The sequence below is a fragment of the Dermacentor andersoni genome, chromosome 1 (assembly GCF_023375885.2).
Source record: "Dermacentor andersoni chromosome 1, qqDerAnde1_hic_scaffold, whole genome shotgun sequence".
Taxonomy (NCBI): Eukaryota; Metazoa; Arthropoda; class Arachnida; order Ixodida; family Ixodidae; genus Dermacentor; species Dermacentor andersoni.
In genome coordinates, this window is record NC_092814.1 from 179288632 (window position 1) to 179349579 (window position 60948).

At 46.8% G+C, this 60948-nt stretch overlaps 1 pseudogene; it reads right to left on the minus strand.

The window, feature by feature from the left end:
• Nucleotides 1-15627: 15627 nt before the first annotated feature.
• Nucleotides 15628-41790, minus strand: LOC126547216 (uncharacterized; annotated as a pseudogene).
• Nucleotides 41791-60948: the final 19158 nt, after the last annotated feature.

A 60948-nucleotide genomic window follows, 5' to 3' on the forward strand; every position in this document is an offset into this window, starting at 1 on the left:
CATCTGGTTGACAGCGGTGGGATCGTCTGACAACTCTTACAATATATGTATGTATTGAGACCATTTTTTTTCTTCTCTTTCATATTTCGTTCTCTAGTGATTTGCTGTTGCCTTGTAACTTTGATTTGCCTACCCGCCTTTGCTGTATGTGTGGCATCCTTAATTTTGTGCCCCACACCTGCAATAACCCTCTTAGGGTTGCGGTATGTATAAATAAATAAAATAAATAAAAAATGAAACCTGGCATGGCAGGCCGAAGTTGCTGATTTTCGACAGTGGCACGGCATTTATGTCGTGTGCCTTCAAAACTTCATTGTCTGAACATGGAATACGACACGCTGCAGCGTCCCCTCAACAGCCACAAACAATTGGACAGGTCAAGCGTACCAACCTCCCCATAAAAGACATAATTTCTTCCTCCATCTGTCCCACACACGAAGACTGGGAGGACTAAGTCACTGCTGCGGTTTTGGCTTTAAAAACGTCCCAACAAGAATTCACTCGCGCCACGCCGTTTCAGCTGCTCTACGGGAGGACGCCAAGGTCACCGCGATAACACTTGCTTGGCTTCGACACATCTGTGTAAGAACGCCCCGCAGAAGTGAACTGCAGCGAGACCCTACGCAAGGCTCGCCTTCGAGCTCGGCTAGCAATACTGACCATCAAGCGCAGTTCCATGTGTCTTCTTGGCAAAGACCTACTCGCTCTTTCCAATCGGGTGATTTAGTCATTGTTCGATGGCCACTGTGTTTACATCGGCGCTGCGAAAAATTCTTACCCCTATTTTTTGGCGCTTTCCGTGTTGTGGAAGTTCTGGGCCCTGTGACGTTTCGTTTAACCCCGATTCCTGAACTTGATGACAACCGTCGCAAACGCACTTTTCCTGCTAATGCCATCCAGATGAAGCTTTGCGTCCCTCGTGAAACCTGTACTGAACTCCTGCTCCTATGCGAACTAGAGGGGAGAGGAGGCGGCCTGTGTAACGGTAACGAAGAACGCCGCAAGTTTAAGAAAAGGAAGAGGAAAGCAAGTAGGAAGGATAGGGTGGCAGTGGGTCAGCGGAATAGCTGGTTTTGGGGCGGCAGAGATTTGGGTGTGTCCTGTACAGCTTGGAACCCGTTCAAGGCGCCGGACTATCGTTAGCACACACATATATATATATATATATATATATATATATATATATATATATATATATATATATATATAGAGAGAGAGAGAGAGAGAGACAGTAGCTGTATTTTTCAATGGGCCAAACGTATTTAGAAAGATGAGAAGCACAGCTTCGGCGGTTGAAAACTTGCTGCTGAAAACAGCCACGAGCTTGAAAAGCGCGGCCGCTCGACTTGCCTACGCGATAAGCACGTGCTATACATAGGAGAGTTTTCATTGTTGCTTAATATACAGTCTCTGTTCGTTAGACGCGTGAGTTGGATGAATGACATTGACGGGATCAGCAATTTGAAACTGAACCGTCGACAAGGAATCGCATTTGAAGAAAACGACCTTCTGAAGCCGAGTTTCTTGCACTGCTATAGTATCTATAGTATATAGTATAGTGCGGTGCATTTTCTTCTGCAGCGAGCAAGCTTGTGCAGTGGCGCGCTCTGATGTATGCAGAAGCCACTTATTGCTCCATGCTCCTGATGGGAATGTGGCAGGCCTTCGGAATACTGTAAGCACGATAACGCCCACATGCAAGAAGTGGCACGCAGTTGCGAGCGCTTGCCGCGCAGCCGCCGTGTCTGCTCCTGCGTATACGTATATAAATATATGAGTTTTCTCATCGAGAGCTAAGCCTTCTCGTGACGAGGGTGCACGCGCAGCAGCGCAGATTCGCCAGCCGGGCGTGTGGCGCGACTCCGAGCGCGGCCATTGGCAGAAAACTTATTAACTTAAGTGCATGAGTAAACACGGAGCAGCGGCGGCGGCTGCCGCTCTCGTTCTATCGCCGGCATGCGAAAAGAGGACGCAGCGTGGGCCCCGCGGTGTGTGTATCCGAGCGGGCGTGATGATTACTTTGCTCCGGCTATATTCGTTTCTCTCTTTATTTTGTTTCTCGCTTCCTTCAAAACAACGCGCTGCCGCGAAATATTACTGACACTGGCTCGGGAAGACATATCACGCAGCGACGCTCCTCAAGGTCCGCACGATGCGGCCGCGTCGGCATCTCTTGCTCCCGCGATGCTGTGGAGCGATGCCCCGGTGGTCGGTTCCTTCAGTTCTCTTCGTGAACAGTTTGGTATACCACGCGATGCGGAAAAGTGTTCCCGAAAGTATAATAAAGATACAAGTGAGAACCGCGCCGCCGGCACGGAGGGAATGCGCGAGGAGGTGCTCGCACGTCGAGACGGCCAGTCACTATATGTATATACTTGCGCTGCTGTGCTATACTGTACCGCCCTCCGGTATCGCGCGCGATCCGACGTGGACGCACCGGTATAAAATCACTGCGCGCGTACATCCAACGCGTCGTGCCATAATTTACAATGTTTTATGCGCCGTGGCAATAATCTCCGAGAAGCGTTGTTTACCGAAGAGCTTTCCCCTCGCCATTCCCTCTCTCTTATGGTTTCCTCCTCTTCGCCTCCTTCGGAATAAACGTACGAGGATGTGGCCGAGAGCGCAGAACGCGATCGCCCTTTCTCTCTGTCTCTCTCTTGGTACCAAGGAGAAACAAGGGGCGCCGCTGGCTCTCCCTTTTATCCCTTAGCCTCTCCCTCTCTTTTCGACGTCATCCAGCCTGTCGCCCAACCCGGGAGCTCACGCTGTGGTGGCGCACGTAGGGCCTACTAGGCGTGTTATTATACGGCTTTTGGGGAAGTGCGTCTCCCAGCGACCGAAGAAGCCGGAATATCTAAAAGGGAGGAAACTACAAAAAAAAAGTTGTATATCTTCGGGACACAGCAGCATTTTCAGAGTGGCGTCGTCGATTCTGAAACTCTTTCGCTGATTAAGATCTTCCCCTTGTTTGGAAGGGAGAAGCAAAGAAAGAGAAGCAGAAAACGCGCGCCGGGGGAGAAAAAGCGATCGATCGCGCGGGACCGGCTCGCTCGCCCGCCGCCTCCGAGCCGCCAGCAGCAGCGTCGGGGACTGTCGCCCTGGCGACGGCTGAGCGAACTGCGCTCGAGAGAAAATCGTGTGCCGCCGCTTTTGGTTTCGTCCTCCGGAATCGGGACAACGCATGGCGGTTCACTACTGTTCACAGCACCGCGGCGCCCATTGGCGTGCTCTCACGCTGTGTGTCCTGATTAGTGGCGTATAGGCAGAGGTTTTCGGCGACATAAACAGGGAGCTCTAAACGTACTGACCTGTTTGTGGAGGAGGTAAAAGGGAAAGGGGTCATTTACATGAGGTCGAAGGTGAGCACCGACCTGTTTTTCTCGGTACCCCCCTTTTATATGCGATTGGGTGAGACTCGATACCGCCGCAATGTTCTCCCTCTTCTGTTACTTGTTCCTTTACAGACATTTGAGCATCTGGCCTGCGCACGCTATCCAACATTTGGTGTCAAATCATGATCCACGAGGACTCGAATCAACCTAGATGATTCAGCACGAAATAATATGTTTGTAAAAGCGAGCGCCGAAGTCGGCCATTTGCTTTGATGGTGCGACCAGTGCGTACCCAGGCATGACATCAACGGGCGGCGTGCTGTGAAACGTCATGTATCCTTAGATTCGAATCATTAGATCAACTCAGAAGGCGGATTGAGACGAGCCGAACCGACAGCATTTACGCGATTTCGTTCTGAGAGGCCTAGATCGAAGTGGCTTTCTGCGTCGAAACAAGAAAATAAAGCACGTAATGACCGGTTCTTCCTCGCTGGTTTCGAACGGCCAACTCGACTCCTACGCGTTGCCAAACGGGTCGTGATGAGTGAACCTGCTCCGCGCATACAGGTGAACTGACATAGTCGGACACGACGCCAAGACCCGACATTCGCTCAGAAAATTATCCTCGAGAAATCTGAGTAGTGTCCTCTCACGTGAGACGTCAGCTGCGAGATTCCGTTGCCCCGCATTGTGCGTACTCGCTACACGAAGGCAGTTTGACGTGGCCGATAAACCTCCCTTGCTAAAGATATTGTAAATGCATGAGCCGCAAAGATTTTACTAGTGAACGGGGTATTTTAGTACACTAAAAGTTGGGGTCCGACATATCTCTGGGGCCTTACGCATAGCAGCTTCCTGGAGTTGGCTTCGCTATCACGGAGGTTAATTCCGCAATTAAAATGGTCTTAATGAGAGCAGCAAGAACCAAGTTTCTTAGAGGCGACGTCACATGACTCATAACTATGTTACACGAATGCGCAGTTCGTTTTCTTCATGTAAGCGCATGCGCAGTCTACTTGGAGCGAGGACTTACGGAGTCGCCATCTGTCGGAAGCGCCTCCCTTGCGTAGTATGAGGGATCACGCGGCGTGCAATTTCGTGCAAGTCGGCGATACATATATGATGATATGTACGTGCGAAGTAAATTTATCATCTCAGAGATGCACGCCGGTCAGAGAAGAAAGTTCAGCGTCACAACAGAGACAAACTGGAGGCAGAGCGCTGGAACTCATTCTGTGAATCACTTGATCCTCGCAAGTAGCTGTAACATACCTAAAGGACTGTACGCGGCCTTCGCTCATCTCTGCAACAACTGAATCCTATTACAGTTTTTGTAATTGGGTAGTTGGAGAAGTATGGGAGAGGCCTTTGCCCTGCAGTGGGCGTAAGCAGGCTGATGATGATGATGCTGATGATGATGACAGTTTTTGTTCTCCATCTTAGCGGAAAAAAGCTTGCTTGTCTCGTTGCTTGCCGAGAATCACTAGCGAAGCTGTCGCCACTAGCAGTGACGTGACTTCACTGATAACCGCGTCCCTAAAATGGATGCCCCTTTTACCATGGAAGGAGTCCTGCTCTGCATGTCTCTAAACTTTCATCCCCAGGCCCAGACGCCATCACGTAATCTGCCTTGGCACATCTGTGCATGTACTTTAACCTTATCATCTTTGTTGTACTTTAACCTTATCATCTTTAACCTTATCATGTCCGGTCGCCCGGAACCGAGCTACCGGACAACGCGGCAGGCATCTAGTAAAGGAGGCATCGACACAGCACACTGCGCGCGCCACGTTAAACGGGACACAAATAACGATTCGTCGCTCCTAGATAAATGTATTGGGAATAGCTTTGTGGAATCGTGTGCTAAACAAGCAGCATGGTCTGCGTTTGCGTTGCCCACTACTCCGCGATGAGAAGGCAGTGACTTCAGAACAATGCTGCGCTGCATACCACGGGATTCGGTGTACATGTAGTGAAGACGTAGGGGTTCGGCGCGTGGTGACTTTAGAGCTAACAGGGCAGCCCGTGAGTGTGTAAAGGTGATCCAGTAGCTCACTTGCTGCTTCAATTTGTAAGTGAAAGCTGTTGGCAGAGCAGCCAGCTCCGTGGCAACGGAAGGGGTCCTGTACCTTAGCTTCGTGGAAATAGTGACATCTGTTAATGGAATCCAAGCAAATAAGGTAGATTATTATGAATTAGTAGTCGCAGAGCCGTCAGTGTGGATGCGTGACGGCGTTGTACGTATAGCTGCATGAGATGTGTTGTAGCGTAAGATACTTTAACGCTGGTAAGGGGGTCCTTTGTTCGCATTTTATACCTGGCACTGTTGTAGTGACATACCAGGTGGGGAGTTTCCTAGAAGGCAGTGAAGGCACAGAAGGACTCTTGTACTGAGGCAGAAGCAGGTCGATGACTTCCGAAAAATACATGTATGTACCAGCAAGAGCGCGATCTAAGTGCTCCGTTTGCTAAATTGGTAGCGAGAGGCGTCAGCTTTGTGTTAGCGTGCCCATTGCTGATGTGTTCCTCGGGCAACTAAGACATATCCTTATCGTTGTCGCTTGCATTCCTTCCAATATCTTTATATTTGTTCGACAGATGCAATACCAGTCGGTAAGGCTATGTAGAACGAGTTCATTGTATATCATTGAAGGAAATATACAACAGAGCCCTCGCCAGCATTACTGGAAATCATGCCAAAGATGTCAGCAAAAGAGGCAAGCTTCTCCTTTAGATGCCGTACATGTGAGTACTATGTCATCTGTCTGCAAAAAGTCACGTCCAGGAATTTCTAGCTGGAAACATCGGCTATCTGGGTGCCTTCTACTTTCAGGCCATAGCGCTGAATTTCTCTTTTCGTAAATGCAATCGCACTATACTTCTTTGGCAACATCTTAAGCCCTCGATTATACGCAGGAACTTTTCGATGTAGGTTACGTTTTTTTTTTCTGGAGCCTTGCACTCAAAACACGCATGTTGCGTCCAGAACGCCATATGCAGATGCCGTCTGCATAAAGAGAAATTTTCACAAAGAGCGGCACGTGTTTCTCTATACCAATTAGACAGATATTGAATAGTGGCAGGCACAAAACTCCGCCTTGCGATGCTGCACGCGTCACTTTGTGCAATGTAGTGTCCCCGTCTTTAGTTGTCATGTGATCAGTTCTGTCAATGAGGTATTCGCAAATCCAGGCGTACATGCGGCCACCAACGCCAATCTGCGCCAATGCCGTCCGAATTTCCTCATGAGCCACGTTATCAAACTTTCCTTTTATGTCCAGGAATACGGCTATTGCAACATCGCGTGTAACTCTGTTGTGCTTGACGTAGTTAGCGAGGGAAATAAAGTTATAAATGTTGCTACGGCCTCTCGTAAATCATGACATCTGTCGAGGGTAAATATTTCTGTTTACCCTATCCCAGCTTAGACGCAAGAAGGCCCTCTTCTTCATAAGTTCACTAATGCAACCGAGAAGTGATATTCGTAGATATCAATTTACGAATAGGTCTGTCGGTCTCTTGTCCAGTTAGAGAACCGGTATGACACGAGCGCCGTTCCAGGTTGGTTCAAGGCGGCCTTCTTCCGAGGAATTGTATATGTCGAGTTGTTGAGCCTTAGGTTTTTCGTTTGTGATGCAATAGGATGGTGTAGCTCACGGCATCGGGGCCTGGTGACGATGACTTGTTCCCGAAGGCCAGTGCGTCAATAGCTCTGTCATAGTGATAGGCTCTTCCTACAGGGATGTGTTGCGCCAAGCATGTTGGTTTTGAGCATGCATTAAGGCTGTCACAGTTACCACTGCCGCGGCTATCTTTGAGCAACATCTCTGCGCGGCATCCAGGTTGTCGTATATAGCTCTGGGGAAGAGCAACACCGCTAAAAGGTTGCTGCTGAATTGGCGGAGATTGCGCCCAGGGCTGCAGATTTTCGTGAGCGGTTTCCTGCGTTCGAGATCTGATCAAAAAGATATCCACTCCCTTTTGGCGAGCTTGTCTAACTGGCGCCGGGTGTGTTTTAGGGTGCGTATGGCTATTCGGATGTTATCGGCAGAAAGCGTCTTGCACACACGTCTCTCTGCTCGACGTCTCTATGCTTGATGGCCTAGCTGGCGTGGGCCACCAGCTAGGCCATCAAGCATAGTATAGGTCAGTAGGTCGTAATTCTATGCAACTCAATGCCAACTAACCATGCCGCTGCAGAACAAGCCTCGATGAAATGAAAGTGAGATCGAGGGCGTTGGCAGAAGCTCCTTTGTAAAACGTTCGCTGGCCATCATTGACAGTCGTTTCCGTACTGCCCTAGGCCGGGTAGCGGACATTGAAATCAGCAGTTAATATATGTGGTTCAGGGGTTTCACAAATGATATCCTGCAGACGGCCCACGTCGAAGGAAACGCGAGGCGGTATATAGATGGGAATTGCTCTGAAGGACAGGTTTCCGTGTTTCATGACGACTGCAGTTTATTAATTGAACCAAGTTACTAGAATAGCGTGACCGATAAAGGTGAGATCATTTCCAACGGCCAATAGCACGTTACTTGCTACTGCGTCTCTCAATTGCTGGTCTTAAGAGCAAGCTTTAGCTCGGGCCCTACTCCGACTCGGCCTATTCAAATACATGTAAAACGCAGAAACGCTTTTTTGAAATAACCAGTGCACCGATTTTAATGAAATTTGATGCATTTGAGAGAGAAAGTTAAATTCTAGTGCCAGCTGGACGCGGAATTTCGATTTAGGGCCTGAATTTTGTTAAAAGAGTTTTAAACAATTCGAAAGTTTGAAAAAAAAATAGAAGCACGAAGTTTACAAATTAATACGCCTGTATCAAGAACAGGTATCGCGGTTCTGTAAACGGCATCCTTTAGATCATTCAAAGCGGATAAATTCTATATGTCAATTTATATTTTACGTGAATTTGTTACGTTGTGTACAAGGGTTCTGCAGAAGTTGTATTTCCATATTACTAAATTTTTACAGATTCATGTGTAACATATGAATTTTATTTTGTTCGCTTTAGATGTACTATAGGATGCAATTAACAGAACTGTGGTATCATTTTTCATTGTTGAGTGGCAGTTTTAAACTTGATAATTTCGCTTTCTGAAAATTTGCAATCTTTGCCAATCTTTAATAAAAATTAACGACCTAAATCGAAAATTAGAAGCGTACAGTCACTATATTTGAAGTTTTTCTTTTAAATGCAATAAATATCGTCAAATTTGGTGCGGCGGTTGCCGAGAAAAATGTATTCTCCTTTTTCATGTATTTAGATGGAGCACCGAGCTAAAACTTCCTCTTAAGGCTACGACAACTAGCCGATATCTATGGCAGGCTTTCATCGAGCTATTCCTGTCCACAACGTCCTCGCAACATATGTCCAGTCTACATCACTTCAACTTTTTCAAAATGTGAAAGGCGCATATGGCACTGTTGCCTATGACGCCATCCACCACATCTCCAGGATGTCGAAAATGCCCAACAAATGCTTGGATGGTTACACGATTATAAGCAGGCGACCTCTTCTTTTTATTTCTTTCTTTTTTTCTACAAGTAAGAGATGCTCCCACATCTGAACATTACGGCATCCCGTAAGGCGGGTGCTGGGGCGCACTGTGTTGTTGAACGTCATACCCAGTAATTATGGACATTTCCCCTTCGACCATCTGTTGAACTTCACCGCAGCACACTAACGTAACTCAATGGGCAGTATTTTAAAAAAAAAAGTATAGTTCAAAACAACGAACGAATTTCAAGAACTTTCATTTAGCAGCGTCGAGAGAGTACTCCCTTCTGATCACACACGCATTTATATCACTTCATTTCCCTGCTCCATTATAGCTACGTTTTAATCCTGAACAACACGCTGCTGTAATGCAGAATGGACGTTTCGAGTAAGTCCCGTAAATGCGTATGTCATTAAAGGGAGAAATCTCTGGACGCTGTTAACGGAAAATTGGTGAAATTCGGCTGTTCTCATGAAACATCAGTTGTCGAAAATGCTGCCCATTGAGATACACTGGTGTGTTGTGGGGAAGTTTCCCAGATGACCAAAGGGGCAATGTCGAAAATTCCAAGACCTGTGGCACTTATCGGCATTGCTCACTTCTTACCCAAAACAGTTACCTTTCAATATATGCTGATAACATTTGCTCTTGGTCTTCTGTAGTGACTCGCCTTGAGGTGAGCGCGCAACTTCAGCAGGCGCAACCTTGGCATCAGCGTATCTCTGAACAGTGTCCGCGAAGAGGTGCGTGTTAATAGCTTGGCAATCTTCATGAACAGATAGACCATCATTTATTAAAATACTAATTGCTTCTTTGGCGTAATAATTAAATGGAAGCTATCGTGTAGCCCCAATGCGCATATGTGCAATAATATTTTCGTCTACTCCATGGCCCTTGCCAGTCTAATTCATGTTTTGGTAAGACACGAGTCACATTTTTATGCTTCACACCGCGCTTCTGTTTCTGGTATAGTTACGCCATAGCCTTCCAGTGTTGTGCAACACGTGCAAGTCTAGCCTTTGATGGATAGATAGAATTTATTGACAGGAAGGACAGAGAGGTCGACCTGAGCTAGTGCGCTCTGGTTACGCTGTGGATTGGGGAGTGGAAGTACTGGGATAGGTGCTGATGGTAAGGGGAGTGGTGAGTGCTTATGTATATCAGACAGTGGCCCTGCTAGAGCCGCTCGTCTAGCTCGGTGTCCTGCAGAAACTTCAACAGCGCTTTAGTTCCCCACATTGAAGTTGCAGTGTCAGGCCATGGACCGAGCGAGGATAGCGTCCTCCGACAGTGGTTGCCAGCCAACGCTGGCTAGGAAACTTTCCAACGTACTTCGCTCCAGCATATATGCTGGGCAATCGCACAGTATGCGTTCCAGCGTTTCAGGCGTCTGGCAGTGTTCACAATTAGGGCTGTTCGACTGGCCGATGAGGCGCGTGTAGCGACGGGTGAAAGCAACGCCCAGCCGAATCCTGTGTGGCAATGACGTTTTGCACTGCGTAACCTTCGGGGGCAAAGAGAATTTACCGTCTCGGTCGATCATATCTAGGTGTCTGGGGATGTTGTCATTGTGGGCTCTGTATGCCTTTGTAAGGTCCTGCCTTTGAGGACTGCTGTTTAATTGAGTGGTTATCACTTGCAAGCGTTACGCTTTGTGCTCTGGCTGTTCGATTCTGACGAGATTTGCATGTCTCTAGCTCAGAGAGGCAGGATTTCTGATTCATAAGAACATAGCGGCTAACAATGATGAATTCCACCGCATAAATTAAAGGGTAAAAATAATCGTAATATAGCTAAATACAGATTAAATGGCGTACAGACGTATGCTCCAACATCCAGTCATGATGACGAAGAAATATAACAGTTCTATGACGATGTTGAATTAGCAATGACAAAGGCACAAACACAGTACACTATAGACATAGGCGACTTCAATACGAAAGTGAGGATAAAGTAGGCTTGGGAACAGGCAATACGCAACTATGGCAGCGACTCTAGGAACAGTAGAGGATATTTGACGGTAGATTTCGCGGAAAGGAATCGACTCCGAATAATGAAAACATTTTCTGGAAACGTAATAACAGGAAGGGGACCTGGTAAAGCCCTAACGGGGAAGCAAAGAATGAAATAGCTTTCATGCTCTCTGCAAATCCCAGTATTGTGCAGGATGTAGAAGCGTTAGCAAGGGTAAAGGACGGTGATCAAAACCCGCCGTCTTGGCGTAGTGGCGATGGCGTTGCCCTGCTAAGCCCGAGGGCGCGGGATCAGATCCCGACCGCGGCAGCCGTATTTCGATGGGGGCGAAATCCAAAAACGCTGTGTACCATGCAGTGCGTGTGCGTTAAAGAACCCCAGGTGGGCGAAATTAATCCGGAGCCCCCACGAAGCTGTGCCTCAAAATCATAGCATGGTTTTGGCATGTAAATCCCCATAATTTAATTTATTTAACAGTAGTAATAGGTTAGTGAGGTGTAGAATTGCTCTCAACTTGAAGAGAGAAAAAGCAAAATTAGACCAGAAGAAACAGGAAAACCTGGAAGCACTCAAAGGAAAACCAGATGCATTGGGGCTAAAAGAAATTTAATGTTTTTAGCCTGAATAGTTGCTGCCAACATACTTGCTCACATAGATAGTGACAGTAACTATCTTGTCATTGGTTAGCAAAGAGTTAGGGGATCGAAGCAAGAAAACCAGGGGGGATCAGTGTTACCGATGCCGCCAGCGCTTTATGCATAAAACTGCATGTCCATATAATTCGCACGCTCAATTTCACCGTGATGAACGCTTGTTGTTGTGGAACGCTTATTCCACCATGCTGAATGCATGGCGTGCGTTTTTATACTATAATCCCTTTTAACTTGACGTGTGTTCCCTTAAGCATCATGAAACGAGGTGGGCAGCGGGGAGCCAGGACGGAAAACTGAGGGCGGTGGTGATTGGGGTCTATTCTAAATGCGTGAACAGCGTTCGTGGTCCCGACCGCCTAATAAGGGCAATCCGGTAAAGCAATTTCAGTATGCGGCTACCTTGAACCTCACACCACCCCAAGTCAGGCGCGCGCGACATCCGTCAATTTTATTAGTTTTGTTCCCGCTCCGCCCACGCTGTGTCGACACGTACACGTGGTTTCCTAGAAATATACTCCGGGCACTTATCACAAATTGATAGGAAATTTAGAGGCCCTGAAATGCGAATTTAGTGCCAGAAACTATCGTAATAATTCCAAATGGAAACAATCACAGTATTATACCTTGAGGTTGCTTTTCCCACGTACACAGGTCTGTCGATGATACTACTCATATCGTGAACACGCCTCCAAATGCATGACAAAAAATACTAGAAAATGTATTACGGTACAACATTCCCCGGCGACGTACGCCCTATAACAGTGGCACACAATTACGGTTATCCTGTTACCCCGGGCGCCGATCTCTTTCTTTCTTTCTTTCTTTCTTTCTCAGTTGGTGCTCACGGACGTTTCTCGCAGGGTAACCACAACACGTGCCTTCGACCTATAGGTGTAATCACACTTCTCTAAGTGGTTGAGAGACCGGCTGCGGACTGCGCCAGCTTCGCCTAGCGGCACCTTCTGGGTTCGATATCTGTTGGTTACACGAGCGCATAGGGAGCTCGCATGCGGCATGGTCATAAGTGGTTTTATTGAGGCGTCGCTCGGTAGTTATAATTGTGATCTCTGGTGAACAAATCGGCCATGTGATCATTTTACACGAGGCTCGGCCATATTGTACGACAAATTACGTGGACTTCCACACATTTCTTGTAACCGTATCTGCGGAATATTGACACTCCATCTGTCACGCCACAAGGAAGTGCTTGCTACATCCACGCCGTGTTGCTTTGTGACTATGGCGTTGCACATATACTGAGCACGGCGCATGGCGGATTCGATTCCCGGCTACGGCGGCCGCATTTCGACGACAGCTAAAGCAAAAACGTTCATGCACTGAGATTTGGGTGCACCTTAAAGAACCACAGGCAGTGAAAAATAATCTGGAGTCCCCCATTGCGGCGTGCCTCATAATCAGATCGTGGTCTTGGCACGTAAAACCTTATAATTTATTTTTTTAATTATGCGTTTGCCGAGAGTGTCAGGGAAAGCCCCTGTCGGGCGGACGCAACAACTGTTGCGTTCAAGCCGCGGGACAGCTGAGCTGCGGCTGCGTGTGCGCAAAGTTGTCAGCAATTTCAGGTTATACGACATAAATGCACAACGCACCGGAACGTCATCATGCAGGAGCCTTCGCCACATATCGTGTTCACGCCATGTTTTTGTGGTTCAGAATGAGACACCATACTTTCTTCAGAAATCGAATTCACAAAGCTTTTCGTGCGTAAGTGTTTGCCATTGGCTGGCCACCTTCACTATTTAGATGTCTGACATCAAGAATGACTGGCGCCTATTTTTAAGCGCAGTTTTAATGTAAGAACGTTTTCTGAATGCGGGCCCCGTTCTCTAGAGTTAATTACCCTTGCCCTTTCTCAACCGCTAAACCACCCGCGTTCAGGTCCACATTCGTCAAAATTTCACAATATTATTTGAGTAATTTTATACCACGAGCGAAAAAAAAAGAAACTGCGTGATGACGATTATTATCTATTTACATCCCCTTGGGAACGGGGCGGTGACAAATAGTTACCTAGCCTCCTTGATTTAATGAGGTATGCTAGACGCGTTTTTCATCCTAGCATTTTGTATACGTCTCCTTAATCTTTTTTTTTTTTCTCAGAACTTCTCTACCTACCTTGTACCGCTACGTATGCCGGTACACGATCCTGTCGTATCAATGTCTTCCCTGCTTTCTTTCCATCAGTATTCTAAACGTCTCTTGCTTATCTCGACTGCTGACCGGTTGATGCGTGCACTTTAAACCAAGAGCAGCAGGAAGGTGTATGTTGCGTACTGATCTCGCTGGGTGAATCCCTTCGCATTCCATTAGCGTGTGCTCTGTGGTCTCCGGATTTTTCTGCAGCGTACACATGCCTGATGTTGTGCGAATATTGCTCCGGTAAGTTTTTGTCTTTAGGCAACCAGCTCGAGCCTCGAATAGCAAGGCACTTCCCTTCGTGTTACCGTACAAATTTTCCTTTCTTATTTCTTTTTTCTCATTCTTGTAAATCGCCATGGTATATTTCGTTTCCTTTCTGCGCATCCAATTCGCTGTCTCTGTTTCTCTCACTTTTTTTTTAATGAGTCCTGGTTGTCTATTTACACTTTCAATTACCCTGTACTTCGTTGCCAGCTTTCTTGACCTCTTCCTCCATTCTGTGTCCACGCTTTTCAGGTACAGATACTTGTGCACTTTAGCCACCAATTTCTTTTGATCCATGTTCCCGAGTCTTTCTTCAAAACAAATTTTTCTCTGCGCTTCTTTGACTTCAACGAGGTCCAGCCCATGTCCCCTTGCATTGCCTCATTTGTGGTTTTGCCGGGGGCTCCCAAAGCCAACCGGCTCAACGATCTTTGGTTAACTTCCAACCCCGACAATATGTCCGATTTTAGGCACAGAATGGCATTTGCGAACATTAGCGCTGGCACCATGGTTCCTATCCAGATGCCACGCACCACTTCATATTTATGGTGACCGCAAAGTGCCCTACGTTTCATTATTGCTGCATTCCGCTTCCCTTTTATCTCCAGATTACCTTGGTGGGTGCTTGACTAAGTTTTTCCTTCGTTTATGTATACGCCGAGGCGTCTATATTGCTTGACTACATATGTATGACTTGCTGTTGAATCGACACCACGTAGTTCCTCGTCTCTTCATGGCGTGTGATGCCCTGTAGCGCCGAGGCGCGGTGAACTTCGGCGCGAAGTGGCAGCCAGCGCTATGCGTATTAGCCGCGCACGCGTTTTCAGCCTTGTGATTATATATTCTATGCACAATGTTACGGCGACAATCTGAATTATTCAGTCGGGGAGCCGGTGGCGTTCGCGTGACGCATCGGTCGTTCGCCGAGGTTCTGTTATAGAAACCACCCATAACGTAAGTGTAGTTGAAGGCTGCATTTATGAGCACTGAAACGTGTGTTCAGCTATTATATTCATATCGTTAGCGAGAAATTGTACAAAAATCGAAGGTGAGAATCGTGCACCGTATGTTTGGACGAAATAGGAAAAAAATCGAAAATCGATGGACTGCACTGAAACAGATTCGGTGTGAATTTCACAATAAATAAATAAATAATTAATTAAATAAATAAATAAATACTTCCTTTCCCGCCAACTTCAGAGTTTGTTTGTTTGTTCTCTTGGGGGCCTTCCAGCAAATAAAAATCTTTCTTTATTACGAGGTAAGGACATGTTGCCACCAACAGATGCTGCCCGCTACTCCTTTGTGCATAACTAACATGCAAAAATATCACAAATTCCGAATTGTCAAAAAGGTTGAAGTAACACATTATGTGTTGCTTCTTTCAGTGCATATATATCCACGCCCTATTAAGAGGCTGCTGTCGCATGCCGAGTATACGGCTGTTGTTTATTTAAAAAGGCGGGTCAACAGCGGTTGACATCGAAGATAAGGTCTTCTTGGGCACATTAGTGAACCAAGTCACTTGTTGTTTAGACAGTACTATCCCCGTGATCTGCCCACAGTGTTCGTTGAGTAAAGCAACACTTCCGGTCCCGGCTATAGCCGCGCGTATAGATTTAACGACCGGATCCAGGTGGGTCTGATTCCGGCCTTTTTGCGCTAATTACGCATTATCACTGCTCCCAACATAGCTCTACGCTAACTTGCTCTTTTTCTTTTCTTGCTACAAATTGTCTAATTTGACGAGACGAAAGTGGCCAGGTACGGAGGTCCCTCGAACCACAGGTCGATCTGGTTTCCGAAAAAGACCTTGTCTTCCAAACAGCAGCAACGCTCATGTAGCTCTGCGCATAGGTGATATATGCAGTGCCAGGCATAGGCCAGGCACTGGTGTGCCTTTCGATCTCTGAAGAGGCGATTGTCTGACCTGTAAATGTCTGACAGGGAGAGATAAAGTCTTTGGGCGTCGGAAGAAAAGGCACTAGCTGCGAACATGCCTGTGGCATGGTCATTCGTTGCTTGTCAGGTTTTCCTTATCTAATTGGCTGACCAGAGGCAAGGAGCACGCATAAGCTGAGAGCGTATTGGTGGGGCCACGCCAGCACAGTGAAAGTAAATTATCTGATCAAGAGGACAGTGCCAGCGCCTGCGATTGGCCCGTTTTTTCTTGCTTAGCTTTCGATGTTTGGCAGAAAATCGCAGCGGCATGCAGCGGAAGAGTAAAAAGAGAGCTGAAACGGAGCCTCAGCGAAGAAAATTTGGCAAAACGATGTCGTGTACGTGCTGAAAGACCTCGACAAGGCTATACTGCCACGCATAAATTTTTAATGCACCCAAGCGAATCTGTCCTCCCCGGCAGCTCCGAGTAGCTAGTGCCAGAGCCATCGGCGGGCAGCCATCTTCTATTCATTTGGGAATGGGGCAGTTTCCGTCTATTCCTAAAAAAATCAGTTCTGTTCGGCTTATTAATGCATATTTAATGCGTTCACATCATCACTTTGACGCGGTCAGTTTTCGTGGTTTTGTGACGTCGCGTGACAGACAGGCGAAGTGGACGCAACCCGAAAACGTTTGACCAATTGCGGAGGGCTGATGGTGAAAAAGTGCAGAAACGGAAATTATTATTTTTCTTTAGTTCGGTCTAATCATGCATAATCAGTGTGCACACGTCAAATAAGATGAGGACCTTTGCTGTTGTCCTAACGTCGCAGGAGAGACAAGTGAAGGGCGATTGCCCGAAAAAAGTTTGACCAATCCTGGAGGGCTGACTGCAGAAATGGAATATGAAAATGTGCAATAACTTTACCTTATAGCGCCCCAGAATATCGCAGCGCATGCAGGGGTTTATTTCATTTATTTATTTATTCAAAATACCCCCAAAGGCCCTCATTACGAGGGTATTACATGGAGGGGGGGGGGGGGGGGGGCGATCACCGGCACTGGTAATAGTTTGTACATACTAAAAACAAGAGAATGTAACAGAAGTAATAATACAGTGAAATATAGGTAATATACAAGATTATTAGGTCACAATTATTACAGAGAAAGCATTAGTACATATTAGGAGAACATAAGTCAACTGCAATGAAAAACACCAACAAACATCGAAAACACGGTAAAAGTCCCAAAATATAATAATAAGATTTGTCGATAAGTCGTGAGCAAATTAAATGTTGAAACTTAGTCAAGTCTGGTTCCGTGGCAATGACTGATGGTAAGGCGTTCCATTCAGTTATTGTGCGTGTTAAGAACGAATATGCATAATGGGATGACTGGCAGTTAATGCATTTGACTTTGTATGGATGGTCACAGCGTGGAAAAATAATTGGTGGTGACTGAAAGAAATCATCGTGAAGTGATGGATGGCGATAAAGCTTATGCAAAAGTGCTAGGCGAGAAATTTTACGATGGACTGCTAAGTTGTCCAACTCGGCTTTATTTTTTAACGAGGTGACGCTGGTGTAACGTGAATAATCTGAAAATATAAATCGCGCAGCACGGTTCTGCAAGGCTTCGATGTTACTGATGATATAAGTTTGTTCGGGATCCCAGATGGCAGACGCGTATTCTAGTTTAAGACGGATTAATTTTGTCTATGCTAGTTTTTTAACATGCATTGGGGCTTCATTTAAGTTATATTCAATAAGCCCGAGAGTACGGTTTGAAGAGGCAAGGGTAAGACTAATATGATTATTCCATGATAAGTTAGACTGAAGATTGATGCCAAGGTACTTGTAAGTAGTGGCGAGTTCCACAGCGTTGTTATCAAGGGAGTATATAGGTGGTTGGAATTCGTGGCCTATTGGTGAAAGACATGAGATTAGTTTTGGAAATATTTAATGGCATTAACCAATGAGAACACCATGCACTTATTGCGTCCAGGTTAGTTTGTAGTAAGTGGCTATCAGTGTTACTTGTTACACATCGATAAACTACACAATCGTCTGCAAATAGTCTGATTTTGGATGACGCGCAACTGGGTAAATCATTAATATAAGTTAGAGAGAGTAAAGGTCCAAGTACGCTGCCTTGTGGAACGCCAGACGTAACATCAGCATAACATGAGTTGGAATTGTTAACTGATGTAAACTGTATTCTAGATGAGAGAAAATCGGTGATCCATGCAATTATAGTAGGGTGAATGTTAAGCTGTGAAACTTTAAGTAACAACCTATGGTGTGGAACACGGTCAAATGCCTTAGAAAAATCTAAAAATATTGCGTCAACTTGGAAACCGGCGTCTATTAGTGCATGTATGTCGTTAATAAATCCGGCAAGTTGGGTGTCGCATGAGTAGCCCTTGCGAAAGCCGTGCTGATGCTTAAAAATAATGTTATGGTCTTCAAGGAAGTTGATGACTTGACTGTATATGATATGTTCGAGTAACTTACAAATAGTGCTGGTTAAGGAGATGGGACGATAATTAAGGGGAGAAGCACGATCACCTGATTTGAAAATGGGTATTATTTTGGCGATGCGCCAGTCGTTAGGAATGCCACCAGTCGATCATCATCATCATCATCAGCCTGGTTACGCCCACTGCAGGGCAAAGGCCTCTCCCATACTTCTCCAACTACCCCGGTCATGTACTAATTGTGGCCATGTTGTCCCTGCAAACTTCTTAATCTCATCCGCCCACCTAACTTTCTGCCGCCCTCTGCTACGCTTCCCTTCCCTTGGAATCCATTCCGTAACTCTTAATGACCATCGGTTATCTTCCCTCCTCATTACGTGTCCTGCCCATGCCCATTTCTTTTTCTTGATTTCAACTAAGATATCATTAACTCGCGTTTGTTCTCTCACCTAATCTGCTCTTTTCTTATCCCTTAACGTTACACCTACCATTCTTCTTTCCATAACTCGTTGCGTCGTCCTCAATTTAAGTAGAACCCTTTTCGTAAGCCTCCAGGTTTCTGCCCCGTACGTGAGTACTGGTAAGACACAGCTGTTATAAACTTTTCTCTTGAGGGATAATGGCAACCTGCTGTTCATGATCTGAGAGTGCCTGCCAAACGCACCCCAGCCCATTCTTATTCTTCTGATTATTTCAGTCTCATGATCCGGATCTGCAGTCACTACCTGTCCTAAGTAGATGTATTCCCTTACCACTTCCAGTGCCTCACTTCCTATCGTAAACTGCTGTTCTCTTCCGAGACTGTTAAACATTACTTTAGGTTTCTGCAGATTAATTTTTAGACCCACCCTTCGGCTTTGCCTCTCCAGGTCAGTGAGCATGCATTGCAGTTGGTCCCCTGAGTTACAAAGCAAGGCAATATCATCAGCGAATCGCAAGTTACTAAGGTATTCTCTATTAACTCTTATCCCCAATTCTTCCCAATCCAGGTCTCTGAATACCTCCTGTAAACACGCTGTGAATAGCATTGGAGAGATCGTATCTCCCTGCCTGACGCCTGTCTTTATTGAGATTTCGTTGCTTTCTTTATGGAGGACTACAGTGGCTGTGGAGCCGCTATAGATATCATTCAGTATTTTTACATACGGCTCGTCTACACCCTGATTCCGCAATGCCTCCATGACTGCTGAGGTTTCGACAGAATCAAACGCTTTGTCGTAATCAATGAAAGCTATATATAAAGGTTAGTTATATTCCGCACATTTTTCTATCGCCTAATTGACCATGTGAATATGGTCTATTGTTGAGTAGCCTTTACGGAATCCTGCCTGGTCCTTTGGTTGACGGAAGTCTAAGGTGTTCCTGATTCTATTTGCAATTACCTTAGTAAATACTTTGTAGGCAACAGACAGATATAGCTGATCGGTCTATAATTCTTCAAGTCTTTGGCGTCCCCTTTCTTATGGATTAGGATTATATTAGCGTTTTTCTAAGATTCTGGTACGCTCGAAGTCATGAGGCATTGCGTATACAGGGTGGCCAGTTTTTCTAGAACAATCTGCCCACCATCCTTCAACAAATCTGCTGTTACCTGATCCTCCCCAGCTGCCTTCCCCCTTTGCATAGCTCCCAAGGCTTTCTTTACTTCTTCCGGCGTTACCTGTGGGATTTCGAATTCTTCTAGACTATTCTCTCTTCCATTATCGTCGTGGGTGCCACTGGTAGTGTATAAATCTCTATAGAGCTCTTCAGCCACTTGAACTATCTCATCCATATTAGTAATAATATTGCCGGCTTTGTCTCTTAAGAGGAAGCTTTAGCTCGGGCCCAACTCCGACGCGGCCTATTCAAATACATGTAAAACGCAAAAACGTTTTTATGAGATAACCCCTGGACCGATTTTGATGAAATTTGTTGCATTTGAAAGAGAAAGTCAAATTCTAGTGACTGTTGGAAGCTGAATTTCGATTTAGGGCTTGAAGTTTCTTAAATCGATTTTCAAATATTTGACCGTTTGAAAAAAATGGAAGCACGAAGTTTACAAATTCATAGCTCTGCATCAAGAACTGATATCGCGGTTCTGTAAACGGCATCCATTAGATCATTCAAAGCGGACAAATTCAATATGTCATTTTACATCTTACGTGAATTTGTTACGTCGCTTACAACGGTTTTGCAAAAGTTGTATTTCCCTATGATTAAATATTTTTTATATTCATGTGTAACACATCAATTTTGTCCGCTTTATATGTGCTATTAGATGCAATTCACAGAATTGTATTATCATGTTTAGTGGTTGAGTTACAGGGTTGTAAACTTGATAGTTTCGTTTTTCGAAAATTTTCGGTTATTGGCAATTTTTAATAAAAAATTCACGACCTAACTCAAAAATTCGAAACCAACAGTCACTAGATTTTAAGTTTGTCTTTTAAATGCAACAAACCTCGTCAAATTTGGTGCAGTGGTTGCCGAGAAAAACGAATTCTCCTTTTACATGTATTTAGATAGGAGCACTCGAGCTAAAGCTTCCTCTTAACGCATGCATCTGATTCTTGCCAATTCCTAGTTTCTTCTTCACTGCTTTTAGGCTTCCTCCGTTCCTGAGAGCATGTTCAATTCTATCCATATTATACTTTCTTATGTCAGCTGTCTTAAGCTTGTTGATTAACTTCGAAAGCTCTGCCAGTTCTATTCTAGCTGTAGTCGATAGTGACTGGGATAGTGACACCAGTCGATAGTGACTGGGAAAATAGTGCGGTTAACATAGAACAAATACTATGCGATGCATTCTTTAAAATTTTGTTATTGAAACCTAGATGGTCGGCACTAGTCGACATTTTAAGATTGGTTAGTAGAGATAAAACACCAGCCTCACTGATGACTACCTCATGCATTGCGATTCCCACTAATATCTTTAAAGTTGGCAATGAGTTAACGTTTTCATTAGTGAAAATTGTTACAAACGTATCATTGAGAAGTTGAGCGCAATCTGAATCAGGGATAGGGACACCATAAGAATCAGTAAGAATGATGTCAGTGCGAATTGCAGGGTTCACCACACACCAGAAGTGACAAGTATTATTTTTTAGCATGAATAGTAAATCATGAGAAAAAAAGTTATGGCGAGTAGATTTTAGCAATGCCTTATAAGCCTTTTCACACACTTTGTGTTTATCATGGGCACTCGCTAGACCAGTCAGCTTTGCCTGCCTGTAAAGTCTCTTCTTTTTGTTATTAAGCCGCCGAAGCTTGTTGGTAAACCAAGGAGAACTGCTTTTGCAGGAAATGGATAACATAGGAATGTAAATGTCAATGAGTGAACTGAGGGTGCCTTTAAAGAGGACCCAATTCTATTCAATGGAACGTGGTTGAGAATCATGCAGAAACTGACCTGGAAATGTTGTTAATTCATTGTTAATTGCATCGAAATTGGCTTTGCCGTAACACCTTATTTTCTTTTTGGTAATTATTCTTTTGCTCACGCAAAAGTTAATGCATCCAGTTATAACATCATGGTCAGCGATGTCTGCTTCATGAGTTATGTCGGAAAATATATCAGGATTATTAGTTAAAACTCAGTCTAGTATATTGGCAGAAGTTTCCGTGGATCGTGTTGGTTGACTGATAAGTTGGGTTAATGAAAAGTCAAGACAAGTGCTGAGAAAGGTATGTGCGGTCGCATCCGTGGCCGATACGGAGAGCGTCGACCAATCGATATTTGGAAAATTGAAATCGCCAAATATGATAATTGCCGACCTCGGAAAAAGCGCGTACACCTCGCTCAGCACTCGATGATACTCATCAGAAAACGCGCCAGACATGACGGGTGGACGGTAAAAAACGCCAATGATAACACCAAATGCAGCACCCTTCAAGGAAATCTAAATACATTCAAGAAAAGAATCGATAATGATGGGTGCGGCAACGAATTCTTCCTTTATCGCGATGAGCACACCGCCCCCTCTACGCTGTTTGTTGCCTATCACATCGAAAAAACTTGAAAGTGGATTCACTCATAAAGATGCTGTTATCGTCTATGGTGTTGTTAAGCCAGGCCTCGGTAAGTAACACTAAAGAAGCCTGGAATGAATCGATGAGCGATGAGAGTGCAATACCATTAGCGACAACACTTCTAGCGTTGGTGTATAAAAAAAGAATGTTGTTATCAGTGCTACAGTGCAATTTTACGGGTGAGCTAGTAGATGAACCTGAGCTTAATGAAACAAAGGAGGAGGAACATCATTCATCCCTGCGCCGGGAAACAAGAACAGCCTGGCCTTCATTGGTGTTCCACTAGTAAACGTCATTGTTCAAATGCAGTTTGTTGAAAACGAGACGCACTCGATCTCCGTCTTTCTTCATAGTTCGTGAGAACTGGAGAAGTTTCCGTCGCTTTTCGCAAACTGCTTCCGAGTAATCTCGCGAGATGCTCAAGTTAGTGTTCTTCAACTTATGGCCGCGGCTCAGAACCAGTTCAACTTCCTTCTCATTGAAAAATTTTGCTATGATAGGCCGCTTCTTCTCAGACGAAAAGCGGCCCACACTATGTGCTCTCGAGATTGACGTCACGGTAAGCCCAAGTTTTTCAGTACAGAAATTACTTACGAGTCGTTCGGACTCTTCCCAAGTTTCAGACTTCGCCGAATCTGTTAAGCCATAAAAGAGAACGCTAGACCGCCTAGAGCGATTTTCCAGGTCGTCAATTTTTTCCTGTACGCCTACGAGACCGTTGTCACTGTTCACGATGGACTGAGCACATGGGGACGCTGCAAATTTCTGCTCTAGATCAAGGACACGCTTTGTCAGTTTTTCTAAATCATTCTTTAGCTCTACGTGCATTTGAAGCACCTTGTTCACAGATTCTTGAAGCACTGAATTACTAGCTTCAACACGCAAGATGGAGCCAGCCACATGGTCTAGCTTTTCCTCTTGAGCCTTGGTCATGGGTCGAGGGTTTAGCTCGACATCACCACCCAGAACAAGCAGGCACAACAGATACGATGCACACGCGCGAACACTTTTCAAAACATGAGGTGGCCTCGACACCGCTAAAAGACAGACATCATCGTCACGATAGGAATAAGCGTCATAGTAGCTAACCTGTATAAACATCAGCGGTGAGCGCAGGGTCGCAGTAGCGGGGCCGTGGCCCAGGGCGGCGTCGGAATGCGCGCACTTTTGTACTGCCCGCTCAGCTGACTCAGTCCCTCGTTGCCAGACGGAAAAAACTGCGGCGTCCAGAAGTGGCGGAGCATCGAGGAGAGGTGAAGTGGCGAAAAACGGTATTGATAGGCCGCAGTTTGTTGACGAAAATGCGCCGAGCCAGGGGGAGCTTGTATCGTTGGGCTATTCACGCATGGGTGCCATCGGGACCGGCCGCATCGAAGAAACGGACCATGGACGGCCCAAGAAAATCAGCAACAGAACCTGTACAAACATCATCGCTCACCGCTGATGTTCCAGGGATGTTCCAGGGATGTTCCAGGGATGTTCCAGGGACAGCAAGTGGGAATTGACGTAATTGACGAATATTCATCTTCGACGAGCGCGCGGAATGACGAATGCAGTTGTGCAGCTGCTGGCGTTCTGTACATACATCTACAGCAGGCATATATATAGTATTGCTTCTCCAGTACCTGTCTGGGCCAAAGCAAAGAGGGCGGTGCTGGCGATGTGTAAGATGCGAGGCTGGGACAAAGAAAAAGAAACGTTTATGATGCTTCTCACAGGTCAAAGCAGGTGGTCTAGTCAGAAAGCTCCTAATCCAGACGAGGGTGTTTAAACTATATATGTGGCGGGGACGGCGTCAGAATACGGGAACAGTGCGCAGACATTCCTCATAAGGTGCATCTCGCGCGCGGCTCTGCGGCTGTATGGTCGCGAAGGGACCGTATATTGCGCAGCCGCACTCCGACGTAAATACGTGTTCGGGAATGACCCGCCGTGGTTGCTCAGTGGCTATGGTGTTGGGCTGCTGAGCACGAGGTCGCGGGATCGAATCCCGGCCACGGCGGCCGCATTTTGATGGGGGTGAAATGCGAAAACACCCGTGTACTTAGATTTAGGTGCACGTTAAAGAACCCCAGGTGGTCGAAATTTCTGGAGTCCTCCACTACGGCGTGCCTCATAATCAGAAAGTGGTTTTGGCACGTAAAACACCATAATTAACTTTTTTTTCGGGAATGGTCTTTCGGCCAGCCTCACTGCGCGGCGCATGCGGACCGGCATCGGATTCGACTGTGTCCGTCGTTCACGTTGCCCGAACACATCGGTTCCACCCTATATTGAAGCGCTCATAATTTATGCACTCGGTAGAGCGCCTCCACTGCTGGGATATGCGCGTCAGCGTGGTCCCCTATACGTTACTAATGTCGAGGGAGAACGATTCCAACGATGCACGATATATGGGGACTCTGGTGCCTGCCTTAAGTGCCCGCTACCAAGCACACAAAGCGGCCGCATCATCCCGATAGAACTTAGGAAATACTGCTACCTGCGAGAGTCTAAGAGGTCTATAGAACCTCAGACGACCGCAAACCGCAGGCCTTAATATGGGCCTTAAGCTTAACCACCAAATAACTCTTCAGCTGACCGTATACGGTTTCAGAGCAGTGCATTTAGCTTTAGGAGCCCGGTCGCGATCGGCATTCACACTGCGCGCTTTAATGCTCTGTGTCATTTTTGAATTCAAGACAAATGGGTTGCGCGTCCCTTCATATATCATGTATACCTGCAACTATCGCTACGTGATATGTTTAAAAGAATATTTTGAAAAAACTGTGCAAGATATGATTATAAAGCCTACGATGATCGGTCGTCACATGCCTGATGAGTGAACACTGTAAGTCTTATAATCGTAGCTTGCACCATGGTTTTATTTACTTATTTTTATGTTATTTTATCAGCTTGGCTAAGGTTAGCCGGGACACACTATATATGTGTGCCAGCATTGCGCCTCCCAATCTCCTTGCCTGCCGTTACTGCGACTCTATACAGCTGCGTAAGAGGAGAACGTCCACTCAAAACTACCGCAGAAAATGTTTACGGGAACTTACTGAAATAACCAATATAGTTAACGCAGGAGCAGGAGGAAATAAACAGAGAAGGCAGGGATGTTAACCAGTAATGCGTCTGATTGGCTACCCTACTCGGGGGGACAGGAAAGAGAAAATAAAAAGATGACATAGAGAGAGGGAGGGGAGGGGGAGGAAAGCCGCGGTGAGCTCGCGCACGCACGCGGAGCGCCATGTGGAAGGTGATGCGTGGACGAAGTTATAAGTGTGTGGGGCAATTATGGGCATTGTAGGAAATTATCACAAGTTTCTTGGATTGCGAAGCGCTAAATAGTATCTTCAACAGCGTGTTTTTAACGTGTTTAGCGTGTTATTACATATAACGATGGTCTAGAATCCGACAACATTGATCGCTTCAGGTAGCATATGTGGGTTTATTGACCAGTTGCCTTCACCCACTGTACTAGTGACGCCTGCGGCAGAAATGATATTCCACACCCGCCGTCGAGGTTTGTGAGTGGGTGGCGCTAGATAACACTCCCAGGGGCAGTTCTAGTAGTAAAATATAAATGCCCAAGAAAGTGGATGGCAAAACTCAGTTGGTAGATCATCGCACGCGTAATGCGAAGACGTGGGATCGTTCCCCACCGGCGGCAAGTTGTTTTTTCATCCACTTTCATTTCCATTAATTTATCATTTCTTTAATTCAGTTATTAACTGCAAGTAATTTCCCCTATGTTTGCCTTGGTGTCCAATGTTTGTTGGCTTCTGATGCTATGATAATAAAAATTGTGCCCCTCGGCTAACCTCCTTCCTTCTCGTATATATATATATATATATATATATATATATATATATATATATATATATATATATATATATATATATATATATATATATATATATATAGTAATGTTTAACAGTCTCGGAAGAGAACAGCAATTTACAATAGGTAGCGAGGCACTGGAAGTGGTAAGGGAATACATCTACTTAGGGCAGGTAGTGACGGCGGATCCGGATCATGAGACGGAAATAATCAGAAAAATAAGAATGGGCTGGGGTGCGTTTGGCAGGCATTCTCAGATCATGAACAGCAGGTTGCCATTATCCCTCAAGAGAAAAGTGTATAATAGCTGTGTCTTACCAGTACTCACCTACGGGGCAGAAACCTGGAGGCTTACGAAAAGGGTTCTACTTAAATTGAGGACGACGCAACGAGCTATGGAAAGAAGAATGATGGGTGTAACGTTATAACGTTAAGGGATAAGAAAAGAGCAGACTGGGTGAGGGAACAAACGCGAGTTAATGACATCTTAGTTGAAATCAAGAAAAAGAAATGGGCATTGGCAGGACATGTAATGAGGAGGGAAGATAACCGATGGTCATTAAGGGTTACGGAATTAATTCCAAGGGAAGGGAAGCCTAGCAGGGGGCGGCAGAAGGTTAGGTGGGCGGATGAGATAAAGAAGTTTGCAGGGACGACATGGCCACAATTAGTACATGACCGGGGCTGTTGGAGAAGTATGGGAGTGGCCTTTGCCCTGCAGTGGGCGTAACCAGGCTGATGATGATGATATATATATATATATATATATATATATATATATATATATATATACACGTTATGACGGTTTTAGACAGCTGGCCCGCAGGCTTGATGAGGGCGCAAATGTACGCTGCTGGCCGAGCGCTGCCGAGGAATAAACCGCGCGACACATCACTATGTCCGTGTATTTCTTTTTGAAGCTCATAAAAAGCAATGAAACAAAAAAAAAAGACCCGCTGCGCACCGCGGCGACCGTTTTGTCTCAAGGGCGCACGGGTACAGGGCGCTGTGGTTCCCTTCTCGAGCTGCATGGTTGGACAAGTCTGCCTGGGTTATTTCTTTCTCCTTTGATGACCGAATCCACAAAACTCTTTGTACGTAAGTGTTGTTTGCCAATGGCCGGCCGCTGGCGTTAATAATGTGTCCTGCGTTAGGATTGGCTGGAATTCGCTTTTAATAACAATTCTAGCGCAAGGGCGTTTTTTTTTTGTTTTTTTTAACGGGCCCTGTATTTCTTTCTCTTTGTCTCTCTTCTCTTCCATATAAACCGAGTTTTTCCTGGTTAACCTTCAGTGACGGCAGTGCCTTTTCGGGAGCTTGAACGCCTGCACAGCTTTTTTCGGGATATGCAGAAGACCACTGTACGTGACAGTCCCGCGTGGCATTTTACAATTAGCGCAATTACTATGTGATTGTTTCTAGGAACCTTTGAAGTGTTGTCATTAACATAGTGACCAGCGTGGGAAGGCATATGAACGGAAATAGCCGTCGGTTGATTCGTCAATTTCTAAAGCAAAGAGCCACTTGACGCTCACTGACAACCATACCGGGCACAAAAAGCAACAGAGCCGCTTCGTTAGGTGCAGCGCCTTGGCCCGGTCGCGCGGCGTGCCGCGCACCCGATCGCCCGCGGCGACGAAGCGTCGCCAGTCAGGCAGCGAGCCTGGCACAGCTGGAGAGCCGTAAAACGCGGGACGTGAGGCTGTGCGATGCTGCCGAACAAAGACACCTCGCAGAACAGCTTGTGGTCATCAGGGAAACGGGCTATCCCGGGCGGCGGCAATTACGCACCCGTGAGAATTCGCCTTTCGACGAGAAAGGCGAAAGGGACACCATCGCGGCAGAGTTGTAGGGACGCGGTGGCCTACTGTGGACGCTGGTGAAAGGAAGAGGGCCCAAGCGTTGAAAACGAAGAATCAGGGGAAGCAGACATGGAGGTCGAGGTGATTGTAGACGGGGCTAAGGAGACCGCAGAGCGCCGACGACGGTGGGGATCTAGGCAACGTCGGCCGCGTCAAAAGTCTCATAGCCCATCCATGAACATACGATAGCTCGTTCCTAGAAACCAAGGCGTTTCGTCTCAGCCAGCCGCCAGCAGGATGCACCAGCATCTGCGCCATCCCTAAAGGGGTGTTTACCCCTGAGGATAATTCGCACTTTTTATCCGTGGTCAATAGGCATCATGTGACGCAGTACCACAGCGCCTTCTCCATAATTCCTTTCCTTAGTTGTGCGGACTTCCGCGCACGGAAATTTCATTGATGCGGGCAGGCATACTTTAATTTATGTCCAGGGACATGGTAGGCCCGTGCCTCATTTGCGTGTTCTTTTGGTCTCTCAGAGACTGAAAAGCCTACAGACATGTCAGTCCACGTCTAATGTCGTACATGTGGTTGGCACAGATATCAGTGATGGCGCATACGTAGAATTGTCTGAAATTTATACCCCGTGGTCCGGCCATACGGCTCAGCAGAATTTGCCAATATCAGGGGCAATTCACGAAGCTTTTTGTTCGTGCTCTTTGCCATTACTCGGCCGCCGTAGTTAATAATATGTCCAGCATCAGGATTGCCTGAAATGTTCGCTTCCGAACAATTAACGTAACAGATTGCTGTGAGTACGAGCCCAGCTATTCTTGCCCCCTATTCAGAAAAGAAAAGGTGCTTAGACAATACCTGCTCGTAACGTTAGATGTCAGCTAAACACAATGCTGGGCATATGACTAGCGAAAGCGGCCGACCAATGGCAAAGAGCACGAACGAAAAGATTCGTGAATTTGGCCCCTGTCGCTCCGGTGGCGATCTCACCAGAGGCCGAATTCACAAAGCTTTTGACTTGTAAGTGATGTTCGCCATCTGCCGCCAACATTCACTGATGATATATCCGACAGCACGATTTGCTGACATCGCCTCTACAAACAGTTTTTGCATAAGTATTTTCTCCAAGGCCTGTATTCACAAAAGAAAAATTCTGGCCCCAAAACTTGCTCATAAAAGCAGAGGCCCACCAATCCTGAATTTAGGCATTATTACCAAAGATGGCCTACCAATGGCGATGAGCACTTACGTACAAAAAGCTTTGTGAGCTCTACCCGTGTTGCGCGAGTCGGGCCACCTGTGGTTCTGCGTTCTTTTGATTCTGTTCTACAGCGTTTTTTCTTTCACTTTTTTTTTACTGTCGGTAGCTGGCGTGCTTGTTTGACATCGACGTTGTAAACACTTGTTTTAGTTCACTTTCGGCGCATGGTTTGTTCCCGAACGCCGCAATAGCCCCTTCTAAAGCTCCCCCGTGGGCTGCAGTATGTGTGAGTAAAATAAAAACGGGTGCCGTCTGGCATAAGGCACTTCTTTCAATTCACGTTTGCTTGGCCTATACAAGTCATAAAAATTGCGGGGTGGTCACGTGGTATTATAAACAGCTGACGCATGCGACAGTGAACCTGGTGTAGTGCTTACCAGCCGCAGTATGAAAGTATCATCAAAGTGAAGCGTTGGTTCGGGCTAGTTGGTTCCACACTACGTACTGCTTAAGCGCAGAATTTACAACAACCGCAAAGGGACACGAACAGGACAGGCGCCCACTTCCAACTAACGTTTAATGCCAGATGTCGTAAATATATACAGAAAAACAGACAAGAAGAAACAGAAAAGACAAGAATGAATATAACTAATCATTTGATCGCATCGTCTAACATGTGTGCGTTACTAAACAATTGTCCACCAACTGCCCTCAAGAAAACATATTTCTTTGGCAGATAACGAGAGAGACAGTGCAGCTGACGCACTCATAGTCATCACTCATCACTACTCATTATTGAAGCTTCAAAAGGCACTCTAGCACGCATTCTTGCAGAGTGCACAAAGCTCAAGAACCCCTCACCAATCCTACCCCCCCCTCTTCAGCCCCCCCCCCCCCCCCCCTGAGCGGTGGGAGACCTTGGTGTCCAGCCCCGACCTACCGACCCAGCTCGCGCTGGCGGCTAGGGGCCAGGAACTGCTGGACGCATATGGGACCTGAGAAGAAGGTTCCACCCCATCTGGTGCCAGCGCGCACCAACCTTTACTAAGGGCTCAGTATAAAAGTTGATTCTCTCTCTCTCTCTCTCCACAATCTCGCGCGTGCACCAATCTTTGTCTATAAATAAAACAGCATTGTTGTCAAGATACAGCTTGCACTTACAGTCTCGGCAGAGTAACGCCAGGTGTCTCTGTCCTCCCTTCTTCACGTTCCTGTCGTACTCCTTTAAGCGCTCGTTTAGGCGTCGTTCCGTCTGCCCTACGTATGTTTTGCCACACGATGGTCGTATCCGATGGACAACACCTCCGGTATATGTGACGAATTCTTCCTTGTGCTTTACTTTTCATCCCTTCTTTTGGCTTTTCACCGGTGATGTGATACTGCCCAACTTGGTATGCACAAAGATCAAGAAGATTGGGAAAAATGCCGGCCAGAAAGTCGCCATGTCAGCCCCGGACAAATTAGCCAAGTTGTGCAGTATGTCATCGCCGGTGAAAAGCCAAAAGAAGGGGTGCAAAGTAAAGCACAAGGAAGAATTCGTCACATGTGCCGGAGGTGTTGTCCATCGGATAAGACTATCGTGTGGCAAAATATACGTATGGCAGACGGAACGATGCCTAAACGAGTGGTTAAGGGAGCACGACAGGAACGTAAAAAGGGAGGACAGGGACACCTGACGTTACACTTCCCAGACTGTAAGTGCAAGCCATATCTTGACAACACTGCAGTATTGTTCAGATACAAAGATCGGTGCACGCGCGAGATCGTGGAAGCTCCAATAATGAGTAGTGATGATTATGAGTGCGTCAGCTCACCGTCTCTTTCGTTATCATCCAAAGAAATAAGTTTTATTCAGGGCAGTTGGTGACAATTGTTTAGTAACGCAAACATGTTAGACGATACGATCAAATGAGTAGTTATATTCATTCTTGTCTTTTCTGTTTCTTCTTGTCTGTTTTTGTTAATATATTTACGACATCTGGCATTAAACGTTAGTTGGAAGTTACCACCTGTCCCGTTCGTGTCCCTTTGTGCTTGTTGTAAATTCTGCGCTTAAACAGTACGTAGTATCATCAGAGGCTGGACGCATGTTGCATATGCCATTCTTTCCTTTTTCACCCAATAAGCTTGTATATATATTTGATGTAGGATAAACTTGGTACCTGCAGTTGCTTCTCTCAGAGCTCGCAGTGCCCTTCTCACCTTTTCTTTTCTATTATCCTGTCGTGCAAAGCTTTCAAAGAAAGCGGCTTCGACAATTGCACCGACCAGCGCATCCGTGGCCCCCTAACTCCGATTTCAAAGACGCTCCTTATATATATATATATATATATATATACCTGTAGTGATATGCTAGAGCGACAGAACGGACTAAGAAAAGAAGGATGAAGTGTCGGCGCCTCGGTGCCGGCGCCGCAGCCCTTTTCCCCTTGTTGCGACCGGGGTTCCGAAGATGTAGCATATTCTCTCCTTGTGGAGGAGCAAGGGAACGTGGGGCTGGGCCCGATATCCAAGACGTTTTACACACAAGATTATATTACATATTTACAAGAGATTCAAAGAAGTACAGCAAGATAAGTTCATGAAGAAGTTGTAGCAGCCGATGACTTCAGGCGTCAATCGCTCTTTTATCCCCTTCGTTTTGATTGTTCAGTTGCCTTCCCCCAATCCGGCGTCAGGAGAAGGATGACATAGGCCCCACCAATCCGGAGGGTAGTTGCCTTTTCCCTCCGAAGGGAGCTTTGTCCAAAACACACGCACATCACGGGGCACGAACAGGGGAGGGAGGAAAGCATACTGACCCCGTCTCCGGCGTGGAAGCGCCAGTGTGGGCGGATTACAGGTGAAGGACGTGGCCTCGCTAATTGACCAAACTTCTCCTAACAGAGGTACTCCACTGATGGCCATAAATCCTCCCAGCTAGTTGAGACTAATTTTGACTACGCCGTCGGCCCATTCCCATTATCGCAGTATCTGTGACCAATGGTTGTCGCAGGGTAAGCGGCCGATCACAACACCCTTTTCATCGATTCGCCTTTCAATAAACGCACCCCATCGTAACAGTTTTGGTGGAGGAGTGGAGTAAAACAACGCGCCCCCAATCAACGACGAGGAACCGACCGCAGAGGCGCAATCTGTGGAGCCGAATTCGCTGAAGTCGCTGAATTGCCGGTCTACCACCAGAGATGGTTACCGATAGCGGCAACCCGCCACCTTCTTCCAGCGTCCCATGGCAGCCCTACATCGAGCCACTGTAAGGATTGGGGGCTCAATCTCATCGCTCGAAACCCGTTGTCAAGATTGGAGTCGGGCATGAATTAGATGGTAGCTGGCCCATGCCGTCGTCCAACTTATCCGCGCTGAGGACGTTGTTGAAGGGAAGGACTCCTTCTCATCGAGAACGAGGAATATGGGTTTATTTACAGTATATATATAAGGACGTTGCAGTTCATCAGTCTAGCCTGACTGCGAGAGAAAGTACACTGAGCAGCCACACAACAGCGGTTTATAAACACTCGGTCGTCCCTGGATCCCAAGGTGAGGGAAACGTCCGACCAGTCATCGTAAACGAGTCGCCTCTCTGCGAGCGGGACACACACACTCACACACACACTTCTTTGCGCGAGGTTCACGGTCCCCAGCCGAGGCCAGACGGACTTCGTAGAACTCGGAGCTTACATCAGGAGAGGTGCCTTTTATTCCCTGAGACGACCCCGCAGCGCGGCCGGTTGCCCATTGCCTTGCGTCTTGAACGGCGCGTGGGAAGGGACCTCGAACTACGTCCCCCCGGGGACTCCCCTGTTCATAGCAGACCACGTCTGCGGTGGCGGGTTCAGGCGCAAAGCCTGCTTTGTCGAACTCATCTTGGCTCCTGCGACGGAGAGTCGAGGTCGCGGCTATTGTTGACGCCGTGAGGCTAGAGAGTTGCGGTGGCGTTCCACGAAAAGTTGACGCCGCTGTCGCAACTGCCTGGCAAAACTTGCACTTCAGCGGGCCGTTCTTAACAGCGCCTCCATGGCCCGGAAAATCTCGAATGTCCAGCGCTGACAACCGCTGTGCAGGAAGAGAACGGCTGGTGGCCAGGGGGTAATGCCTTGGCTCGCAGCGACCACTTGTGTAATGATGTCACCACCCCAAAATATCCAACAAGGACAGGAATTTGCAAAACGAACCCCACACCACGGCTCTGCGCCGAGATGACGTACCTTGGATCTCACTTTAGACCCGCCAGCCTTCACAGCAAACATAAGTGCAGAAACGAAAAATGCTGCATTTCTCTATGCCAATTTTTGAAGCAATATCGTGCTGACAAATTCAGCAATCATGGAGGGAATCCTGCTAAATGAGAGGGGATCTTCTTGGCTTAACAAAATTAACAATAGTAAACCTAAAATTTAGGCGGGACCCTTAAACGCAGAATTCAAATTAGCCCGCTCAAACCATCCGCATTGCTATGCAACTTTCCCTTTTTATATCTAACGGAGAAGTTGTACTCTTGGAGAGTGAGACTCCATCGGAGCAAGCGGCCATTTTTGTGTGACATTTGATTGAGCCACGTCAGAGGACAGTGGTCGGTCTCGAAGATGAACTTCGCTCCGTACAAGTAACACGACAACTTCTGGGTGGCCCAAACTAAACAAGCGCATTCCTTCTCTGAAGCGCTGTAGGCTTCCTCTCTTGCATTTAGTTTACGGCTGGCATAGAGGATAGGATGCTCCTCGTTATCGTCGCCGACCTGACTAAGTACCACGCCGGTACCTCTGTCGCTTGCCTCGCATTGAACTATGAATTCCTTTGTGTAGTCTGGCGCGCGAAGCACAGGACGAGAAACCAATAGCGTTTTCAAACTTTGGAAAGCGTTCTTTTTGTCCTTATCCCAGTGTACGCTACTCGGTGCTCCCTTTCGGAGGGCGTCCGTTAATGGACTCGCCATTTGCGAGCAATTCGGAATGTAACGTTGATAGTACTCCACAAGTCCCAAAAATGAACGAAGGCCTGTTTTCGTGCGCGGCTGAGAAAATTCTCCAATCGTAGCTATTTTCAGCTCGGCCAGCCGTCTCGTGCTTAGGCCGACAACATGGCCCAGATAAGTAACCTGTGAACAACCAAATCTACACTTTTCCGCTTTCATCGTTAAGCCGGCTTCCCTCAACCGTGAGAACACCTGTTTGAGATGCGATACGTGTTGTTCCCAGCTGTCCGAAAAGATTGCTACATCATCAAGATATGGCAAGGCGAACTCCTGCAAGTCTTTCAGGACAATATCCATTAAGTTAGAGAAGCTAAACGGCGCGTTCTTCAGCCAGAAGCTGAGTGCGAGAGGGCGAAAAGTGTCTACAGGTGAGATGAATGCGGCACCGCGGCTGGCACTTTCTGAAAGCGGAACTTGCCAGTATCCCTGCACGGGATCTATAGTTGAAATGTATTTAGCAGCGCTAACTCTTTCAATTCGTTCCTCAATGTTCGGTATCGGGTACAGCTGATCCCTAGTGATGGCATTTAACTTTCTGTAGTCAACACACGGACGAGGGTCCGTGTTAGGGGTGTTGCATCTGGAGGACAATACGAATTGCTGTCCCCCAGATTCTTGGACATTGCCGTTGGGTGCGGGAGTTGGCCGAGGTTGAGGAGGACTTTGAGATGAAAACTGGAGGTTTATTTACATTATTTACAGTGAGAGTACAAATAAATTAACAGTCATAAAGTCATTACGGGCCAGCAGCAACTCGGACGCTGCGGCCCGTGGCAAGAAGCTCGAAAGAGAGGAATGAAGGAATGCTCTCTTGCTGCTCCCGGTCTCCGGCATTAAACCTCCTTCGGTGTCTCGAAGTCACGTCACGTTCGGCCAATCGGCGAGCCCGCTCAGGTTTCGTCATTTTCGGCCAATGGTAGGCGCCCGTGCCAGTGTACGTCGCATTCTGCTCAGAGGGCCGCTCCTTGGGCTCCAATTGTCCTAGAAATTACTTGCCTGCGGTATTGCCTTCCTAGTCTGCAACTGCCATCTCAAAGGCGGACGGGGGGGATTGCTCCCAGGGCTTCACGGTGCATTACGGCCGTCGTTGCCTCACGGCTTGCAAGCGCCGTCACAATAGGCGGATGGGGGGAGACGGTTTGTCTTCGAGCGACCTTTTCAGAGCTGCAAAGCAGCTTCGCTCGGGACCCACGTTACCTGGAATCGTGGCGGGCTCCCCTTTCACTTACACCAAGAGTCAAGCAGAGGAACAATAGCTCCCCATGTGGCGCACGAGGGGGGGGGGGGGGACGTCAACTTGTTTGGACGTGGCGCGCCTCGGGAACGTGGTAGACGTGCTTCTGCGCCTCTTAATTAGGTGTGACGCGATTCGATGTGGTCTGGTGAACTCGAAGTAGGGTCAGGAAAATGTCCCGTATCTAACAGCTCCTCTTCGCCCCGGAAGTTCGGAATGGCCGGTGAAAGCAATTCGCTGGCCATGGGGAACGCTGAAAGAATATGTAGGGTACTGGTGTCGAGCCTTGTGTGACGAACTTCGGGATCCTGGGCCCTGGAGAACGTATGTCAAACAAACAAAACAACATAGCGCTGCACCACGTGTAAGCGCAGGCTCTTGACCCTTGACTCGCCAGGCCATTACTAAGTCAAATTGAACCCTGATTTTTTTCTTTCCCCAATTTTGATAAAGCAGTTCCAACCACCTTTCTAAACTGCCATCCATATCTCCCCGAATGCCGACAAGGCCAGAGTGATATTGTTGTTGCAAAACAAAGGGGAGAAAGTTAAACAATTAATGAAGACAGCCGAACATAACTTAAGCGGCCTAAATTCACCAGCAGCCTGTTCCTACCCTATCGCAGTGGTGCACTTATCGCAGGTACTGGTGCCACTGAACAGTCTGGTCAACTCTACAAGTACGCTATCACAAGCGCGCTAGCTTTGTGGTCCCTATTCCGAACACGTACTTGCGTCGCACGCAAACGTTCCAGCACGCTTACTCACGTGTCTTCTCTAGTCCATACAGGACACGTAGCTTAAACGAACAACTACACTTGCGTAACTTACGCACTCCGTAGAATCCTTAAAAAATGTGTATCCTAATAACTAGTTCCAAGCACGCTCATTAGGGAAGTCAGAATACGGCCGCCCTCAACACACACGAGCAACCCACTCATAAACCTGCTTCCTTCCGTCCACACAGGACACGCGCTAATGGACCTAAGAGTTCTCAGTGCAAATGATGCACTAACTGAAAACCTACGCGCCTAACCTTAGAAATTTCGAAAAAAAAAACACTTATAAAAAAAGGGTAACAATACACACGCGCATTACCATAGGCCTCTCAACGATAACCTTGACCTTCAGGTTGCTCACACACACAAAAAAGAGCCTATCTACTCATTAACTAACTTCTCGCGAGACTAAATGTTTGCATAAAACACCTCTTTCATACCTCGGAGCTTTTCAAACGAAAACATTAAGAAAGCTCATACCTTACTTATTCAAAGAAATTTTAGCCTCAAATCGCGAAAGTTATCCAATGCTCAAAAATAAAACAAAACAACACTTATTACTTTTACAGAAGCTCTCTCGGCCTCCCGTTCCAAACGCTTACGACTGACTCATACTTTTGAGCCGTACCCGAGGTGGTCGCGGTTCGAAAGCTATTCTGGCTACCCCGGAACAACACAAGGGTCGACGCACTAGCAGCTCCTTCAACACGTTACAGTTTCTGGCCAATTTACGTCCTGGCGCCACGCTTTCATTACTAACTCAACTGGCCGCGACGCGACTCCCTACCACCTCGTCTCGTCTTGCCACCTTGCGCTCCTTCGCACTACATGCTGCACTCCGGAAAGAACGACAGAACGACGAGGAACATAACTGCCCCGTGCACTTTGTCCACGTCCGTGCAGAACATGCTTCTCGGTCTCTTTTTGACTGGTGGCTCGAACGTGTTTGATGCGCCCACATCGTCAACGACGACCGCACCTTTCTTTTCGTCGCGCCCGGCCTTTCTGCGTCTGTCGCCGAATTTGGCTGCGCTACATTATTCACCGTCTTTCGGTCTTTACGGCGCTTCTTTCTACGGCGCTTTCTCTTTGAACTCGCTTTCATGCCGCTCTCTCGTGCCTCGTGCTGGCCGGTACACATCTCTTCGGCCCGGATCGGTCTCTTACACGCACAGTCCGAATGATCCTTAACTAAATCATCCCTCTCTTGGCTACCTAGACTGGCGGAGAGCTGCACCGATCCCTGAACAATGCAGTTGTCTTCTCTTGAGCTACGCAGCTCGCAATCCTGAGAGCTGCCCTCAACTGCATCGTCCAGCTGGCACTGCACTTCGGCACGCAGATCCGACTAGACAGTTATCTCGACATGGGTGCTCGCGTCTGTCGGGTCAGCGATATTCTGTGCCTCGTTAACTACCCTCGTTAACGTTACATGCGACGCACACGCGTGGTGACTGTGCCAATTCATTCACAGCTGGCCTAGCTGTCTCTACAGTGCTCTGTTGGCACAGCAGCTCGTCGCTTTCACTACGGCCTTTAACGACCTCTGTTGCCACTAAGCCATCGTTAGCGGCTAGTCCTTTCCGTTCACCTATGAATGTGCAGTCAATCTCACAGGCACTACTCTTCTCGTCGGCTTTTTGTGAAAATCCGCCAGATACTCCCTCATTTTTTTGCTCTGTACCACCAACAGAATTTTCAGACAGCCGTTGTCTTTGCGCCTTATCTGCTCAAAATATTGTATCTGTTTTTCCAATGCTGCCTTCTCTTTCTCGTGCTTTTGCTTACGTTCCTGACTCTCACGCTTACGCTCACGACGCTCACGCTCCCGTGGTTTTTGTATCACCTCCCAAGCAATCTCAATGCTTTCATCATCATTGCCACTATCTTGAATTCCCTTTATGATAGCTGGCATCTTCATCTGTTCGTCCGCCTCAACTCCCAAATCGTCGCACACCAATAACAAGTCTAACCTCGTCAACCTTCTAAGATCCATGGCCGCTGCCCCGACTGGTGGTTAGAACTGTTTTCCTTAATTAATTTGTGCAAACACACAATATGCAACAAATTCCCGATTCCTAGAACTATCAAAACAAACACAACAGTTAAAGTCTGGCGACTCAAAAGGAAAAAAACCACGCGCTCACTTACGGTTGCAGCACCCTGCCATCTGGTTCATCGGTCCACTGTTCCCGGTTCCTCAGGACTCTCTGGGTCGAAGGCTCGCTCTTCTTCGCTGTTCCCAGTTCCTCAGGACTACTTTGGACGAAGGATCTCTCTTATTCGCTGTTCCAAGTTCCTCGGGACTCCTTTCGACGAAGGCTCTTTCTTCTTCGCTGTTTCGGGTTCCTCAGGACTCTATGGGTCAAAGGCTCTTTCTTTTCGCTGTTCCCAGTTCCTTAGGATTTCTAAGGACGAAGGCTCTTTTCCGCTGTTCCGGGTTCCTCAGGACTCTCTGGGTCGAAGGCTCTTTCTTCTTCGTTGTTCTCAGTTCCTTAGGACTTCTCTGGACGAAGGTTCATCCGTAGCGCTGCCGCCAGTTGTTGGATCTTTGGACGAAGGTTCATAGGGGCGCCGACCTTGTGAAGCGGCCAGGACTCAAAACATAAAGACACCGGCCCACCGCCAATCCCTCTGAGATATAGAGAAACAAAGTTTTTCCATTCCATTCCATTCCCTAGCGCTGCCACCAGTTGTTGGATATGGAGGGCAATACGAATTGCTGTACCCCAAATTTTGGGACCTTGCCGTTGGGTGCGGGAGTTGGCCAAGGTTGAGGAGGACTTTGAGATGAAAACTGGAGGGTTATTTACATTATTTACAGTCAGAGTACACAGAAATTAAGTCATAAAGTCATTACAGGCCAGCAGCAACTCGGACGCTGCGGCCCGTGGCATAAAACTCGAAAAAGCAGAATGAAGGAATGCTCTCTTGCTGCTCCCGGTCTCTGGCTTTTAACGCCTTCGGTGTCTCGAAGTCACATCACGTTCGGCCAATCGGCGAGCCCGCTCAGGTGGCGTCATTTTCGGCCAATCGGTGAGCCCGCTCCGGTGTCGTCATTTTCGGCCAATGGTAGGCGCCCGTGCGAGTGTACGTCACATTCGGCTCAGAGGGTCGTTCCTTGGGCTCCAATTGTCCGAGGAATCGTCTGCGGTATTGCCTTCCTAGTCTGCAACTGCCATCACAAAGGCGGACGGGGGGGATTGCTCCCAGGGCTTCACGGTGCATTACGGCCGTCGTTAGGCGGATGGGGGGAGACGGTTTGTCTTCGAGCGACCTTTTCAGAGCTGAAAAGCAGCTTCGCTCTGGACCCAGGTTACCTGGAATCGTGGCGGGCTCCCCTTTCACTTACAGGAAGAGTCAAGCAGAGGGACAATAGCTCCCCATGCGGCGCACGAGGTGGGGGAAGTCAACTTGTTTTGACGTGCCGCGCTGGGGGAACGTGGTAGACGTGCTTCTGCTCCCCTTAATTATGTGTGACGCGATTCGATGTGGTCTGGTGAACTCGAAGTAGGCTCAGGAAAAGGTCCCGTATCTAACAGGGGTTTCTTCCAGTATTAGCGCTGACGGGTAGTCACTCTCAGCGGGCTCAATAACTCCCAACTCTAGCATGCGCTGTAGCTCTGCCTCCATAATTTCTCTCTGTCTTGGAGACACCCTGTAAGGCTTTGATCTTACGGGTTCGGTTGATGTCAGCTCTATTTCATGCGTTATTAGTTCCTTTCTACCCAGCCGATCGCTGAATCTGTCGAGATATTCCCCTAACACCCCTTTTAGCTCATCTAGCTGCTCGGATCTTAGAGCGTGCGAGCTTACCGAATGTTCTACTACTTCCTCTAGGCCGATTTCAGAGTTGGAGGTCGTCCTATACTCCTTAAACTTGGTACTAGTGCCATCCTGCTCTTTGATAGTATAGTTAACGACTCCGCTCGCTCTATATACGGCTTTATCGAATTGCAGTGATATATCCTCACCTCCTTCCTGCGACCGGGCATTTTCAGAGCATAGTTAGTATCTGAAAGTTTGTGCAACACTTTAACGGGCCCGTCCCAGTGAATTTCAAGCTTGTACTTTCTTGAAGGTTTGAGGATCATTTCCTGGTCTCCGGCGTTAAACGTTCGAAGCCTCGCAATCTTGTCGTAATAGAATTTGGCGTTCTTTTGAGCTACTCCCATGTTCTTTCCGACTAGTTTTTGGGTTGCGCTTAGCCGTTCCAGCAAATTTAGCACGTATTCAACCACTGTTGGACTCTCCCCTCTTTCCTCCCACATCTCTCTTAACATTCTCAGTGGAGAACGGAGTGTCCTCCCATACACTAGTTCTGCTGGCGAGAACCCTGTAGCCTCATGTGGAACCGTTCGCAAAGCAAACAAAGTTGCCGGCAGACAGTTCTCCCAGTCCTCCTTGTGCTCGTAACAGAGCGCACGCAAAACTCGCTTAAGCACTGAATGCCACCTCTCTACACTGTTTGACTGAGCGTGATAGACGGAACTGTGTATCAACTTTACCCCGCACTTTTGCAAGAATGTGGAAGTCAGTGCGCTGGTGAATACTGATCCTTGATCCGCCTGAATTTCGGCTGGAAACCCAACTCGTGCATATACTGTCAAAAGCGCGTCTACTACTTCGGTGGAGCTGAGCTCTTTCAGAGGGATTGCTTCTGGAAACTTTGTAGCCGGACACAGCATGGTAAACAAGTACCTGTAACCCGATTTTGTTTTTGGTAGAGGCCCTACCGTGTCTATCACAAGTCGTCTGAAAGGTTCTGTTATTAAGGGCATTGCCTTTAGTCGACCTTTCCATGTCTCTCCTGGTTTACCCGAGCGCTGGCAGGCGTCGCATGATCTTACAAAATTTTCTGCGTCTTTTAAACAACCAGGCCAGTAGGATTCCATAAGCAATCTCTCCTTTGATTTGTTTATGCCTAGGTGGCCGGACCACCCATTTCCATGACAGAGACTCAAAAGGTCCTCCCTGTACTTAGTAGGTACGACAAACTGATCTAAAATCCTACCCTTTCAATCTCTGTAGTGCCGATACAACAATCCTCCTCTCTCATGTATCGTCACGTTGCGCCTAGCAATGCCTTCTTTAGCTGTGTGATGTAATTTAGCTAAGCTCTCATCATTCTTTTGCTCGGCTGCCAGTGACTTTCTATCCACACGTAAGAGCTGGTCAAAGTTTTTTGAGGCCGGTGATAATAACGACCCTGTCTCGCTTGCGATTAGGTCAGCTTGCTTTTCCTGCAGGCTTGAAATTTGACACTCTAGTGATACGCTCTCATAGAGCTTGTCAGCTGGCAGGCTTTCCTCAACAGGTTTTTTGTCCCTCGGGCCTAGCTCGGATTCGGGTATTGAAGTTATCCCCTTTTCTGCTTCCGCTGGAGCAGCTTGTGCATTTTCAGCCGAAAGCGACGCGATTTTACGAGCTTGGCCTCGGGTCAATGCCTGTACTATGCCCTCTCCCAGTTTAAGCCCTTTTTCACGAAGTAACCGATTTGAACGATTCGAAAAAATGTAAGGGTACTGCAGTGACAAAAATTTGGAAACTGCAGCCTCGGTCACTAGCTCCCCGAATGGCCCACTGATTTTGACTTTGGCCATGGGCAGACACACGCTGCGTTCTTCTACAACCTGTTTGATCCATGCTACTTCTCCGGTGAAGTCATCTACCGTCACGTAAGACGGATGGACAATGTCCATCGTGCGGGCACTGCCTCTTAGCACCCTGCATGGTTTGCCATTAACTTGAAGGTCGTGAAGATATGGGCTTAAAAGTTCCGTATTCTCGTCTTTTTCATCCACGTAGGAGAAAAGTACCCTAGGCTTCCCGCACTTTACAGCTATATGTCCCAGTTTGGGGCATTTATAACAGCGGATTGGTCTGAAAGATTCCAATTTTCTTTTCTGCTCTTTTGGTACTGTTTCCCCGTTTGATTTCTCCTCGCTCTTTTCTGAGGGCTTTTCCTCCCCGTCTACATGCTCCGTTCGTCTAGTCTGCGAACCCTTTTTGAGCGCAAATGGTTTCCGTGGTCCATTTCGACCGTCCCAATTTCCGTCCTCGGCGTTCAGCGTTCTACGCGTTGCGTACTCTTCGGCTAATTCAGCCGCCCTTTCCACGATGTTTACATTCCCTCTGTCTTGCACCCACAGCTTCACAGATGGTGGGATGCTTTTGTAAAACTGCTCTAGACACATGCATTCAATGATCCTGTCTCTGCTGTCGTACGCTTCCGCGCTTTTCAGCCACTCGACTAGGTTGGCCTTTAAGCCGTATGCAAACTCCGGATACCCCTCGCTATCTTTCTTGCCTGTGCTTCTAAATCTTTGCTGAAAAGCTTCGGCTGAAAGGCGTACTTTTTCAAAAGACTAGCCTTAACCTTTGCATAATCATATGCATCTTGCGCACTGAGTCTGGCGATTATTTTTGCAGCCTCACATGGCAACATAGACAGCAACCGCTGTGGCCATGTACTCGGACCGAAGTTCATCCTCTCGAAAGTCCTTTCAAAATTTCCAAGGAACAAGCCTATGTCCTTCCCGACCTCAAATGGCTTTAGCAGCCCGTCCATGCGGTATGATTCTGCCTCATTTGATAGCCCCAGAGCCCCTTCACTTCCTTGAGACAACTCCAACGTTTGCTTTCAAGTTCAAGTTGCATTTTTCTTAACTCGCGATCTTTATCGCGTTCCTCTCTCTCTCTCTGTCCCGTTTCTCTCTTTTTTTCAGAAGTTCCAACCCCATGTCAATTTCTTCCTCACTGGCCTGTTCGGAAATTAGCTCCAATAATTCCGCTTTTGGCATTTCCTTGCGCACGTCTAGGCCCAGTTACTCACCAACAATCAACAATTCGTCTCTCAGCAGTGTCCTTAACTCCATGATTGCTGCTTTATTGCCTTGATCCTGCTCGCTAAACTAGCTAGGAAAACACAACCTAGCTAACACTCAACAATCTAGCTTCCCTACTGTTCTAAACAGAACAACCACAAAATGAAGCCTAGAGAGTCAAAGCAAGAACCAAGCACTCACCGCAGACGCAGCACCACGTCGCAACGTCCATCTCACCGCTGTCAGCCAGTTGTAAGGATTGGGGGCTCAATCCCATCGCTCGTAACCCGTTGTCAAGTTTGGAGTCGGGCATGAATTAGATGGTAGCTGGCCCATGCCGTCGTCCAACTTATCCACGCTGAGGACTTTTTGAAGGGAAGGACTGCTTCTCATCGACACCGAGGAATATGGGTTTATTTACAGTATCTACATAAGGACGTTGCTGTTCGTCAGTCTAGCATGACTGCTAGAGAAAGTACACTGAGCAGCCACACAACTGCGGTTTCGATTCGTTCTCTCTTTGACCTGCTGAATAACTACACTGTTGGTGTCAAATTTATCCTCCCAGTCTGTTGTGCTACCCAACGGTATGCGACTTGCCTCTTTTGAAGCGGATACTAGTCTGAAAATAGACACTATAACTGATGACACGTCGCACGAAAGCCGAGCGCATAGGGCTGGCCCCGGCGTCCCTGAAGACTCGTTGCCGTTTCTAAAAATTATCAACACGTCACAAAAAAAAATTATGGGGTTTTACTTGCCAAAACCACTTTCTCATTATGAGGCACGCCGTAGTGGAGGACTCCGGAAATTTCGACCAGCTGGGGTTCTTTAACGTGCACCTAAATCTAAGTACACGGGTGTTTTCGTATTTCGCCCCCATCGAAATGCGGCCGCCGTGGTCGGGTATCAACAAGTCACTATCTTCAGAGAAGCTTCAAGCATACTTCATTGTTTGATTCCACCCAGAACGCTAACAAAGATCGCGTTCCAACTTCGCGGGTTCGCCACAGGATCGACACAGAGTCCGCGCATCCCATAAGGCAGAAACCTTACTGCGTGTCCGCGTGGGAGCGCAAGATCATGGCTCAACAGGTCGACGACATGCTAGCCAAGGTCGTCATCCAAGATTCTTCTAGCCCTTGGGCTATGCCGGTCATCCTCGTGCAAAAGAAAGACGGGTCCTGGTGGTATTTCGTCGACTACCGGCGTCTCCGCTCTGTGACGAAAGAGGATGTGTATCCACTTCCCCGTATCTACGACGTTATAGACTCTCTTCATTCCGCACCCTACCTTTCATCTGTGGACCTACGATCGGGTTACTGGCCCGATCGGAGGTCCTCATGAATTTAGCAGCGCATTCAGCCCACAAAGAGAAAACTACTTTTGTGACACCAGACGGCTTGTTGACATTCAACATCATGCTGTTTAGTTGCGCAACGCGCCTGCAACATTCGAAGGGTTTATGGACAGGGTATTGCCCGGCCTGGAATGGGAGATTTATGTTACCTTGACGACGTCGTCATTTTTGGTCACACTTTTGCAGAGCACAATCATCGATTTGACGTTGTTTTGACGTACCTTGAACAAGCTGCCCTTATCCTCAACTCAAAGAAATGTCACTTTGGCCAACGAGAGGCTCTAGTACTTGCACATCTAGTATACAAGCACGGTGCGCGACCACATCCACAAGAGGTCTCTGCAATTAGCAACTTTAAAGAACCGCAGTCACAACGCGAGCTGAGAAGTTTCTTGTGTGTTTGCTTGTATACTTCCTACGTTTTGGGCCCAACCTTGCCGATACTGCCCACCCTCCGACTTCTTTGCTGCGAAAGGGTAAGCCTTTCACATTGGTCAGAGCATTGAGATTCCTCGTATCGTCAACTGAAGTTCCTGCTCTCTTGCAGACCCATACTTCATAATTTTTGACCCTGCCATAAATTTAACCTCTGCCACAACAGAATCGCACACCGACGTGAGTGGAATCGGCCTCAGCACCATCCTCGTCCAGTGTTTTGGCGGCGCTGAGCATGCCATTGCCTACGCCGGCCATTCATTGAGCAAGTCCGAACATAATAACACCGGAACTTAGCAAGAGTGTCTTGCCGTCATTGTTGCCGTCCATAATTTCCGTCCATATCTCTAGGGTGCCGCCTTACGATTGTTACTGATCATCATTCACTATGTTGGTTGGTTGGTCTGCGCGACCCGTCAGTCGTCTTGCTCGATGGGCGCAACGTTTGCAGGAATTTGACTTTGCCGTCCTTTACAAGAGTGACCGGCATCACGTGGACGCCCACTGTCTTTCGAGGCTCCTTCTATCAACAACTGCATGTGTCATCACGCCAACAATTTCAATGAGTTTCTGTCGCCATAGACGACATTCTTTTTTCCGACCTAAGCACCATCCGGGAAGATCAGTGCAATGACCGCAGCCTGGATGCCCTCTTCTCATTAGCTACTCAGCCGACAGGTAACAACGGTTTTGTTGTCCAAGATTGCCTGCTCTACAAAAAGAATTACGAGGCTGATGGTGCACACTTCCTCTTAGTGCTCCCAAAGAATTTGAGAACTCACGTGCTCCGTGCTATGCACGATGACGCGACCGCTGGGCACATGGGTTTTACCAGAACATACCACCGCATTCAGGGCCGATTCTACTGGCCTAGTATGCGACGTTATATAGAAAAGTATGTGGCCAGTTGTGGCAAGTGCCAACAATTAAAGCGCCCTACTACTGCTCCGGTCGGACTCCTTCACCCTGTCATTCCATCTCCTTTCGAAATGGTTGGAGTAAATCTTCTCGGCCCATTCCTGCGCCTCAACGAACGACAACCATTGGATTACAATCTTCATCGATCCCCCGAAGTGTTGGGTTGAAAACGCAGCGATGTCAACGGCCACGGTGACCGATGTTTCGTGCTTCTGCAGCCGTCTTCCGTTGTGCCCCCTCATATTATTATGAGCGATCGTGGTCGCCAATTTCGTGGCCGACGTAGTCGAAGAGCTCTTGCGTCTCTGTGCTTCCCCGTTTCACCACGCAACTCCGCATCACCCTCAGACTAATGGCCTCGTCAAGCACACCAACAGAACATTGACGAACATGCTTTCCATGTACGTCAATACGAGGCACCAAAATTGGGATGACATCTTGTCTTTTATCGCATACGATTGCAACATTGCAAAGCACGAAACCACCGGCCGCAGCCCCTTCTATCTTCTTTATTTTAGACCACCCTGCAGCTTCCTTGACACCAATCTGCCTTTTACTCCTCATGCGGACTCTTCTATCGCCCAGACTCTCTGCCGCGCTGAGGAAGCGCGTCGCATAGCTCAGCTCCGCGTCGGTGTCGCAGGACCGCTCCAAGATCAGCTACTATTCACGGCACAAGGACGTGTCGTACGACAACGTGGACATAGTATGGCTTTAGAGACCCCTTCCAAGCGCGGCTTGTGCCAGAAGGTTCTGGCTCGTCACAGCGGGCCTTTCGTCACAGCGGGCCTTTCGGGCCTAAGCGATGTGACGTATTCGATTGCTCGTCTCGTGTCTCATGGGTACCGTTCTAAGAAGTCGCAGCTTGTACACGTCGTCCGCCTGAAGCGCCGTCACGCCCGTCACTCGTAGTGCACGTAACAGTTATTCGCCCACCAGGCTTCATTTGCGAAGGGAGGAGTGTTACGCTATAGAGCGACATCAAGGGTGTAAGAGGACGAAATGCGTTTGTGCTTAGAGCGGCTTGGTGTCGGTGCTGCAACCCTTTTCCCCTTCTAATCAATTCATATTTAAATAAACGCACCCAATTGTAACAATATATACATATATATCTATATATCCGTATATATATAATTTACGAGAATGTACGACAATTGTATGTCAATACTCCTTAAAGAGACACTAAAGAGAAAAAAGTATTTAAGCTGTATTTGTAGATCACCCGTCTACATTACCAAATAATAAAGCCGCACTCTTACCGTGAGATGGGTAAGACAGAAACGAAAGACGATGCCACCTTGATGGTCTCCCACGAGGTTGCTGTAGCGTCATAGATTTTGATGGCGTCTGCTTGAGTCTAGTTATTTTTTATGGATAGATATGGACTACATACCATTCTATGGAACGTATGTAACAGGCACTGAAGTTAGCAAGTTTATAAATATTTACTGAGCCACTACGACACAAATACGCAATTTAAAAAAAAAGAACATCTGTCATCACATTGAATTGCCACAGTTGGAGCCGCCGCCGCGCGAGATTCAATAAGTGATACCTTCATTTTCTCCCAATAATCGACCTAGCTATTACCGTGAAATTACCAAAAACGTTCTTCCGAAAGCATACTTTGTTATTTTAAATAGATATGCTGTTTCTCTTTAGTGTCCCTTTAAGAATCCAATGAAGGATATAATTGGGGCAAGTGGGGGAGGAGTTACGCATTGGATAGCTGCACAGGGCGCCACGAAACCCCCTGAGTGCACAAATTGCGAGACATGCCTATCGGCAACTGTGCCTGGTGCCTCATTTTTGTGATGTTTTTTAAGGAATGTAGCAATTCAATTAATACAACGGTTAATTACGCAGTAGTTCTACACAATTTCGTAAGCGAACTTTTACCTCCAAATGTTGTGCGAGTTTTCTCCCAAGCCGGAGGCATGCCAATGTTTTTTTTTCTTCGAACCCATTTAAAGCTGAATGAATCGGTCCAGAAAGCTCCGAACCGGTCTGAACCGGTATAATTTTCGCTCCCGAGCTGATCCTGAGCCGAACGGAAAAGCATGAACCCGAACCAAACTCGAAAAAAATTCTCTTAGACACCTTGATTGAACGAAACAATTTTAATAGATCGAATTGCATTTGTTCCATAAAGACATTGGCATATCTCGATTCGAAACGGTGTCCTATGACAGTGCTGACAGCTTGTAGGTAGTATGTGGAATAGTAGCTGTACGCTCGACTAAGAAGCATCTATAAATCTTTCAGCGTCGCTTTTGGCATTAGGAAAAAAGAAGAGCGATGACATTAAGAAAGTAACGAAGCATAACAATCGTACATTGTGTTACGTATATACATGCAGGGTGGCGGTAAAGAAATAGTTACAGTTTCGCCCAAAAAGCGAAGCATTGATGGCGATAGAAAATAATGAAACAGCTATACGAAGTAAGGTTAGCCCTTTTATCAGCTGCACGAACTGCTATAAACATTCGCTTCCTAACGAAATTAACAACGTTGTCACGCGCACAGGGGCAAACACAAAGACAACTCACTCGATAACCGCGGACACTCACTTTCAGAGCACTGGCGTGATGAAGAGCGGCAGCAGCGGTGAGTGAATACCCCTTCGTGCTGTATCTCTTTTCAACGCCAACTAGGCGCGCGAGAACACAGCGCACACAAAGCCATCAACTATGTCAGGCCACTAGCCTTCGAACCCACCGTGCATTGCCTCCAAGACAGTATGCGCGCTGCAGCACTCAGCCGCTTCCCTCCCTTGGGCCCGCGAGAATACACCGCCGCATCGAGCCACCAGCCTTATCAGCTCATCCTTGCAAGCTTTCGCTCGCACCTACAGCATACGACCTGCGGCTGCGATGTTATCGCGCTTGAACTTTATAGGGAACCTCACGGCGACGGCTGAAATTTATTATAGCAATAAAAACTATGGGATTAAAAAAGGGAGTTGTGGCGGGCCTACTCATTTTTCTGAAGGCAGATTGGCGAAGAAAGCCCAGTATTCAAGAATATCTATGGGCGCCTCACTGGAATTATCGAAGTAATAAAGAACTCCATTTTAGATGCAGCTTCCCTGCGGACGGGCATTAATTACAGGCAAGAAAATGTGTAGAGAGAGAGAGAGAGAGAGATGTTCTTTAATGAGTGATAGAGATGTATGCCTGGCCATGCGCATAGCAGGCTACGCCAGATTAGATCGGTGTTGCATGAAATGACACAAAGGCACGCACACGAACACGCACGCTCGCACGCACAGTTAATATACACGATCATTTACAGTAACGAGCATCTAGAGCGTCTGGTTCAAGCCAGTGTCTCGGAGGTATAGACTAAAAGTGTCTTCGTGGCGCGCAGAGCGGTGGCGGCGCTGCTCCAACGTCCAAGAACACGGTGCAGCTCCGAAGAGCTGCGCCGGGATACGGCACGAAAGAGTGCTTGAGAGTAATTAATAAAGAAACAAGTGCCAGCTTTGTTGGTTTTCTGTTTGGCCAGCTGAAGGCAATAATGTGCACATTCATCTGGGTACGAGATACATTGTGTTATTCTCTACTTGATCATTTGACTTTCACTTTACCGTTTGAAATAATCGCGTGAATGCTTCCCACTATGGTATATCCGGGCTATGCGTGCTGTATCACACTGCTCGGAACCTGAAAGCCGTCTGTGCAGAGTAAATGGGTGTTATCTATACGCAATCCTCCAAAGCACAGGAAAATTTCCCAATCGCATATAGACTTTAACAAGTAGCTGTGATGACCTTACGCTACTTCCGCACCTACATGCAATAGCGTGTAATCAAACTTCACGCTGAAAATGAAGTACTGAGTCACCTCTTAAACTTTGCATAATTTAAGGTTCCACTTGCGAAATGGATGGCGCAAATTTCGAAAGTAACGTTGCATGTTGCCCATCGACCAGGAGGAAAGCTTCCGGACGCGGTTTCCTTGTGAATATTACATACATCGATGAAGAATCCGTAAGGCATTAAACGACCGAAATTTAGGGACTGTACCGGAGACCAGCAGCTCCCCAACGAACGCATTTATTCAAAAGTAAGGTGTACGGGCAGTATCAGAACCTTATAATGAAAGCCCAGTCAGAGCCTGGTGAACGCGATATATTTAGAAGGAATATTTGGAAGGGAAGCTGTTTAAAGCATTTACCTGTTACTATATATGAAAGATGACAAAAGATTATATCCAAGCATGTCATGAATGCCTTGTAAACAAGGCGAAATATAGACCTAGAGGAAACAAAATTGTTAAAGCAGCGCATTGTGCTAGGTCATTTGAGGTTGTCCATCTAGATTTACCGCAACTGCAAAGAAAAAATGACAGGGGTAAAGAGGACGCACTCGTCTGTGATGGAATTGCCGAGTGGACGACCCTTGGAAATGTTGTTCCCTATCATTCGAGGAGGTAAATGAAATGAGAGAAGCGTAAAATGCACGCAACCAAACACAGGCGAAAAGTTTGCTGTGGTAGTGAAAAAGTAGAGGTGGGACTATAAGACTCATCTATGTGCCTGGACATAAGAATTATTCAAGAATGAAATGGCAGATAGCCTGGCGAGAGTGGGCATTATATAGTGAGCCGCTTCTTTCGGTATTACCAGGGTCAACATAAATTACTACAGCTACATTCAGGTCATATGCTATCATGCTTGACTTTTTAAACCCAGCTACAACTAATTTTGCAGAGTATCGACACCTATTACTCCCTTGGCGCATAAATTTCTTTCAAACTCATAGAACTGATGTAACTTTAAGTCGATTACGGCGTCGAATACATTCCTTAATATTTTATCAACATAGGGCTGGTCTGGATCTCTCCCCGCAGTGTCCGTTCTGCGGTGAAGATAATACAATTGACCATTTTTTTTTTTTCGAGTTCAGTATACCATTTACGCACCCGGCCACGGCGGCCGCATTTCGATGGGGGCGAAATGCGAAAACACCCGTGTACTTAGATTTAGGTGCACGTTAAAGAACCCCTGGTGGTCGAAATTTCCGGAGTCCCCCACTACGGCGTGCCTCATAATCAGAAAGTGGTTTTGGCATGTAAAACCCCACAATTTAATTTTAATACCATTTACGCATTTCAGAAACAAAATTTATAAAGTTCGTCCGAACTTTGCAATTTCTGACATTATTTCTCTCGGAGCTCCTCTCTTAGTCACTGTCACAAGGGTGCAAGCTCAGCCGTTGAAGAGTTTATGCATTGCTGTTCCAAAAGATTTTTATTGCGATAGCAATTATAAAGAGACATACTCCAGGCGAATTCCCGGCGTCGTCGTCACCGTCGGCATCGCCATGATTTTCTGTATAAAGTTCGAGTGCGATAACATCGCGGCCGGTTAGTGCGCATCTACTCATCTAGTACAGCTGCGGCGGCCGAGCGTGGCCGCATGCCTTCTGTACTGGAGGCAATCTACGTGCGCTGGGGTCGAAGGCTAGCCGGCTGGACATAGCTGACGGCTTCGTGTGCGTTGTGTTATCGCCCGCCTAGTTCGCGCTGAAGTGAGAGGCAGCACGAAGCGTAATTCGCTCGCCTCCGCTACCACTCTTCTTCACACCAGCGTTCTGACAGGGAGTGTCCGCGGTCATCGAGTCAGATGCGTTCGTGTTTGCCTGTGTGTGCGTGTAAACGTGCTTGTTAATTTAGTTAGTAAGCGAATGTTTACAACAGTTTACGCAGCTGTAAAACGACTAACCTTACTTCTCATAACTGTCAAAATAAAGTTCTATCGCTATCAATGCTTCGCCTAGCTGTCGGGAAAACGGCGAATTTTAAAGCGAAGGGTTCTTTGCCTTTTCCTTCGACTTTCCCACTGCTACTGCTGCCACTGGCGCTGCTGCTGTGGCCGCTGCTGTCCGGCACACCATGTCGGAGGGTGGTTCAGAGCGTGTATATGCATGGAAGGAGCGTGGTAGAGAACAAAAGAGACGCGAGGAACTCATTTGGACCGCACCGCTGGATGGATGAACGGTTGTTATGAGCGTCCCCTTTGGAACGGGGCAGTGCGTCGCACCACCAAGCTCTTGCTATTATACTGCCTAATGTCCTACCTAGGTTGAAAAAGGAAAAAATGAAAGGAAAGAAAACCCACGCTGAATTACCATAACTAGATTTTCTGACCCCCTATTCTCAACTTTGTTTTTGTGCGTCTCCGTTTTTTGTCGTTTCCCTACTTTTCTTCCACTAATCCTACAATCGCATCTTACTAATCTCTATTGCGGAAATGTTTACTTTCCACCTGCTCTCGCTGAACCCAAGGGCTTCAAAGAGGCCAGTGGTGCCTAAATCGACCGCTGGGCAGCTATCGTCATATTCTAATAAAACATGCTCCATCGTTTCCCTAGCTTTACCTCAGCAAGCACATGCTTCGTCTTCCTTCTTATATCTCGCTTTATAGGTGCGTGTTCTAAGGCATCCTGATCTCGCTTCGAAAAGTAATGAGCTTCCCTTTGAGTTATGATAAATTGTTTCTTTCCTGATTTCGGTTTTTCTTCTTAAGTAGTTACTCATGGCAGGTTTCTTTTCCATTGCTGCCACCCATAGATTATTTCCGCCTCTCTGACTTTCCGCTTCACGTTCTTTGTTGCTGCGTTGCTCACCCTACAGGCCGCATATCTGCATGAAAGCTTCCTAGTTATTTTCCTCCGTTGTGAATGAATCTTTTTCCTATACAAATACCTCAACACTCTCCCAGCTCATTTACTTTCTTCCATATTCCTCAGTCGTTCTTCATAATGAACTTTACTGTGAGCTTCCCTCACTTCAAAACTTGCCCAGCCCATATCACCCTGCACAGCTTCATATGTAGTCTTCCCATGAGCGCCCAATGCGAGGCGTCCCACTGGCCTTTGGCTGCCATCGAGTCTTAATTGTACCCCTGGTTTCAAGCAAACAATCGCATTTCCAAAAGAAAGTCGTGGAACAATTACACCTTTCCACATACTCCGGAGCACCACATACCTATTCTATCCCCATAGCGCTCTGTGTTTCATTATGGCTGCATTTCTCTTCCCTTTACTGTTATTGTATTTTACTGTGTTTACATATATATGTTGCCTTCGTTTATCCATATACCAACGTATTTATATTCTTTTACCCGAGGTATTTCCTGGCCCTGTATTGCCACTGTCTGTTCACTATTTTCATTGAATACCATAACACCTAATATTTAACGTTAACTTCAAACCTAAATTCTCGCTTTCCTGTCTACAGATATTAGCCAGACGTTGCAAATCACTTTGCTTGTTAGCTAGCAGCACAATATCGTCCGCGTAAAATAAACGTGGAAGCTGCTGTTCTACTACTGTACCCACCTGTTTTTATGAGAGATTAAACCCGATATTACTTCCTTCTAGTGCCCTCTCCATCCTCCCATGTGCATCATTAACAGCAGTTGGGATAAATAGCACCCATGCCTTAGTCCCTTGTTGATATCAACTTTGTCCTGGCTCTTCATCCCTTAATTAATTAAATTATGGGGTTTTACGTGCCAAAACCACTTTCTGATTATGAGGCACGTCGTAGTGGAGGACTCCGGAAATTTCGACCACCTGGGGTTCTTTAACGTGCACCTAAATCTAAGTACATGGGCGTTTTCTCATTTCGCTCCCACCGGAATGCGGCCGCCGTGGCCGGGATTCGATCCCGCGACCTCTTGCTCAGCAGCCTAACACCATAGCCAGTGAGCAACAACCACGGCGGGTTTCCTCATCCCTTCCCATTCAACGCAAACGGTATTTTCTAGGCAAATCTCTCTCAAAAGCTGTAGACAATCGTCGCCTAAGCCTTCCCCTTCCAGAATATCCCACAATATGCTGCGTACTACGTTGTCATACGCTCCCGTAATGTCTAAAAAGGCCACATATAACGGTCTGCTTTCTACTCTTGATATTTCAATAGGCTGAGTAAGAACAAATAAGTTATTATTCAAACGCCTACCTATACTGAAGTCATTCTGAAGTTTTCCCAAAATGCCATTATTCTCTGCCCATGCTTCAAGCTTTAATTTAATTGCCTGTATTGCTAACCTTTATATTACCGATGTAATGGTAAACGGTCTAAACGAGTGAATTTTATGTTTCTCCCCCTTACCTTTATGAATTAAATTCATTCTAGTTTGTCGCCAACTGTCCGGTATTCGTCTATCTTTTAACGTTTTTTCCACTGCTTTCACCAGGGCTTCCTTACTTTTGGGTCCTAGTTCATTAATCAGCCTAACGGCTACCTCGTCTAGTCCTGTGGCTGTGCGCTTAGGAATTTTCTCTTCGGCTTTATTCCAGTTGAAATTTGTCAGCACCAGCTCCTTTACCACCTGGGTCTCTTTCATGCTCTTTTTTTCTTCAGATACAACATCGGCATTGCCTTGGAAAGATTCGGCTGTTATTTTCCGGATGTACTTTATTGCCGCTTCTCCTTCCAGTCTGTTTTCATCTTCGTCTAGAATATGTCGTTGTATTGTCGTTGACTTCCTGCCTAATAATTTTATGTCGTTCGCTCCCCGGTAAGGATCTGGTAAGCTTCCCCTAAGGATCTGAGTATGTCAGCCGTATGCGCCCCAACACAATATTATGCTTCTGTAAGTTTCCTTCTACAATTGGTACATGACCGGGGTAGTTGGAGAATTATGGGAGAAGCCTTTGCCCTGCAGTGGGCGTAACCAGGCTGATGATTATGATGATGATAATGATGATGAAGTTTCCTTCTCATGATCAGGCTCAACTGTGAGTAACTGTCCTAGGTAAGCGTATTCCTTCGCATACTCTTGAGGCTGACTGGCGATACTGAATTCTTGTTCCCTTGACAGGCTATTGATCATTATCTTTGTTTTCTGCGTATTAATATTAAACCCTACTTTTATACTCTCTCTGTTAAGGTCATCAATCATGTGTTGTGACTCGTCCGCAGTGTTGCTGAATAGGACAATGTCATGTGCAAACCGAAAGTTGCTGTGATATTCGCCGTCGATCCTTACCCCTAAGCCGTCCCAATTTAATAGCATGACTACTACTTCCAAGCACGCAGTGAATAACATTGGAGAGAGTGTATCTCCTTGTCTGACTCTTTTCTTTACAGGTATCTTCCTACTTTTCTTCTGGAGAATTAGGGTAGCTGTGGAATCTTTGTAGGTCTTTTCAAAGATATTTACGTAAGCATCCTCTACTCCTTGATTACGTAGTGCCACCATGACTGCTGGTATCTCTACTGAATAAATGCCTTTTTGCAATCTATGAAAGCCATGTAGAGAGGTTGATTGTACTCTGCAGATTTCTTGATTACCTGATTGATTACATTGATGTGATCCATTGTACAGTATCCCGTCCTGAAGCTAGCCTGTTCCCTTGGTTGGCTGAAGTGTTGCCCTTACTATATTGAAAATTATCTTCGTGAATATTTTATACAAAACTGGAAGTAAGCTAATGGGTCTATTATTTTTCTATTCTTTAACGTCTCCCTTTTTGTGGATTAGTATAATGTTGGCATTCTTCTAGTTCTATGGGACCCTCCAAGTCGTGACATATTTCGTATAAAGGGCTGCAAGCTTTTCAAGCATAATGTGTGCTGCATCTTTGAATAAATCGACGGTTATTCCATCTTCACCTGCCGCCTTTCCTCGTTTCATGTATTCTAGGGCCCTTCTAACTTCATCGCAAGTTAGAGAAGGAGCCTCTATAACCTGTTCATTACTACTTTCAAAGGAGATGTCCTGGATGTTCTGGGTATTGTACAGGTCAGTATAGAATTATTCGAATGCTTTTACTATACCTTCGAAATTGCTGATGGTATTTACCTGCTTATCTTTCAGTGCATACATCTTCACTTGTTCTATGCCAAGTTTTCTTCACACTGATTTCATGCTGCGTCCATTTATTACTGCTTCCTCAGTCTTTCTTACGTTATAATTTCGAATATCCTTTATTTTCTCCTTGTTGATCAGTTCTGACAATTCCGTGAATTCTATCTGATATATCGAGTTGGACTGTTTCATTTTTTGTCGTTTCTTTATTAGGTCCTTCGTTGCTTGGGATAGCTTACCCACTGGTTGCCTTGGTGCATAGCCTCCCACTTCAAGCGCTGTTTCTGAAGCCAGCCTAGTTACAGTTTCATTCATTGCCTCTATGTCATCTACATCTCGCTGTTCTAAGGCTGCATATTTACTTGCAAGTACCAAGCTGAATTGGTCCGCTTTTATCCTTACTGCGTCTAGGTTGGCCTGTTTCTTCTTGACCAATTTTACTCTTTCTCTATTCAAATCCAGGTGAACCCTAGACCTCACTAACCTATGATCACTGCACTCTACCCTACCTAACACTTCTACATCCTGCACTATTTTGGGATCGGCAGAAAGTATGAAATTGATTTCATCTCTGGTTTGACCATTAGGGCTTTTCCAGGTCCACTTTTTGTTGCTACGCTTTCGGAAGAAGGTGTTCATTCTTCGTAGCTTATTCCTTTCTGATAATTCTACCGACGTCTCTCTTGTAGTGTTTCTAGAGCCGACGCCTTAGTTGCCAATTGCTTGTTCACCAGTGTGCTTTTTCCTCCCTCACTTTCGCATTGAAGTCGCCCATTACTACAGTATACTGAGTTTGCACTTTTCTCATGGCTAATTCCACGTCGTCATAAAACTGATCTGCTTCATCATCATCATGACTCTATGTTGGAGCGTAGACTTGTACCACCTTTCATCTATACCTCTTATTAAATTTTATTACGACTACTGCTACCCTCTCATTAATGCGGTAGAAATCGTCAATGTTGCCCGCTATATCCTTATGTATTAGGAATCCTACCCCGTATAACTTCCTATCTGGGAATGCTGTATAGCAGAGGACGTAGCCGTTAGGCAGCACTGTATAAGCCTCACCAGTTCTTCTAACCTCACTTAATGCCAATGAAATTCCAAAGAATAGCTGATAGTTCCTCAAAGAGTCCTGCAAAATTAGCATCACTCGGAAGAGTTTTGGTGTTAATTGTTTACAGGGTTAGTTTCCATTGGCGGCCTGTCCGGACCCAAAGATTCTCAGCACCCTCTGCTGCGTTACAGGTCTAACCGCCGCCTTGGTTTGGTGCTCCGCAGCTGCTGGGGACTGAGGGCCATGGGTTAATTGTAGGAATCATCAGGGAAGTAGTGGCCAAATACCGCACCAGGGAGGCCAATTCCTGTTCTAGTGGGGGAGTGTCTTTCCTCAAGTTTAGGGGGCCTTCCTAATATGATTAGTTATTTCCCATTTACTGGCTACTTCATCCTGGGGCAACTGCGCTTTTTTTGCCCTGCCTGTGCTCTCGGGATGCTTTCTGTCGTTCGGCGACCTGTTCTCGTATCTTTCTCTTCTACCAGCTTTTCGGTTTCGTTTTCCTTTTCAACGAACATGTTGTTTCTCTCTCCGTATTTCTGTCGTTATTACACTTAGAATCTCACTATATTCCCGCTCTTTCCTTGGCTTTTTACTTTACTTTTTGTTATTTGTTCAGCGTTCAAATTTGGACTGGCCATTTTGCACTTCTCTCTTTCCCAACCACATATCCCACTGTCAAAGTGATGCGTTTATGGTCAGTCCTTATGCTGCTATACCCTTCCTCGTCAATGAACATTTCTCTCAACTTAACATGGATTCCTTCTGTCATCAGACAGTAATCAATGGTCGATTGCGGGTTTCCCACTACCCACGGGGTCTGCCCTTCACACTTATGCCCTGTATTCACGATAACGAGGTTATGTTGCTCGCAAAGATCTAGCATTGACTTCCCGTTGTGTCGGTATAGCCATCTAGATCTTGTATGTGGGCATTCATGTCACGTAATAGGATAATTTCGGCATCATTCCCGAAACCCTTAATATCAACTCTTAGGTATTCCCCTAACTCTTGATTCTTCTCGGTGCAATTATTTCCGGTGCACAAATACGTTATGCCCAGTCAAGTTTTCTTTCCACTCGTTGTACCTGATAACCAAAGATGCTCTTGACATTTTGAATTTACTCTTTTCCATTTGGCTCCCTGATCGATAAGCATTCCGACTCCACCTCCCTTTCTTTCCCACTTAGTTCTGTTGCACCTTTCCCAAACGGAATTCTCAATCACTGGCGGCTCTTGCGAGTCTCTAAGGTGCGTTTCTGTAACCGCATACACCCCTATTTGTTCTCTATTTAACTGCTCCTCAATCTCTGCCCGCTTTTCCGTTCTTCTGCCGCCCTGCATGTTTATGTAGCCTATTGCATGGCGAGCTCTCTTTCTTGTTTTCCTCCTTTTTCTGTTATTTACGGCGATGCTATTCTGAGGTTCCCCTAGGGGACCTTCTTCATTACTACGTACTTTTGCCTCCTGAGCTACCATGGGCCCCCTAAGAAAGCAACAGCGCGACCAGCAAGTCGCCAGTCTACTACTCATCCAAGCCTGTAATTGAAGTGGATCCCGTCTCGTTAAAAACCACCACACTTTCTCACTTCCTTGTTTACTTCGACAACCTCGAAAGCTTTCTCTCTGCTCATTTTCCAAGTCGGCTCATAAGCAATCACTACGGTTCTTTGTACGTGACTGTCACATACAGGCACATCCGGAAACGTGCACACCATGATCTCCACCTGAGGGGCAGCTCGCGCAAGTCGTCTACCCCCTTCGTCGAGCGCTTGGCTAGTCCTCTCCCTTTCCTGTTTATTACGCCATTTAGCCCACCTGCTACTATGAGAAGGTTGCGCATGTGGGCATTTTCCGCGAGCTTTGCTTTTGCCCGCTCCATGACAGAACCCAGTGTCCGCTCTGGAAATGTCCGTACCGCCACTCTTTTATCGCCTTTCACCACCTTCACAATTGCTTCTGAGCACCTAGCCACATTTGAGTCGCCGGCGATAATCACCATTTCACTCTTTCCTACTGTCCAGGCCTCTCCCTGCTTCCATTTGTCCTTTTCCGCGTAATTCGGACTTGACAAGGGGCATTGATCCCTGCGCTCCTACTTTTTTGTGTGGCGCCCTCAAGATAGGTGCCGCTCTTTCCAGCTGCCCCCTCCCCACGTTGCACGCATTCCACGTACTTTGTTGACACTCCCTCTCCTGTCACGTCGGGAGACCGCGTTCCATTGTCACGACCATTCTCGTTCCCAATGGCGGCCCTGTTCAGCTCTTCCTCCGTTGGTTGAAGTCGTTTTTCCACCACCTTCCGTGCATCACGCTCCTTATTTAGCTAATTTTTGAGCTCTTCGACCTGGTTGACAAGCTCATTCTTGAAAGGGTCTATTTTCTTTAGCCTAGCATCGACATCACAGTGTCTGCCGATTGACTCGATTCCCTCTCCATTCTCATCCGTGCCCTCGTCTGCCATGAGGGAACCCCCGCCCTCACACACTGCACGCTTTCCCGGCTCTCTTGCTATGTATTACATGGTTTTTTCTAATGCAAATACCGAAGCTTTCAGTGGACGTGCCTTCTAACAAAAACCAATACCCACAGAATCTAAATCCTTAAAATGCCGCAAACCAATTCTCACCAATGTTTTAAAAGCAATCAATGCCGCACAGACTTAAAGGGCCCCTGAAACGGTTCGGACAAATTTTATAGAGGCGTAGGGTGCAGATAAAGTTAATCATTCGCACCACAATTTGTGTGAAGCGTCTCACATTAAGAGAGTTACGAATGATTACAAGTTACCCTCCTCATTACCTATGCCTTTTCTCCTCAACTCGTTCGCCGAGTGATCGGGGCTAAGCTCCACCTTTACTGGCTCTGCGTCATGATGGCACGTCGTGTCGTCATGACGCAGACGGTTCTCCAGGAGCGAGCGCGCGAAGCCTCTCCAACCTCTCCAACTGCTGCTTGGCAGTAGACTTCAAGCGAGAGCTATCGAAGCAACGTCCGTTGCGAGCATTCTGTCGCAGCGCCGAACATGTCTGGTATTCCGCTAACCACAGGCGATCGGGGCGTTTCGACGGATGGCTGGAAGCATAAACTCCAGCTGATGAAGGAACTTTAACGTAGACGTACGTGAGCGGCCTGATTGGTCGGCACGGTCCAGCCACCTGGTGGCGCACAGCTTAACCAGCCAAACAAAGAGTTGATATAGCTCTAACCAAGTGTAAAACATTTGAAACGTTTACAAAAATACCGTTTTAACGATTACGGTCCTGCAAGGAATTTACACCGGCAGCAAAGAATACACTTTGTTACTGCTACTGTGTTTGGTTGAGCTCTGTGCCAGGTGGCTGCACCGTGCAGAGCATTATAATGACTTTAGACCATCCACGTTGGCGCTTCTGCCCCATCCCGTGAAACGGTACGGTCAAACGACCAAGCGCAGTCCTCTTGTGCTTGCGTTTACCCAAATACAGGACTCGCGAAAGGCTATTCTGGCAGTAATCCTCCGGTGTAAAGTGACGGCCAGAAATCCTGGTGCCGATCGGACAGCGACAGTCCGATGCGCTGCAACCACTCCGCTCGTCTGCTGCCTTGCAGAGGGACACGATGTCGCAGCTTGACGTATTGCCAGTCGCTACGTTTGCAGCCTACAGCACAATAAAGGCCAATCATGGTGCTCGCGAAAAGACTGAGACCGACACTGACCGCGGAGTTCTCGTCAACACGGAGAACGTTGTAACACAAGCAGACGACACTTGCTGTGTGCCGGAAGTGCTTAAATGTAGTGAGTAATTGTTCTTGTGCATTTTCTTTCTATTACCTTCTTTTCATAGAACCAAATGAACTAACGTTCCAACTACTACGTACAACATTTGTTCACCATAAAGTTGGAAAAATTATCGATGATGCCCTGGGCAGCCAATCGCATAGCTCGCCCTACAAGCGTCATTAGGGTAAATGACGTCAAATGGCTAGGGGCGGCTGATATTCAGCCGAGCGGTGTGCTGCGATGGGTAGCGATGTTCAATTTTAAAACCTGATAATAAATCACACGCTTTACGCGGAGCACTTAAATGTGTCAATTAATGATCAGAAGGACCTACTTTAACGACGCAGTACGATTTCGTACAAACGTACTGACTCGTTAGAGTAGGTCCTTCTGATCATTGATTGACGCATCTAAGTGCTCCGCGTAAAGCGTGTAATTTATTACAAGGTTTTAACAATGTGCATTGCTGCAGATCGCAGCACACTGCTCGGCGGAATATTCAGCTGCCCCTACCCATATGACGTAAATCCCCCAATTGACGTCAGTCAACCGACTGTCGTAACCGACGATGTAAATAAAAATTAATCCGATGTCAGAACCCTTCTGGGCTATTTGTTCACGATGCATCGAACTCGGGACTGTCATAAGTTCAAGCACGCAGACAGTGACGTTG